The sequence below is a fragment of the Anomaloglossus baeobatrachus genome, chromosome 8 (assembly GCF_048569485.1).
Source record: "Anomaloglossus baeobatrachus isolate aAnoBae1 chromosome 8, aAnoBae1.hap1, whole genome shotgun sequence".
NCBI lineage: Eukaryota > Metazoa > Chordata > Amphibia > Anura > Aromobatidae > Anomaloglossus > Anomaloglossus baeobatrachus.
The window spans coordinates 138,034,343-138,106,431 of NC_134360.1; the positions used below are offsets into that span (position 1 = coordinate 138,034,343).

The window sequence follows — 72,089 nt, forward strand, 5'->3', positions numbered from 1 at the left end:
TGGCCTCATCAAGTGATAGTGGCGCCAGTGTGTCACATTTCTCCTAGATACAGGTGTGTTTTTCTTTTAAGTTCCACATTACACATTGAAGTAAAAATGGGGGAACTTCCTGGCACTTCCAGTTCATTATCTGATTTACATTTCTAAACTCCTTCCCAAATGAACAATTTTCCATTTTTGCACTCCCATTTTTACCTCTTCTTCCGTTGATATCGCTGTGGCTTATTTTTTGCAGGACAGTTATACTTTTGAATGACACAATCAATTTTCTCATGTGATGTACAGGAAAGTGAAAAAATTCCAAGTGCGCTGAACGAAGCGCTATTGTTTTATATTTAAAGAATTTATTTTACGGTAAAAATTACCTGAACATTTGACTCTCCGGGACAGTACGGTTATGGCGATAACAATCATGAATAGTTTTTGTTTAAAGTGATGAGAGAAAAAGAAAATTTGGTTTGTCGCCACTTTTCAAGAGCCAAAAGATTTGTTTTAAATTTTTCGGATGTGTCGGGTTTCTCCCTCAGCTAATGTTTTTATGCACATAATTTTGGGGGTAGTTATGTTTTGTTGGCCTGTTATTACATTGTTTTGAACTGTTGTGCCCCCCCCCCCCATTTACCGATCATTTATTTTATATTTTCATAGATCGGACATTTATGATCGTAGCGATACCAAATGTTATTATTCATTTTAAATGGATTTTTTTTTTTTTTACAAATTATTATTGTTTTCCTCTTTTGAACTTGCAATCATCCGTTCACTTGTACTATATACAGCAGTATAAAGCCAAAATCAGTGTCCTTTCAGTGCCAGCCATGGCTAGGGTTTCACAGAAGTACTGCCATGACAGTCAAAAAGGTAGCAGGTAACCAATTGGTGTCCCACGATCGGTTCACAAGAGCGCAGGTAAGGCTGCTTTCACACATCAGTTTTTTCCGTCAGGCACAATCCGGCAAAAACATGAAAAAACACATCCGGCGTCTGTTGCCGCCGGAGGCGTTTTTCCCCCCATTGACTTCTATTAGCGCCGGATTGTGCCAGATGGCCTTGCGTTCCATCCGGCTTTCGCCGGATCCGGAAAAATTTGCCTGTCCGGTGGCCAGATGGAACGTTGAAGAGAACGTTTTTTGTCTCCGGGAAAAAAAACGGATCACGCCAGATCCGGCACCGTACGGCTTTTTTTGTTTTTCATGGAAACCTATGGGCGCCGGATTTGTCGTCATCCATCTGTCTCGATCTCTCTTGATCTCCCTCTCTCTCTATCTCTGTCGGTCGGTCTCTCGCTCCCTCCTTTACACTCACCGACCACGGGCGCGGCGCTGCACAGCTGTCACGCTGCTCTGGCGGCTTTTCCTCTTGAAAATGCCGGCTGCTCATTATTCCATTTCGTATTCCCTGCTTCCCCCGCCCACCGGCGTCTATGATTGGTTGCAGTCAGACACGCCCCCACACTGAGTGACAGCTGTCTCACTGCAACCAATCCAAGATAATAAATAAATTCACTGCACTCATTGATTGTGATGCAAAAAAAATGTTCACATTTATTGAGACTGTGAAGTCATTCGACGTTTCGACCCCGCCTGGGTCTTAGTCAAGAGTGGCTTAAAGATGGGTGTCTGAGATATGGAAATTTGAGTGGATTAATAGCGTTGGTAGAGAATACCTTGAGGATAAAAGTCCTGGGTTTAGCCAGCGCCGCAGCGCTGTGGCTGGTGATGTGGTGTATATTGAGGATACACCATATCACCAGCCACAGCGCTGCTGCACTGGCTAAACCCAGGACTTTTATCCTCAAGGTATTCTCTACCAACGCTATTAATCCACTCAAATTTCCATATCTCAGACACCCATCTTTAAGCCACTCTTGACTAAGACCCAGGCGGGGTCGAAACGTCGAATGACTTCACAGTCTCAATAAATGTGAACATTTTTTTTGCATCACAATCTGAGTGCAGTGAATTTATTATCTTGGATTGGACCCATTTTTCACTTGCACCACCACCCACTTGTCTGAGTGCAGACCAATTTTTTTTTTATCTATATCACTGCAACTAATCACAGCCGCCGGTGGGCGGGTCTATATACGAGTAGTGCAGTAAAATAAGTTATTAAAAAAAGCGGCGTTTTCCTTCCCCCTTCCCCCCCCCAATTTTGATATAGCCAAGGTAAAACCACACGGCTGAAGGCTGGTATTGTCAGGATGGGGAGCCTCACGTTGTGGGGAGTCCCACAGCCTAAAAATATCAGCCAGCAGCCGCCCTGAATTGCTGCATCCAATAGAATTGCCGCATCTGGGACTCTACCCGGCTCATCCCGAATTGCCCTGGTGCGGTGGCAATCGTGGTAATAAGGAGTTAATGGCAGCCCACAGCTGCCACTAAAGGGTGCTTTACACGAGATGAGCTATCGTGCGATGCATCGTCGGGGTCACGGTTTTCGTGACACACATCCGGCATCGTTCACGACGTCGTCTTGTGTGACACCTCCGAGCGACGCAGTATCGCTCACAAATCGTGAGTCATGTACTAGTCGCTCAGTTTTAAAAAATTGTTTAATTAAAATGGCGCTGGTTGTTCATCGTACATGGGGTAGCACACATTGCTCTGTGTGACACCCCAGGGACGATGAAAACAGCTTACCTGCGTCCCGTGGCTCCCGCCGGCTATGCGGAAGGAAAGAGGTGGGTGGGATGTTTATGTCCTGCTCATCTCCGCCCCTCCGCTTCTATTGGCCGGTGGCTGTTTGATGTCGCTGTGACGCCGAACGTCCCTCCCCCTTCAGGAAGTGGATGTTTGCCGCCCACAGCGAGGTCGCTCAGCAGATAAGTACGTATGACGGGGGTTTCACGACTTTGTGCGACACGGGCAGCGATTTGCCCGTGACGCACAAACGACGGGGGCGGGTACGATCGATCGTAAAATCGCACAATCTGTCGTCTCGTGTAAAGCAGGCATAAGTCCTAGGCTAATCATGGCAGGCGTCTGAGACATCTGCAATGATTAACCTGTAAGGCTGGTTTCACATCTGCGTTGTTTCAACGCAAACTGACTCCGTCACTAATGTTTACAGTTCATTTATTTACAGTGGAAGAACGACAGCATGACTCATGCACTACCCGCATGTGTCCACATGGTGTAGCGCTTACACTGTAAATAAATGAACTGTAATACAGTAGTGACGGATTCCGTTTGCGTGAAAATAGCGCAAGTGTGAGTGGGGCCTTAGTGAAAGTAAATAAACATACACCCGAAAAAAATCCTTTATTTTAAATAAAAGACAAAAAAATACCCTCTTTCACCACTTTATTAACCCCCAAATACCCCTCCAGGTCCGACGTAATCCACATGAGGTCCCACGATGCTTTCAGCTCTGCTACATCGGAAGCTGACCGAAGCGGCAGTAGAACACCGCCGCTCCTGTGAGCTCCACGCAGCAACTGAAGTGAGTCGCGTTGTCAGCAGTGACGTCACTCAGGTAGTGCCGGCATCTGTGTGGTGATGGGTACGGTAGTGCCTGCATGTGTGCGGTGATGATGGGGGCACCGGGTTGTGTGCGGTGATGATGGGGGCGGTAGTGCCTGCATGTGTGCGGTGATGATGGAGGCGGTAGTGCCGGCGCGTGTGCTGTGATGATGGGGGCGGTAGTGCCGGGGTGTGTGCGGTGATGATGGGGCGGTAGTGCCTAGGTGTGTGCGGTGATGATGGGGGCTGTAGTGCCTGGGTGTGTGAGGTGATGATGGGGGCGGTAGTGCCGGGGTGTGTGCGGTGATGGTGGGGGCGGTAGTGCCAGGGTGTGTGCGGTGATGGTGGGGTCGATAGTGCCGGGGTGTGTGCGGTGATGTTGGGGGCGGTAGTGCCGGGTTGTGTGCGATGATGGTGGGGGCGGTTGTGCCGGGGTGTGTGCGATGATGGTGGGGTGGTAGTGCCTGGGTGTGTGAGGTGATGATGGGGGCGGTAGTGCCTGGGTGTGTGAGGTGATGATGGGGACGGTAGTGCCGGGGTGTGTGATGTGATGATGGGGGCGGTAGTGCCTGGGTGTGTGCGGTGATGATGGGGGCGGTAGTGCCTGGGTGTGTGAGGTGATGATGGGGGCGGTAGTGCCGGGGTGTGTGCGGTGACGGTGGGGGCGGTAGTGCCGGGGTGTGTGCGGTGATGGTGGGGGCGGTAGTGCCGGGGTGGGGGCGGTGATGGTGGGGGCGGTAGTGCCTGGGTGTGTGCGGTGATGATGGGGGCGGTAGTGTTGGGGTGTGTGCGGTGATGATGGGGGCGGTAGTGACGGGGTGTGAGCGGTGATGATGGGATCTCGCTCTCTTGGCATGAAAAAGAAAAAAAAAACGAATCAGTTTTTTGCTGGATGTGTCGCATCAGTTTTTACACAATCTGCGATGGATCCATTGCATTAAGCACAAGCCGGATTGTGCCTGATGCTAAAAAACTGATGTGTGAAAGCAGCCTAAGCGGTTAGAATTTCTTGCCCCTCCTGCTGATGTGCTGTAACTGTCGCTATCACAGATTGACAGCGGCATTTAACAGGTTAACAGCTGTGGGCAGAGAATAGCACCACCCTCTGCTGTTAAAGGTAGATGATGGCTGAATATCACAGCCATCATCTGCTGCCAGAGATGTGGACTCAGTTCCTGAGCTCGCATATTGCGGTGGGGTCAAGGTGCTGCAATAAAATCTGTGGTATAAAGGTTCTCTGGTAGAGAAAAAAATTGTTTGGTAACAATGTCTCACAAGTCTTAAAGGGATATTTTTTCCCAGCTGCCACAAGAGAGAGATAAAGCGGCTGGGGTAGATGCCCTGAAATCCGTGCGGATCGCTCTTGGTGCATGTGAATAGAGTTCTGGTTCATATATGGTCCCTCATGTGTTTGAGTGTGTGTAAACATGGCTTATGGCTTGGGGAGCAGACACTTCCACACTAATAAGCGATCTTTGCATATAGACTGATGATTTTCTTTTTTTCAGCTGCATTAAGGATTGTGTACGCCCTTCTGCCGCCATGTTCCTGCATGATACTGTCACAAAGTAAAAAATCCATTCTGTTAAATTGTTGTAAAGTTACCATAACCTGTAACAAAACATACAAACCCAGATTGTTTGTATCCATCCTTGACCACGCGATGTACATCATGCCGCAGCGCTCTCAGTACTGTCATATGCATTTAGATTTTCACACCAGTACGGTTTCCTTTATAATAACTTTTTTTTTAAACTTTGTTTAGATGTAACTTTTTCTTTTATCTGTAGACTTTTACTGTTCTGTACCAAGATGCATTATTTTTAAGCTTTGTGTATTGCTATTTTTGATGTTTTCTTTTTCTTCTGTGCTCCATCATATTATCCTTCACTAGAATATCCTTTTCTATCATTTTTCCCCTTCATACCCTTTTATTGAGTTATGGACAATGAAGATCTAGAAGCTGACCTGAGGCTTTGGGAGAACTTGTGCCGACAAAGTGTTTTTTTCCCTCAAATTGGAGAGTAAAGAAAGTGAAGATGGCAGGAAGTGGAAATTCTGCAGTATAAAAACACTTTTCTTAAAGGAACGGTATCCATACGGGTATACCTTTTACTGTTTTCCAGGTGCAATCTTTGTATTACTCAGCTGATCACAAGCTGCTTGACGGGAATATCCTTGGTGGCCACAATGACATATTTTCTGCTGATGAAGATGGTATACAGTTGGTTCAGGTACAGTTCCCTCACCTAGAGTTGTAGAGAATCTCACTAAAATGCAGGTTTACCATTTTCTTACATCGATCATGCTATAGTGTATATAGTAACCCCAGATAGTGCAGAATATTTTCCAGTCCGTCCCGGTAATGACTACAGTAAATAGTAAAGTATCTTAATCCATATGCTGACAGGGCCGATCATGTAACCTCATATGCACTGCTGAGAAATCCTAAACACCTCTTCAAAAGCAGATCTGTGTACGGGCTGCACATTATAACTCTGCTACTAGTGTCTAAAATGGCACAAAAGGTTGTGCTGTTTGTTTCTCTGAGCATCAACCCCTTCAGCCCCCGGGCGCTTTCCGTTTTTTTTTTTTTTTTTATTTTTTTTATTTTGTTTTTTGTTTTTTTTGCTCCCCTTCTTCTGAGAGCCGTAACTTTTTTTTATTTTTCCGTCAATCTTGCCATATGAGGGCTTGTTTTTTGCGGGATGAGTTTTGCTCTATTTTCCGAAACGCGTAGCGTTCTCATTTTTCGGGATCTGTGGCTCAGTGACTGCTTACTTTTAGCGTCTCAAGCTGACATTTTTAATGGTACCATTTTTGCGCAGATGCTACTCTTGCGGCGACCAAAAAACTTAATTTTGGCGTTTGGAATTTTTTTGCCGCTACGCCATTTACCAATCAGATTCATTAATTTTATATTTGATAGCTCGGGCAATTCTGAACGCGGCGATACCAAATATGTGTATATTTTTATTTTTTAACCCTTTTAATTTTCAGTGGGGTGAAAGGGGGGTGATTTGAACTTAGTTTTTTTTTTCTTTTATTAGCCTCCCTAGGGGGCTATATGGATCAACAATCCGATCGCTCTGCCCTATCTGCTGATCACAGCTATACAGCTGTAAACAGCAGATATGTTCACTTTCTGCTTCACTTGGCTCCGGGCCGAGTGAAACCGAAAGTAATTCTTGTCAGCTACAGGATTCATCACATGACCCTGTGCTACCATGGCAACCACTAAAAGTCACGTGATCGCGCGTGACTTCCGGTGGGGGCGGCGATAAGTGAAGGTCGCGCGCATATACATCTTGGTGCCAGATTTTGGCAGCGAGATGTAAGGGGTTAAAAGTTGCAGGTGGAACGCAATTCCACTTGTAACTTGCAGGCGCACATGTCAGCTGTTAAAAATAGCTGACGTGTGTGCATATCGCCGCGACCTGCCCATGGCAGGGGGGGCGGGGATTAACCTCACGATCCATGACGGATATATCCGTCATGGGTCGTGAAGGGGTTAAAAGAATACACCAAATGCATCAGAGAATCTGGTCGTAAGAAGCGTGCCCCCTTTTTTTTTCCTCCATTCCCTCTGCCGCTTTTCTTACCACTTAGGTGTTTACACTCCTGCTGAAAAAACACTACCTATAGATACATAAATACTGTATATAGCTGTTATATAAAGCTAGCCATTCAGACACTATAAGTACGCCATAGGTCTTCTGGTGATGGGACACTATAGGAATACACTCCAGAAGCCTTTCCCGTTGCATTGCAGTGTGCACTTAGTTTCTTAGTTTTATTCAAGTACTGCCTTTATTCAGTCACCATTTTTCTTCCACCAGGCCGCATCTGTAGCCTATGTTGGCAATGACAGCACTGGGGTGAACGTCTTGGCAGACCACATGAAAAATACTTCCACCAGAGTAGAACTTAAACTTGTGTACATACTGGCATAACCCTTAGAAATGGCACCAAAATAATGTCGAGGGTCTCATTGTCAAAGTGAACCACATCCATGGGTTATAGTGAAATTTAAAGTGTGATTGTCGTCTGAGACAGTTATGGCATGGTAAAACCATATGCCTTAAATATCGGAGTTACTGGTTACTCTTCCTGGACTCTGAGGGGAATAGGAGCCACCTTCTCCTGTAATCGTCGCTCCAGAGTGGTTACCGCACATGCATGCCGCTCTCTGCATTGAAGATCATAGGTGTTGTGGTAACGGGCATTTCAGACCTTGCATAAAATACCACCTATAAATCATATTTCTGTTTGGAAAACTTGTTCTGTGTTGCTAAAACACAAGGCAGCGGACATCATTTAGTTCATGACATCCCCTATCCCTACAAACATCTGGTGCACACGGGTAGATGACTTAGTATCTGGGCTGTGATATTTGCACATTCTCTGCTGTATTTTTGTCTGCTTGCTCACATCCTTTAACAGCCAGAAAGGGGGGCTTACACAAGACTGGTGCTTGTTTAGGACTAGCTTTAAAGGGACTGTCCAATTAATCTATCTGTTGGATAGTAACTCTCTGATCAGTGGTGGTCACTGGGACCTTGACCGATCTGTGGGGCTGCTGGAAAAGGCCGAGCAGAGTGCTCAGCAGCCCCATAAAGAATGATTGGAGTAGAGATCAAGCCTGTACATTGCCGCTCCAATCTAATGGGGATAAAAGTTCCCCATTCTACCAATTAGTGCGAGTCCCAGAAGATAATGGCAGCCAATCAAAACGTCATCACACATCCTGTGGATCAGTAACTTGTTTTCACTGGACAATCCCTTTAATGAGTACATCCAGCTAGAGCACGGGTCCCCAACCTATAACGTGACTCGTAGACCTGTGATGTGTGGCTCGTGGCTGTATTCCAACTTTGTGCATCAGCAACAGGTCTAACAAACCGCAATATGGGGCAGGTCTCCAGATGGTGACTTGTGAGTAGCCTCACACAGTAGAGAGATCTGAATGGGGTAAGGTAGGAAGCCCTGGATCTTGGTATACTGCCTCTGGGTGATTTCTGTAGGTAAGGTGTGAAGTGCTGTGGCTCGCGACCCTCTGAAAGGAATGTGGCTCTCCAGGGCAGAAAGGTTGGAGACCACTGAGTCTGATGTCTGGTTTATCTGAGGATTGCCCTAACTACATATATTGTAGTAGGCTCTTCGCTGACAAGTATTGTATGTACTGGTTTATTAACCAATGTACATAATAGAGAATCTTGCAATTCAGTTACGTCAAGAAAATCCTCTTAACAAGTAAAGGGTTTCTAGCTCGGATCACATGAGGACATTTTGCAGCACAAGCTGTGGTCTTCTCTGCATTTCATATATTGATTTTGATTTTTGTAGAAGAAATCTCCACGTGAAAGTAACAGGCACATGAGCAGCAGTAGCTCTGGGACCCTTTCACCATCAGGTTTTCCAGCGCAAAACCCTAAACATGAGTGGAAAATAATTGCTTCAGAGAAGAAATCAAGTAAGTGCAAAATCTGCACATTCAAAGTTATTTTTACACATGTTTTAAGATGTAAAACCATATATCGATCGATCGATCTATCTATCTATCTATTATTCAGTGAGGACAGACAGAAGGGCTCCTCCCGCAGGACATGGCTTTATCAGTTGAAGCAGCGATTGTTATAAACCCTGGCAGACACTGTTTCCCATGTTTATATGGTATGCTGTTCATTAGAAGTGAAAAACTAATGAACATTGCAAGAGGCTGAAGAACACTAAAAACTGCAAGCCTTCTTTAAAGAAGTTATCCACTACTCAGACAACCCCTTGTCAGTCAGTATGTTTCCTACATGTACAGTAATAACAGCTATACTCTCCTCCAGTGTCTACACTGGCTCTCCTGCACCCGCGTGACATTGTCATGTGATCTTTGCTGCCATCAGTGGCCTCTTTAACGTCCATGCTTTCAGACGTAATTAACATCAAGAGGAAGTAAGAGCTGCGTCTTCTCACTTCCTCCATATGTCTGAGGGGACAGTGAATTGGCTGCATGGTTCTCATGACCTAGTATTACACGTGTCCAGAATAACCAGTGCCGACACTGCTGGAACAGCACCAGAGGTGAGAATAGCTCTTAATATTTTACTGGAGGGAAACCTAGTGACTGAGAAGGGGTTGTCTGATTAGTGGACAGCCCCTTTAATTACTGCACTATCGCCATAGTAGAAGGTTTGGAAATTGAGGCTTGTCCCCATCCTGTGTGGAGTTGCAGATGATGTATGGGGCTGACCTTGCTCTGCACACAGCAGCCAGCTGTGATGTTTCTCGGCCCCTTAACTCAACCCCATGATATCGAGAGTGTTGTGGCCATCTAAGCCGCTATATTATTGCCCCTCCCTTACAGTGTGGACACTGGGCACAGATGGATAATCACGGCATCTGGGAATGTAATGAAAGTAGTCTTTCTTCTCCTTATATCCTTTTATTAGGACATGTCTGACAGCCAAATACACTGTAATGCAGAAGATTTGGAATATGTAATAAAAACATTTGCATTTTAAAAAAAAAAAAAAAAAAAAGTAATGGTACACCATAATGGTACTAATATAAAAACTACAGCTTTCACCCCATAACAAAAAAAAAATCTCCATAGGCAGAAAAAAATCAACAGCTGTGCACATGGCTGCACAGATTTTTTTTTTAATACCTTCCTTTAACAACTGATACGTTGAACCTAAGGAATATTTTCACTGTTTCAGGAAAAAGCTACTTGTGTCTGGCAGTCCTGAACAGCACGCCGTGCGTCATCTTCCTGCATGGCCGCAATACGCCCATGAGTTCGCCTTCAAGTACCCCTCGATTAATGAAGAGTTTAAGCCGTGAAATACAACCAGAGGACTCCAATGACCGAGTCATGTCACCTATGCACTATGCTCGATCAGGACTGGGAACAGCTGAACTGAACGGAAAGCTTATAGCAGCAGGTGGGTGATGGCATTTATTTTATCTGCTTTTCATTAATTTGCGTTGTGTATAGAAATAAGACTGTGTCCTCTATAGGTGGTTACAATAGAGAAGAGTGCCTGCGTACAGTGGAGTGCTATGATCCGGACACTGATACTTGGACATTTTTGGCTCCCATGAAAACACCTAGAGCCCGCTTTCAAATGGCCGTTTTGATGGTATGTGCAAACAATGTCTTTGTAACGGAGTTATATATTATTTCAATTATATTAATCCAAGGCACAAACCTGTATGTGGATGTATTTACCTGGGGAGTGAGCCCAGCCTTGCACTTGGCTTGACATGTTCTAAACTACTAGGCATTTCTATAGAGCTGGACATTGTTTTTTGGTACAGAAACCATGAATTGATGCCATTATGTCAACTTTGCAGGGTGATTTATATGTCATTGGAGGATCGAATGGTCATTCTGATGATCTAAGCTGTGGTGAAAAGTACGACCCTAAAGCCAACACATGGACCCCTGTTCCTGAGCTCAGAACAAACCGCTGCAATGCAGGTAGCCTGATGTTTCAGGTTTTATTTAAGACCTATTAGCGGCCTTACGTTAAAGTTCAAACACTGTAGAAGCACAAGTTAATATGTCTTAATATTTTACATGTTTGATTTCCTTAAGGAGTTTGTGCCCTTAATGGAAAACTGTACATTGTTGGAGGCTCTGATCCTTATGGCCAAAAGGGTCTCAAAAACTTTGACGTGTTTGAACCGGTAACGAAGTCATGGACAAGTTGTGCGCCCTTAAATATTCGTGAGTACCTTGGTCATATGTATATGTTTTTGTTACTTGAATTTCATGAAGTTCATGTCCAGTTGCAGCAGAACCGCTGGGGATTTTGAAAACCCAATTCATGAAGGTACCGTTGACCAGACTTACAGGGGACAGGTAGCATGAAATGTTAGCTCTCAAGGTGAGGCAAGCAGAGTATAAAGGGTTAACATTGTTTGTGGTGTCCAGTTAATCTGTTGGGTTAGTAGTGCTCAGATATATTAGCCTCCGACTGCCTCGGTATCTAAAATAGTAGAATAAAGGCAAGATTAGTATTGTCTACCTGCACGCCGTCATGTCTGAAGATGAGCCTCCACAACTAATGGGTTAATATGCTTACGTGGAGGTTTTTTCCACACTGAATTTTAGTTCTGTTCATATATAGTGAGCTCATAGTTTTGTACCGTAAAGCCTCTGTTCTGTGGTAAATATCTGAGTAACCGTCTTTTTGGCTATATGGACTAGTGCAGCCCGCTGTGATATTCCATACAGTAAGAAACATGTATCTTCCAATGTATAGGTTTCAGATAGCCACAAGATGGGAGCCGTATTTCTCGGGAGGTTTCCTGGCATGTTTTTAACAGAAGGAAAAGATGCATTGTGAAGCGTCTTAGGCCGGGAACACACATCTGGCTTTTCGCCGGTTTGACGGATGCGGCGCACGCCAATACAGTATGATACACTACAGTGGCAGCACAGCAACTTCCGGGTCACATGACAGCATGTGACCGGCTCTTGTTGCGCTGCCGGTGTACTGTATACAATGTACTGGCGTGCGCCGCATCCGTCAAACCGGCGAAAAGCCGGATATGTGTACCCGGCCTTAAGAGTCTGTTTTCTTGCAGGAAGACACCAGTCTGCTGTCTGTGAGTTGGACAATCATATGTACATCATTGGCGGAGCAGAATCCTGGAACTGCCTGAATTCGGTGGAGCGCTATAATCCTGAAAATGACACCTGGACTGTGGTGGCGCCTATGAATGTAGCACGGCGGGGGGCTGGAGTCGCAGTGTTTAATGGTGAGATGATGGCCCCTGGTTCATCAAGACTTAGTATATAAATTTCTGGCATAAATCTGCTTAAAATGTTGCAAGGTGGTGTTGTGGAAAATGTTTCCAACTGTTGGCACCTGTACAACTGTCTCTGATGGTACTGCTAACTTTTTCTTTTCAAGTGGGTGAAGGCTCTTAATGAATTTGGCACATTTTACTCCAGTGCAGTGTTCATCCAAACTGGTTAGTTGATGAATCGGGGCCTAAATATTAGTCTCTTTTCTTTAGGATGAGCCCCTTCCCTTGTAAGTACTTATCCGCGGTGGTCTCAATTGTGCACTAATATTGTGTAAATATAAATTGTCAAAGTGCCAATACTCATTGGTGGACTGGATCTATCTGGTAAAGATAATGTGTATTGAAAGCCAAGTTTTCCTACTTTCCTCCTGGAAATTATACTTGTATTTCATAAACGATTGGCTGCCCATATTCTGGAGCACTCAGATTATCATCAGGGGCCTGTGTTGTACTAGGGGTTTATCCAAACCAGACAACCCATGCATGAGAGGGAGAAAAATAAAAGCGTTGGCGTAGACTGCCATCCAAGAGAGCGTCACTGCACCGGGCAATCTTACTAACGCTGCATCTTGTCCCTTCACAGGTAGAATCTATGTAGGAGGTGGCTTTGATGGCACTCATGCTTTAAGCTGTGTGGAATCCTACGACCCTGCCAAAAATGAGTGGAAAATGGTGGCAGGCATGACGTCTCCAAGAAGCAATGCTGGTCTGGTAGCAGTTGGAAATCATATATTTGTTGCTGGAGGATTCGATGGCAACGAGTTTCTGAATACTATTGAAACTTATAGCTCCAGTTTAGATGAATGGAGCCCGTATACCAAAATGTGCAGATCCTAGATGACACGGGTCCAGCGTTGCACCTCCTACATGACCCGGGTCCAGCGTTTCACCTCCTACATTACCCGGGTCCAGCATTTCACCTCCTAAATGACCCGGGTCCAGCGTTTCACCTCTTGATGACCCGGATCCAGTGTTTCACCTCCTTGATGACCCTGGGCCAGCGTTTCACCTCAGATTTTGTGTTCTTACACCAGCAGTTTGGTTGTGTACATGGGGCTGTACATACTTTCTTTAGCTTGGAGATCTTGCAGTTCTCCTCGAGGTAGGGTCTTTTTCTTCCTGTGTATATTTCATCCTTCTCTTGCACTGAAATGTGGAGTGGATTTTATGAACAAAATTTCTAAAAAAAATTGATGTTTTTTAACTTTATGCAAATTGTTTCCCTTGATACAGAATGTGCTTTAAGAGCCTTATGAAATCTCATGCAAATCTGTAACTTCTGAAGTGTGGGAATGCCAAACGTTGTTTTCAGATTGCCTTTTTCTTACTTTTTGTAAACTTGAAACAGAGGCAGACCCAGCCCTGTGTCCCAGGAGCTTTCCCCTAATCTCTGCTCCGCTCTGTCCTTTAGATACTGTATATTTACTATGATGTGTAACTTTGTTCTGTAGACCTGTGGGTGTTTCATCCTGAAGATTTCCACTCTTTTAGAATATAGGCTATTTATTCTTTGGCAGCTTTTTCATGATTAAATATTTTCTGGAACACGGCAAGTGTCTTGTGTAAAATCCAGCAAGGTTATCTGCCAATATTCGTTTGTGTCTTAAAAGCCAAATGTTTTCTGTATGTTCTGTAATATGATTAACTTTTCTATCGCTGCTAATGTATATGATTCTTTAAATAAAATGGACATTTCACAAAATGCTAGTATTGTTATTAATCACAGCGTTCTTTCTGCAGTAAAAATGACACGGCAAAATGTATAGGGAGGAGACATCAGAATTTTATCATAAAATGCAATAAAACCTATAACTAAAGCATGGAATAATAAACACAGATTGTCTGAATATCACACACAGTCATACTCAAATTATAGGGAACAGGCCATTCCCGGGAAGCCCAGAAGTTAGTCCAATAAGTACCATATTTTCCGGCGTATAAGACGACTTTTTAACCTCTGAAAAATTTCCCAAAAGTCGGGGGTCGTCTTATACGGCAGCGCACGGTGCTGCATGAGCCCATTGTTTAGTAAGGCCCTCTTACCGATCCCCTTCTTACACACAAACATTATTCTCACCTGGCCTCCATTCTCGCGGTGCCGTCAGCTTCTTCTGGCAGACCAACGGCACATAGACGCCTTCGTGATAGTGTCCTGTACACGGGGCCACTGCAGTCATGGCTTTACTGCAGTTGAATGCTTTGCGGTGCCGTAAAGCATTCAACTGTAGTAAAGCGCTGACCGCAGAGGGGACAGCCCAGGTGTACAGCACGCGATCATGGAGGGGTCTAGGGGCCTGCGGTCCGCAAGAAGCACTCCTCCATGATCGCATTCCATACACTGGTCCGCTGCTGTCAGCGCTTTACTGCAGTTGAATGCTTTACTGCACCACAAAGCATTCAACTGCAGTAAAGCCAAGACGGCAGACAGCAGCCCCATGCATCGGATGCTATCACGGAGGGGTCTATGTGCCTTGTAGTCTACAAGAAGCAGCTGAGGTCACCGCGGGAAAGGAGAAGAGGTGAGAATGTTTATTGTGTGTAAACAACCGTATAATAGGGGACAAGAAGAGGACCACTAGGAGGACATTACTAAACAATGGGCTCATTACTACAAGGGGGGGACAAGGATGGGTACATTACTAAACAATGGGCACATTACTGCAGGGGACATTACTAAACAATGGGCACATTACTGCAGGGGACATTACTAAACAATGGGCACATTACTGCAGGGGACAATACTAAACAATGGGCACATTACTGCAGGGGACATTACTAAACAATGGGCACATTACTGCAGGGGACATTACTAAATAATGGGCACATTACTGCAGGAGACATTACTAGACAATGGGCTCATTACTGCAGGAGACATTACTAAACAATGGGCACATTACTGCAGGAGACATTACTAAACAATGGGCTCATTACTGAAGGAGACATTACTAAACAATGGGCACATTACTGCAAGGGACATTACTAAACAATGGGCACATTACTGCAGGGGACATTACTAAACAATGGGCTCATTACTGCAGGACACATTACTAAACAATGGGCTCATTACTGAAGGAGACATTACTAAACAATGGGCTCATTACTGCAAGGGACATTACTAAACAATGGGCACATTACTGCAGGGGACATTACTAAACAATGGGCTCATTACTGCAGGGGACATTACTAAACAATGGGCTCATTACTGCAGGGGACATTACTAAACAATGGGCTCATTACTGCAGGAGACATTACTAAACAATGGGCACATTACTGCAGGAGACATTACTAAACAATGGGCTCATTACTGCAGGGGACATTACTAAACAATGGGCTCATTACTGCAGGGGACATTACTAAACAATGGGCTCATTACTGCAGGGGACATTACTAAACAATGGGCTCATTACTGCAGGGGACATTACTAAACAATGGGCACATTACTGCAGGAGACATTACTAAACAATTGGCTCATTACTGCAGGGGACATTACTAAACAATGGGCTCATTACTGCAGGGGACATTACTAAACAATGGGCTCATTACTGCAGGGGACATTACTAAACAATGGGCTCATTACTGCAGGGGACATTACTAAACAATGGGCACATTACTGCAGGAGACATTACTAAACAATTGGCTCATTACTGCAGGGGACATTACTAAACAATGGGCTCATTACTGCAGGGGACATTACTAAACAATGGGCACATTACTGCAGGAGACATTACTAGACAATGGGCTCATTACTAAACAATGGGCTCATTACTGCAGGGGACATTACTATTACTAAACAATGGGCACATTACTGCAGGAGACATTACTAAACAATGAGCTCATTACTGCAGGGGACATTACTAAACAATGGGCACATTACTGCAGGAGACATTACTAAACAATGGGCACATTACTGCAGGGGACATTACTAAACAATGGGCACATTACTGCAGGAGACATTACTAAACAATGGGCTCATTACTGCAGGGGACATTACTAAACAATGGGCTCATTACTAAACAATGGGCTCATTACTGCAGGGGACATTACTAAACAATGGGCTCATTACTGCAGGGGACATTACTAAACAATGGGCTCATTACTGCAGGGGACATTACTAAACAATGGGCTCATTACTGCAGGGGACATTACTAAACAATGGGCTCATTACTGCAGGGGACATTACTAAACAATGGGCACATGACTTGGGTCTAGTTATACTTGATTATATATGGTATATCCCAAACTCTATATTTTAACTGAAACAGTTGGGGTCGTCTTATACGCCAAGTCGTCTTATACACTGGAAAATACGTATTTCTCCCTGGCTTGGGGCAAGGAAGAAAAGATTGATCAATCCAAGGCTAGGTGCAGATGACTGTGTACTCCATCATCCGAGATATTCGGATCAGTTATGTAAATCACTCTCCGATCACCGTGTCGGGCATAGTGTGAGTCGATTCACATGAGAAAAAAAATGTCTCCAGTCTTCTCCATTCTGTCACTTTGTAGAAATCAGCCTGCATTCAGATGTCATCCAAGTGCAGTCAGGTGTTTTCCTCAACTCATTGACTTACATGGCTGAGTGCAAACATCAAACAATGGTCTGCAGCAAAAATCTGCCATGCACGGCCCCAGACTTATATTGCTCCAAGTGCAATGTTTTGTCGGACCAAGAATACAGCCATGTGCACAAGACCTTAGAGTATGGGGAAATCACACCACTTCTATGAGGACAAACACCCAGTTGGTAAAGCCGTCATTGCCTACCATATCGTATCACCTGAACTAATGTTATTGCATTTGGCCAGGAGTTGGTATACTCGCTTGTTTACACATCCAGGGTGATGAGTGCAGCTCAGAATAAGCCTCGATATCTAGGACCAGTAGCCCCAGGCATACATCTAGGCTGTTACTCTGTGCTGTAGTAATGGCCATGATTGTCAGGGTTATTGGATCGTAGTAACTATCCATCGTCTCGATACAGTTTGCACACTCACTTTGATTGCCAGCTGACGACATAGCAAGTTGGTTGGTTCCAGTTTACTATCTCTTATATTTTACCATAAAGTGATTATCTCCTAATTAAAGCACCACTCCAGCATTTTTTTTTAATTTTTCTGCTGGAGTGGTGCTTTAAATCTAAGTCCCCTGCCTCCATTATGATACCTTCCACTGTCATCTATGAGAGCTTCATTCTGGCCTTTATAGACTTGTATTTAAAGCTTGTGACGTAACTTCTGACTTCCGACCAGTCAGAAGTTATAATCACAAGACAGCACTGTGGGGCCAGATCAGCATCAGTAAAAGGTGAAGCCCCCAGAAGGTGAGGATATGACAGGGGCTGAGGGGATTACATTTAAAGTGCCACTCCAGTGCTAAAAACAAAATGCCGGAGTGAAGCTTTAATTTTCAGCAGTGCACAGATCTCCAGTTCTGTGCAAGTGAGCTCCTGAAGAATGACCATACAGATCAGCAGCATGATTGTGATGGTGGCCTGGACTGTGTCCTTCCCCACACAGACTTGCCTCCAGCATGGGCGAAGCACAAGGGGATGGAGGCTACTTGGATCCACCAGTCCAGTGAGCTTTGGTGTGCCGTGAGCAGGCAGGGAAGCAAAGAGCCTGTAAGTGGCATGTGCCCCTACTGAGGAACCAGCCACTCAGACTGCAGGGAGGGCGGTAACCAAGGTAACCAGCCACTCATCCTGCAGGTGCGGTAACCAAGGCAACCAGCTGCAGAGTGGTATCTAAGGCAACCAGCTGCTCAGCCTGAAGGTGTGGTAACCAAGGCCACCAGCTGCTCATACGGCAAAGGGGTAACCAAGACAACCAGCTGCTCAGCCTGCAGGTGAGGTAACCAAGGCAACCAGCTGCTCTGACTACCTGAGGAGTGGTAACCAAGGCAACCATCCCCTCAGCCAGCAGTGGGAGTGATAACTAAGGCTGCTTTCACACATCCGTTTTTTGCTGTGCAGCACAATACGGCGCTTTGCGGGAAAACTGCATCCGTTTTTTTTGGGGTTTTTTTGCCGCTAGGTGCGGTTTTTCCACATAGACTTTTATTAGCGTCAGATTGTGCCGCATGGCCTTGCGTTGTGTCCGTCTTTTGCCGGATGCGGCTTATTTAGCTGGTGCGGCGGCCGGATGAAACGTTCAAGTGATCGTTTTTGTCTGCGGTGAAAAAAACGCATCGCGCTGGATGCGGCGCGCTTTACAATGCAAGCCGATGGACGCCGGATGCGGCGTCCTGCGTCAAAAACCGCATCTGGCCGCCGGATGCGGTTTTTTGAACTGCACATGCTCAGTATCAAGCCGCATCCGTCAAACGGACAGGCCGCATGGAAAAACTTATGCAACGGATCCGTTTTTTTCGCCGCATCCGTTGCATAGGTTTTTGAGCCGGATTGTGCCGCACTGCAAAAACCGGATGTGTGAAAGCAGCCTTAGGCTAATTTCACACATCAGTTTTTTGCAATCAGGCACAATCCGGTTTGTGCCTGATGCAACGGATTCATGTCAGTGTGTAAAAACTAATGCGACGGATCCGGAAAAAAAACGGATCCGTTTTTTTTTTTTTTGTTTAAAGCTGAGAGACAGGGAGAGACCCAGTCATCACCGCACACGCAGGCACTCCCGCACACACCCCGGCACTCTTTCACGCATCATCACTGCACATAGACCGGCACTCCCGCACGCACCATCACTGCACACATCCCGGCACTCCTGCACGCATCATCCCCGCACACACCCCGGCACTCCCGCACGCATCATCCCCGCACACACCCCGGCACTCCCGCACGCATCATCCCCGCACACACCCTGGCACTCCCGCACGCATCATCCCCGCACACACCCCGGCACTCCCGCATGCATCATCCCCGCACACACCCCGGCACTCCCGCACGCATCATCACTGCACATACATCGGCACTCCCGCACACACCCCGGCACTCCCGCACGCATCATCCCCGTACACACCTTGGCACTCCCGCATGCATCATCACCGCACATACACCGGCACTCCCACACGCATCATCACCGCACATACACCGGCACTCCCGCACGCACCATCACTGCATACACCCCGGCACTCCTGCATGCATCATCCCCGCACACACCCCGGCACTCCCGCACGCATCATCACTGCACATACATCGGCACTCCCGCACGCATCATCCCCGCACACACCCCCGGCACTCCCGCACGCATCATCCCCACACACACTCCCGCACGCATCATCCCCGCACACACCCCGGCACTCCCGCACGCATGATCCCCGCACACACCCCGGCACTCCCGCACGCATCATCCCCGTACACACCTTGGCACTCCCGCATGCATCATCACTGCACATACACCGGCACTCCCACACGCATCATCCCCGCACACACCCCGGCACTCCCGCACGCATCATCCCCGCACACACCCCGGCACTCCCGCACGCATCATCACTGCACACACCCCGGCACACATCATCTCTGCACACACCCCGGCACTCCCGCACGCATCATCCCCGCACACAGCCCGGCACTCCCGCACGCATCATCCCCACACACTCCCGCACTCATCATCCCCGCACACACCCCGGCACTCCCGCACGCATCATCCCCGCACACACCCCGGCACTCCCGCACGCATCATCCCCGTACACACCTTGGCACTCCCGCATGCATCATCACTGCACATACACCGGCACTCCCGCACGCATCATCCCCGCACACACCCCGGCACTCCCGCACGCATCATCTCTGCACACACCCCGGCACTCCCGCACGCATCATCCCCGCACACACCCCGGCACTCCCGCACGCATCATCCCCGCACACACCCCGGCACTCCCGCACGCATCATCCGCGCACACACAGACACTACCTCAGTGACGTCACCGCTGACAGCGCGACTCCCTCAGTTGCTGCGTGGAGCTGATAGAGAGCGGCGGTATTCCACGGCCGCTCCTGTCAGCTTCATGTAGCAGAGCTGAAAGCGTCACGGGACCTCTGTGGATTACGTGGGACCTGGAGGGGTGTTTCGGGATTTTAATAAAATGGTGAAAGAGGGTGTTTTTTGTCCTTTATTCCAAATAAAGTATTTTTTTGGGTGTATGTGTTTATTTACTTTCACTTACAGGTTAATCATTGGGGTGTCTCATAGACACCTGCCATGATTAACCCCTTATTACCCCGATTGCCACCGCACCAGGGCAATTCGGGATGAGCCGGGTAGAGTCCCGGGACTGTCGCATCTAATGCATGCGGCAATTCCGGGCGGCTGTTGGCTGATATTGTTAGGCTGGGGGGCTCCCCATAACGTGGAGCTCCCCATCCTGAGAATACCAGCCTTCAGCCGTGTGGCTTTACCCTGGCTGGTATCAGAATTGGGGGTTACCGCACGCCGTTTTTTTTTAATTTATTTTACTGCAAGATATAGACCCCCCACCGGCGGCTGTGCTTGGTTGCAGTGAGACAGCTGTCACTCAGCGTGGGGGCGTGTCTGACTGCAACCAATCATGGGCGCCGGTGGGCTGGGAAAGCAGGGAATACGAGATTGAATAATGGGCGTCCGGCATTTTCAAATCAGGAGAAGCCGCCAGCAGTGTGACAGCCGTGCAGAGCCGCGCCGGTGATCGGTGAGAGTGTGAGAGAGGCTGGGGCCACACGGGGCACTAGTGCGATGCTCGCATAACACTCGGCTTGTGCTGGCAGCACAGCAGGAGCCGAGTGTCATGCTAGTATCCATGCGACTGTGGTCAGCCTGTGCGAGCTGACCACAGCTGCAGCGGGCGGGCTGGCATGGAGTAGGGGAAGGTGGGATTTATCTCCCTCTCTCCTCCGTAGCCGGCTATTGCGATTCTCGCTCTGCATGCAATGGTGCACCAGTGTACCGCGAGTGCAGTGCGATTTTTCTCTCGCCCCATTCACTTGAATGGGTGTGAGAGAGTCTCGCATTACAGTTGCAGCATGCTGCGATTGTTTTCTCGGTCCAATTAGGGCTGAGAAAATAATCGCTCATGTGCGCTGACACACAGGCTAGAATTGGTCCGAGTGGAATGCGATGTTTTATAGCACTCCACTCGCACCAATTTTCTTAGGCCAGAGAATCACTTCTGGGCATGCTCAGAAGTAAAAACCGAATCTGGTACATGCTTCTGGCGTTTGATGCATGCCACCGGGTTTGGCGTGCATAGACTTTCATTATGCACCATGCATTTTTTTATGAGACAAAAAACGTTGCATAAAACTTTCCATGCGGCCACCGCATTCATTAATTAAGCCGCATCTGGAAAAAGCCGGATGCAACGCAAGGTCATCAGGCACAATGCCGCGACAATACAAATCAATGGTGATAAAACGGATGCGGTACTGGATCCATTTTAACCGTTTTTTTCCGGATTGTGCCTGATGGGAAAAATGTGATGTGTGAAAGTAGCCTTAGGCAACCAGCTGCTCAAACTGAAGGAGGAGCCATAACCAAGGCACCCAGCTGTTAATAAAAATGAAAGCTCCCTTGGTTCCTGAGAACAGAGGGTTTTTAATCAGTAGTAAATTGCAAAGGTGCTTGTTACTTTCAATGTTACGTATTTCAGAAGGTGAGACACAAGCTCTATGTACTGTCCATCTCCTCTACTTCCCCTGTGTCCATGACCTGGATCTGTGCTGCCGACAAACTCATTGTAATAGATGAGTGCATAGACGCCGGTGCTGGGGAAGGTCACTGTGACCATTAGGGCTTTGTCTGTCCCTAGAGGACAAGAAAATAAAAGCCCTCACTACACGGGCATGCTGGGAAACCACAAGCCATAGAATCGACTGTCCGCGGTATCGGCCATGTTGTGGTAGACTCCTCCCATCCCTTGTACGGGTTTATCGCAAGAAACATGGCCGCCGGCTGCCGCTCCGACTGGACACTGGGTAAGACTTAATTCCCAGACAGTTTTTCCTCTTGTGTTTGGAGCAGTGCAGTCAGGTGACTGACATGCAGCGGCGACTGTGGTAGGTGCTGCGGGCGGCTGTCTGTGCTGCGCTAGGTGCTGCGGGCGGCTGTCCGTGCTGCGCTAGATGCTGCGCTAGATGCTGCAGGCGGCTGTCCGTGCTGCGCTAGGTGCTCCGGGCGGCTGTCCGTGCTGCGCTAGGTGCTCCGGGCGGCTGTCCGTGCTGCGCTAGGTGCTGCTGGCGGCTGTCCGTGCTGCGCTAGGTGCTGCGGGCGGCTGTCCGTGCTGCGCTAGGTGCTGCGGGCGGCTGTCCGTGCTGCGCTAGGTGCTGCGGGCGGCTGTCCGTGCTGCGCTAGGTGCTGCGCTAGATGCTGCAGGCGGCTGTCCGTGCTGCGCTAGGTGCTCCGGGCGGCTGTCCGTGCTGCGCTAGGTGCTCCGGGCGGCTGTCCGTGCTGCGCTAGGTGCTCCGGGCGGCTGTCCGTGCTGCGCTAGGTGCTGCGGGCGGCTGTCCGTGCTGCGCTAGGTGCTGCGGGCGGCTGTCCGTGCTGCGCTAGGTGCTGCGGGCGGCTGTCCGTGCTGCGCTAGGTGCTGCGGGCGGCTGTCCGTGCTGCGCTAGGTGCTGCGGGCGGCTGTCCGTGCTGCGCTAGGTGCTGCAGGCGGCTGTCCGTGCTGCGCTAGGTGCTGCTGGCGGCTGTCCGTGCTGTGCTAGGTGCTGCAGGCGGCTGTCCGTGCTGCGCTAGGTGCTGCGGGCGGCTGTCCGTGCTGCGCTAGGTGCTGCGGGCGGCTGTCCGTGCTGCGCTAGGTGCTGCAGGCGGCTGTCCGTGCTGCGCTAGGTGCTGCTGGCGGCTGTCCGTGCTGCGCTAGGTGCTGCTGGCGGCTGTCCGTGCTGCGCTAGGTGCTGCTGGCGGCTGTCCGTGCTGCGCTAGGTGCTGCGGGCGGCTGTCCGTGCTGCGCTAGGTGCTGCGGGCGGCTGTCCGTGCTGCGCTAGGTGCTGCGGGCGGCTGTCCGTGCTGCGCTAGGTGCTGCGGGCGGCTGTCCGTGCTGCGCTAGGTGCTGCGGGCGGCTGTCCGTGCTGCGCTAGGTGCTGCTGGCGGCTGTCCGTGCTGCGCTAGGTGCTGCAGGCGGCTGTCCGTGCTGCGCTAGGTGCTGCGGGCGGCTGTCCGTGCTGCGCTAGGTGCTGCGGGCGGCTGTCCGTGCTGCGCTAGATGCTGCAGGCGGCTGTCCGTGCTGCGCTAGGTGCTGCGGGCGGCTGTCCGTGCTGCGCTAGGTGCTGCGGGCGGCTGTCCGTGCTGCAGGGGGCTGTCCGTGCTGCGGGCGGCTGTCCGTGCTGCAGGGGGCTGTCCGTGCTGCGGGCGGCTGTCCGTGCTGCGCTAGGTGCTGCGGGCGGCTGTCCGTGCTGCGCTAGGTGCTGCGGGCGGCTGTCCGTGCTGTGCTAGGTGCTGCGGGCGGCTGTCCGTGCTGCGCTAGGTGCTGCGGGCGGCTGTCCGTGCTGCGCTAGGTGCTGCGGGCGGCTGTCCGTGCTGCGCTAGGTGCTGCAGGCGGCTGTCCGTGCTGCGCTAGGTGCTGCTGGCGGCTGTCCGTGCTGCGCTAGGTGCTGCGGGCGGCTGTCCGTGCTGCGCTAGGTGCTGCGGGCGGCTGTCCGTGCTGCGCTAGGTGCTGCGGGCGGCTGTCCGTGCTGCGCTAGGTGCTGCGGGCGGCTGTCCGTGCTGCAGGGGGCTGTCCGTGCTGCGGGCGGCTGTCCGTGCTGCAGGGGGCTGTCCGTGCTGCGGGCGGCTGTCCGTGCTGCGCTAGGTGCTGCGGGCGGCTGTCCGTGCTGCGCTAGGTGCTGCGGGCGGCTAGGTGTTGCGACAGGCGCTTTACCTGGCTCTTCCCTATTGCCCTGGTGTGGTGGCAATCATGGTAATACTTTCTGGTCTGATGTTAACTGTGAATTGACAGCTGGTATCAAGCACAAGTGTTAGTAATGGAGACGCGTCTATCAGATATCTCCATTACTAACCCAGTAGATGTAAAGAAAGAAACAGACACAATAAAAGATATTTTATTTATCACCCCCAACTCTAGCACTCATTCACCAATTTATTTTTTAAAAAAAAAGTTTTGATGTAATCCTACAAATCCAAAGACGTCCACAAAGGTGAACCTGAGAGGCATAAAAAAAGAAGGAAGACCGGACATAGCCCCTCGTTCGCCAATTTATTCTAAAAAGAACTGCCATGCAGCTCTGAAATAATCCACATGGAGGTCCCACGACGTTCTCCGCATGTGTAGAAAATTCAGAGAATAAGCCTCTTAGGCTGAAACAGTGGCCACCGCCGGGTCTCATGCTGCGCTCCGCGAGAACCACTGGCGACCATGACGAGAAGTGTTGTCATGAGGTTACAGCAGTTCACTGCTGCCGGGTCTCACTCTATCTTCTGTGTGACCCAGCCTCTGTGAACTGCAATAACCTCATGATGTCACTGCTGCTGCCGGCGGTTCTACCACTACCTGATAACATGGAGGTGTGAAGATCCCCATTGATCCTAATTAGTTTGTGTGTGAACGTGTCTCCGGTACATGTGAAAACGGGCACCTCATGGGATATCTTAATGCGCATGTTCCCCTTGGCAGTGCCCCCGAGCTTGGCAGTGCTTGCTCATCACTTGTATGTATTAATTATAAATGTAACATACACGTACAATAAATTAGAGTGCTGAGTACGTTCCGTACTGGTCAGGGCTGTTGTACTGGTTTTTTAATATAGTTAATTACTGGTTCTCCCCCACATTTTCATTAGCGCCTCTCACAGTAGGGTGTGCCGGCATGAAGTGAGCCATGCAGTGTGCGCTGTCACGTTAGGACTTGGTCACTTTATAACCTGCTGCTCGTCCACGGAGCTGTATAGTGGCTCCTTGCAGGCACCTTACACTTATTACTGAGAACTAGATTGGATCCTAACCTGGGATATTGAGGAAAAGGTTTCAGAAGACTGTTCTAATCTCCCAAGAGGGAAATCCACACAAGTCCTCAGCAGCAAACATACAGGTCCTGCACAGAGAGCCGATCTGACATACTGGCATAGAGAAAAGCTGCCGCCATACCCAGAGGTAAATTAAGACATGGTGCACCAGCTGCCGCTGCTTCCAGTTGGATGTGATTATGGCGCTGCCTTGTCTTTGCTGCGGTTCTGTTCTGTGGATGCAGCCACCGGTGCACAGCACACCTGTGTATGGCTACGACTAGGTCACTCCGAGAGTAGTGCTTTGGTCGTCGTGTAATACAGCCTGCTTTACAATAATGCTTGATATGCCGTGATTCTTATCTATGTTAAATTTCCCAGTTAGTGTAGTTTCACACTTGCGTTCAGCGGAGTCCGTCACTATGGAGAATAGCGTAGTCCGTTAACGCACTGCGCTATTCTCCATAGACTTGTATGGATGATGCACTGTAACGCAAGTGTCAGCGTTGCATCCGCCGAACGACGCAGCGTCGTTATTTTGACGTTGCGTCGGGCGGAAGGAACGCAGCATGTAACGTTTTTTTGAGCAGCGGAATCCTTTGGATTTCACTGCGCATGCTCTCTCTGGGTCCCTCCACCCGTAACCAGGGTGCACATCGGGTAACCAAGGAACCCTGGTTACGTGTGCCGGGAGCCCGACACGTCCCTGCTCGGCTCCGCCCCCTCCCCGCACTCCGTATGCGTGCGCGCGCGCGCGCACACACACACACACACACACACACACACACACACACACACACACACACACACACACACACACACACACACACACACACACACACACACACACACACACACACACACACACACACACACACACACCTGTCCCCGCGGCACTGACGTCCTCAGCCATGGCCCTGCTCGGCTCCACCCACCGCACTCCGCCCCCCGCACACAATGTCGGCGACCGAACAATCAGCTGATCACCCGGCGGCCGGCTACTGTGAGTGATCGGCTGATCACCCGGCGACCGGCTACTGTGAGTGAGCGGCTGATCACCCGGTGGCCGGCTAATGTTAGTGATCAGCTGATCACCCGGCGGCAGACTACTGTTAGCGATCAGCTGATCGTTCACAATAGTCTGCCGACGGTAAAACTGTAAAAAAAAACAAAATCAAAACGAATTGCGTTGTTTTGCAGCATCCGTTGCATCCGTTGTGCCACTATATGCAACACATCCGTTGCATCCGTCACACAACGCACTGCAAAGGATGCAGTTCCACGCAAGTGTGAAACTAGCCTTATAGTTGTGATGGGGCTGACTATGTTAGCAAGCTGGCACGGGTGGAGTTCTGGCCACATGCAGCCAGCCGTGGCATATAGCCTCAGTGTAAGGCTGAGTTCACACTATCATTTGAGAAAAAGGGTCTGGATATGCCAGTCAGGCTCTGGTCAGAGTGTGGTAAGAGGTTCATCACATTGGGATCCCTTTTTGTTGAAGCTCGAGAATTTAAAAAAATAAAAGAAAAGTTTCTCCACTATTTTGAGTCCGTGAAAATCCGACTGCACTCGTATGTCCTCTGAGTGTGGTCAGATTTTTTTTTCACGAACCCATATAAACACGAGGTCAAAATTGTTTTTACCCCTCGTTTAATGAAAGAAAAACCCACAATGGTCACAGAAATAACTTGAATATGACAAAAGTAATAATAACTAAAAAAAATCTATGAAAATGAACAAATGAAGGTCAGACATTGCTGCTTTTCTGCTTCCACAGAATTTAAAAAAAAAATTAAAACTCATGAAATAGGCCTGCACAGAAATGATGGCGCCCTCCTCCTCCTTAATATTTTGTTGCACAACCTTTTGAGGCAATCACTGCAATCACACGATTCCTGTAACTGTCAATGAGACTTGTGCAACTCTCGACAGGTATTTTGGCCACTCCTCAAGAGCAGACTGCTCCAGTTGTCTCATGTTTGAAGGTTGCCTTTTCCAGACGGCATGTTTCAGCTCTTTCCAAAGATGCTCAATAGGATTTAGGTCAGGGCTTATAGAAGGCCACTTCAGAATAGTCCAATGTTTTCCTCTTCCCCATTTTTGGGTGTTTTTAGCTTTGTGTTTTGAGTCATTATCCTGTTGCAAGACCCATGATCTGCGGCTGAGACCAAGCTTTCTGACACTGGGCTGCACCTTTCTCTCTAGAATTCCTTGATAGATTTGAGATTTCATTGTACCCTGCACAGATTCAAGACACAATGTGCCAGATGCAGCAAAGCAGCCCCAGAACATAAGAGCCTCCTCCATGTTTCACAGTAGGGACAGTGTTCTTTTTTTGATATGTTACATGTTTCCATCTGTGAGCATCGAGCTGATGTGCCTTGCCAAAAAGTTCAATTTTTGTCTCATCTCTAGATAGGACATTCTCCCAGAAGCTTTGTGGCTTGTCAACATGTAGTTTGGCAAATTCCAGTCTGACTTTTTTATGATTTGTTTTCAACAGTGGTGTCCTCCTTGGTTGTCTCCCATGAAGTCCACTTTTTCTCAAACAATGACGGATGGTGCGAGCTGACACTGATATTCCTTGAGCTTGAAGTTCACCTTTAATCTCTTTAGTAGTTTTTCTGGTCTCTTTTGTTACCATTCATATTATCCATCTCTTTGATTTGTCGTTAGTTTTCCTTCTGCAGCCTTATACAGGGAGGTTGGCTACAGTCCCATGGATCTTTAATTTCTGAATAATATGTGCAACTGTAGTCACAGGAACATCAAGCTGCTTGGAGATGGTCTGCTAACCTTTACCTTTAACATGCTTGTCTAAAATTTTCTTTCTAATCTCCAGAGACAACTCTTTACTTCGCTTCCTCTCGTCCATGTTGAGTGTGGTACACACCATGTCACCAAACAGCACAATGAGGCCGGTTTAAGACATCACACGCGTAGTTATGGTCATACGTGTGTCACGCGTGTCATCTCTGTTTGCATACGTGTCACACGTACTAGAGAAAACGGGTCTTTTAAATAAAAAGATTTTCTATATTTACCTGTATCCAGCGCTGTTTTCTTTGGCTCTGCTGCCTCCAGCTCCTGACCGCCGCTCATTATACTCATAGAGCATTCACCGCAGTGAGGAGCTGGAAGCCGGAGCATTGAGGGGATAGCGCTGGGTACAGCACCGCCGAGGTCAGCATTGCGGGGACAAGTGAGTATTCACAAAGCAAGCAGTGTGTGTGCAGTTACGTCCAGGAAGTCATTGGAGTTCCCAATAAACTCTGATGACATCCTCATGACACACCCACGCTACAGCGAATGTCAGGACAGTGACTTCACGGGGTCACCAGAGTTCATTGGGAACTCTGATGAGTACCCGATGCTGTCCCTGCGATGCTCTGGCTTCCAGGTCCTCACTGCACACACACACACACACACACACACACACACACACACACACACACACACACACACACACACACACACACACCATACACCTGTATACACTGAGCACATATGCACACACAGCAGACACACATGTATACACTGAGTACATATACACACAAATGTATACACACATAGCAGACACACATGGATACACCGAGAACATGCACATGCATGTATACACTGAACACAGACACACACATACTTAGATACTCACCTGTCCGCAGCGATGCGGTCCCCGGCAATGAAGTCCCCAGCACTGCTCCTGCTTCCAGCTCCACAGGGCACTGAATATTTAGTGAGTATAATGAGCGGCGGTCAGGAGCGGGAGGCAGCAGAGCCGAAGACGGCACCGCTGGATACAGGTAAATATAGAAAATCTTTTTATGTAAAAGACACGTGTTTTCTCCGGTACGTGTCACACGAATCACATCAGTGTGCGATCCGTGTGACACCCGTGGTGCCGTAGAAAAAACGTACATGTCTCCGTGTGTGTGTGCGTGCAGGGCCACGAGGGGGTCACACGATCCATGTGAAAACACAACCGTATGAGTACAGCATAGAATAACATGGGTACGTGTGGCATCCGTGTTAAAAACAGATATCACACGGACGTCTGAAACCGGCCTCAGTATCTGTCGCCCTATTTACAGGCCCAGTGACTGATTACAAGATTGGAGACACCTTTGATGCTAATTAGTGGACACTCCTTGATTTAGCATGTCCCTTTTGTCACATTATTTTCCGGGGCGCCATCATTTCTGTCCAGGCCTGTGTCATGAGTTTTTATTTTCTTTTAAATTTGGTGGAAGCTGTCAGCAATGTCTGACTTTCATTTGTTCGTTTTCGTAGATTTTTATTTATTATTATTTTTGTCAGATTCAAGTTATTTCTGTGACCACTGTGGGTTTTTCTGTCATTAAACGAGGGGTACCAACAATATTGACCACGTGTGTACTGGTCTATTGCAATTCAATTGATGGAGGCAAGTCATGCATGCTACAATTTTTTTTTTTTTTTTTTTTTATTTATATTTTTCCCTTGCATCACTTTCTTTTTCTAACCATGGGCATACCAGCAAATCCATCCAATCACCTATATCTCATAAAATCACTGACACAGGCTTGGTGGTCTTACTGTGCTAAGGCTGGGTGGAAAATCCTGCAGTCATGGCTGCTACCTGTGCACGCGCCTTGTGCAGCTCGTCTGCATTGTGGACAGGTCTAGGAGCTGCCTTTACATTACATGTAGCATTCTGATCTGTAAAATAGATATTAATGCTCCTTTTTTAGCTCCTGTGAACGGCTCCATTGAGTCTATATACAGTGAGCCAGGTCATATACAGTTCAGATTTGTTTTTTCATGCAAACTGTCGGTCCTTGTGGAAAAATGGTTACTGTTTGTAATGGATTCTCATGCTCTCCGCGTGAAGCCCGTGGTGCACGGACTGACTTCATGCTTGTCTGAGCGAGCTCTAAGGCTATGTGCGCACGTTGCGTTCTATTACGCAGCGTAAAATAGTCACTGCATGTGCGTCTCAGAACACAGCTGAAAAGCTGCGTTCTGAGACGCATTCGGCAGAACGCAACGTGCGCACATTCCTGCATAATTCATGCGTTCTGGATGCTTGCTCTGCCAATAGACAGAGTGGGAAAAGCATCCAGAGCGCACATTTTTGTCAGTGTGGTCCCACTCGGCTCTGCAGCATCCTCATTGCAGCAGAGCCGACTGGGACTGCACTGTCAAAAAGAGCACATGGCTGGCTGCGGGAGACAGCCGCGCGATCAGAATGAACTTCACCCGACTTCATTGTGATCGCGCCACTCTGTCCGTGTGCTGCTGCTTGATTTGCGGTCACAGGTGAAGGACTCGCCTGTGACTGCAAATCTGAGTGACTGCAGTGAGCCACGCGATCACCGGTGCCGTCACTCAGGTTACCTGCGGCCAGCTCGAGTCCTCCACCCGAGACCTGTGGCCGCGGGTAACCTGAGAGACGTCCCTGCACACATCCCGACATTACCACACACATCCTGACGTTACCGCCTACATCCCCGCACACATCCCGACATTACCTCCGACATCCCCGCACACATCCTGACATTACCGCTGACATCCCCGCACACATCTCGACATTACCTCCGACATCCCCGCACACATCCCGACATTACCTCCGACATCCCCGCACACATCCCGACATTACCTCCGACATCCCCGCACACATCCCGACATTATCTCCGACATCCCCGCACACATCCCGACATTACCGCCGACATCCCCGCACACATCCCGACATTACCGCCGACATCCCTGCACACATCCCGACATTACCGCCGACATCCCCGCACACATCCTGACAATACCTCCGACATCCCCGCACACATCCCGACATCCCCGCACACATCCCGACATCCCCGCACACATTCCGACACTACAGCCCTCTTCATCACCACACACACACCGGCATTACCTCAGTGACGTCCCCCCTGACAGCGCGACTCACTTCAGTTTCTGCATGGAGCGGACAGGAGCGGACAGGAGCGGCGGTGTTCTACGGCCGCTCCTGTCAGCTTCATGTAGCAGAGCTGGATGTGTCGCGGGACCTCGTGGATTACGCCGGACCTGGAGGGGTGTTTGGGGATTTTAATAAAGTGGTGAAAGAGGGTGGTTTTTGTCTTTTATTTCAAATAAAGGATTTTTCGGGTGTATGTGTTTATTTACTTTTACCAGGTTAATCATTGGGGTGTCTCATAGACGCCTGCAACGATTAACTAGGACTTAGTGGCAGCTATGGGCTGCTGCCATTAACTCCTTATTACCCAGATTGCCACCGCACCAGGGCAGTTCTGGATGAGCCGTGTACAGTCCCGGGACTGTCGCATCTAATTCATGCGGCAATTCCGGGTGGCTGCTGGTTGATATTTTTAGGCGGGGGGGCGCCCCATAACGTGGGGCTCCCCATCCTGAGAATACCAGCCTTCAGCCGTGTGGCTTTACCCTCGCTGGTATCAAAATTGGGGGGGGACCGTACGCCGTTTTTTTTTAAATTATTTATTTATTTTACTGCACCACATAGACCCGCCCACCGGCGGCTGTGATTGGTTGCAGTGGGACAGCTGTCACTCAGCATGGGGGCATGTCTGACTGCAACCAATCATAGGCGCCGGTGGGCGGGGGAAGCAGGGAATACGAGATTGAATAATGGGCGGCCGGCATTTTCAAAAGCAGGAGAAGCCGCCGGATCAGTGTGACAGCCGTGCAGCTGATCGGTGAGTATGAGAGAGGGGGGAGAGGGATAAACCGACAGAGAGAGAGACCGACCGACCGACAGGGAGACACAGAGACAGACAGACAGAGAGAGAGACCGACATTACAATCATTACGCACAAAAGAAGGGACATGTCACTTCTTAGAACGCGCGCTTCGGGCAGTAGCCGAAGCGCTGCGCTCTAATACGCCACGTGCGCACGGCTCCTGCATAATCTTCATAGATTATGCTGGGGACGCAGGACGCATGCCGTTATGCTGCGGTGCAGATCGCAGCGTAACTGAATGTAAATACGCAACGTGCGCACATAGCCTAAGGCCATGTACACACACTCAGGATTTACAGCAGAAAATTCAGATAGAAATTCTGATGTTTTGACAGGTAAAACGCTGTGTAAAATCCGCACATTTTCTATGTTTTTGTTGCAGATTTCTCCCCATTCATTAGAATGGGTGAAATCTGCAGCAAGAATTGACATCTGCAAGAAGTAAATAAGCAACGTTGCATGAGACTACAGGGAGCTCATTCACTTTGCTGGGATTAGGAAATCCTTCAGGTTTTGTGAAAAATCAAAAAAAAACTGCACAGATAAAAAGCGACAAAAAGCAGCATTTTTACTGCCTTCTTGCTATGGTTTTTCAGTTTTTTTTTCCAGTTGAGTTTTTTTATAGGATTTTTCAAAATGCTTGAAAAAATTAAAACTGTAAAGACTAATTACTTATTTATATATTTTGTTATTAATCATTCTATATTTTTTTCTCATTAGGACAGTTTGTTCATTGCCACTTAGAAAAGGTCCCTGTGATCCACCGTCAAAGAGATTAACAGCTTCATTAGCGTACAGGTAATGTAAAACGGGACCTTTTATTTAGCTAAAAAGGTCTAAATCTAAAGAACAAGAACATGTGTAGAGTAATAATTATATCACCTTATTGTCCAGGAGGCAAAACACTGTTGAGATTTGTGGATGAAAGGTTGAAAGTAACATGGCTGCTTTGATCCAAAAATCTCACCATGCCTGTCTCTTGGTTGTCTAGTATTGCTCCAAAGTGACACGTATAAACCCCAATATAGATGGACGGCCATAATGTGGACGCGAGGGCCCTGATCAGAGAGGGCCCTGATCAGAGAGGGCCCTGATCAGAGAGGGCCCTGATCAGAGAGGGCCCTGATCAGAGAGGGCCCTGATCAGAGAGGGCCCTGATCAGAGAGGGCCCTGATCAGAGAGGGCCCTAGTTAAAGGCAACCCTAGTCAGGGAGGGCCCGTGTCAGAGAGGGTCCGAGTCAGAGAGGGCTCTAGTTAGAGCCGAGTCAGAGAGAGCCTGAATCAGAGAGGGCTCTAGTTAGAGGCAGCTCTAGTCAGAGAGGGCTCTAGTTAGAGAGGGCCCGAGTTAGCGAGGATTCTAGTTAGATGCTGCCCTAATCAGTGAGGGCCCTAGTCAGAGAGGGTTCTAGTTAGAGGCGGCCCGAGTCAGAGAGGCGGCCCGAGTCAGAGAGGGCTCTAGTTAAAATGCAGAGTGGCTCATCATCCCCTGCAATCCCAGCTATGGCTGCAGTGCTCACAGGTATAATGTCACAGAATGGTTTACATTTTTCTTAATACGTCATCTGTTTTGGAGGGTTTTTTTTATCATTCTTTTTTTAAAACACTAAAAGCGGTAAACTGCCTGAACTTTTTCTATGTATTGACTCGTTCAAGACCAATATCTTACGTTTTTGATGGGTCTCAGTAGACTTGAATGACAGAGTGTGATCCACAAAAACGGATAAGAATAGGACACGCACGGAGTGTAATGGAACGGATACGCGGAGTTATTAGAGAACAAACAGAACAAACATTAAATTGGATTTGCTAAACGCTATTCATCGGTGTTCTGGGATTTTAAAAAATTGGACGGCACATGGATGAGGGAGACAGATGTGTGACTGTAATTGGGAAGAAAATGATGGAGATGACCGGGAGCCAGACAGCACTAGGAAAGAAACCGATAAGGAACTGAATGGTGACGGTTACTGGTTTATTACCTTGCCGGGGTAGACAAACCTTTTTAATAGCAGCTTACTATGTGCTATTTTCACAAGTATGCAGCTATGTTCATTCAGATGACTGAGTCCATTAAAGCATAAGCGTTGTATTAATTTTTACTTCATAAATCAATGAAAATAAGCAGCTTTATAATACATCTTGTCAGGGAAATTTGCTTCTTTCTTGGCCAGGATTGATCAGTCATTATCAAAATTCTTAGTTCTGAGGTAAAATCTGTATTCAGTGAAGACTTTCCCATTACTGAGATAGGAGATGGCGACTGATAAGATTCTATGAGGATGGGAGGAGCTAAAGGCAGAGGGAGGAGCTAGAGGCAGAGCTTCGCACCCGCCTCCTCTCCTATCGACATGGAATCTCGTCAGTAACTTTCTGTCCTCCCTCTGACTCTAGCGCCTCCCTCTGACTCTAGCGCCTCCCTCTGACTCTAGCGCCTCCTTTCTCCCTCTTCTATATACATAGAATCTCATCAATAACAGCCACCATCTTCGATCCCAGTAATGGGAAAGTCTTCACGAAATACATATTTTACAGATCTGTTTAAGATATATTACAAAGTTGCCTTTTTTCATTGATTTATTAAATACAAATTAAAATGACAGTTAAGTGTTATTGTCTCCTGCCTAGTTTCGTGACCTGATACTGGACACTTCTTCTGCTCTGTCTGATATTTCTTGTTCATAGTCTTCTATTCGTACCTTTATTTTCAGAATGGGAAACCTGTTCTCTAACTCCACAGATCTGCCACAATCTGAGGCTGTAAAATTAGTACAGGTAAGTGCCAGTACTTATACAGATCAAAGTAAGAAGCCTTTGTATCAGTAATATCAGTGTACATAACTGCTCAGCCAAAAAAAAACATCCACAGCATGGCGGATCCAACACACGTGACACCTGATGAAGGCTTGTGGAGCCGAAATGCGTTGTATGTTTTATCCTTATCTGACATAAATGTGTGTTGGCTTTGCTGTGCCGATTTCTTTTTGGCTGTTTCATGCATTTGTCCTGTTATTATATTTGAGCAGTACTGGGATTACTACACTGGCAGATTAATTTACTTTGAGCTTTTCACAGAAGGTGAGAGCCTCATATACTCCACCGATTGCCGTTATATAATACTACGCTCACAGTGTTGCTTTTTTGTCTTTTTTCAGAACCATTACTAAGGGGGTATTTGTGCACCCACAGTTCTGCCATAGTAACATTATATCTGAAAATATTAGTTTACACAAGAGTGAATGTAGCGCGATACAAACAGTGAGAACATGCTACAGGGTCACAAATTGCTGCTTATGTGTCAATATCCCGGCCGTGAACCTGTCACCAGGTATTTCCCATATAAAGTGTCTTCTCTCTGCCCTGCCAAGGACAAAGCAAAGTAATGTAATGCGCATGTGCGGGAAAAGACCAAAGAAAGAACCCCTGCGCATGCACAATACTACACTTCGCTCTGCCCTCAGGAGCGCAGTACAGGACAGTGTGGATGACATAGGACTCATAATCCACACTAAGCAAGAAAAGATGAGGCACTGGATGAAGACTGGCGGCATCCATCTTACTCGAGTGGACTGCCCTGTAGGTGAGTATAATAAAAGCTGTTTTCTCTGATGCCTCATTGGGGGACACAGGACCATGGGTGTTATGCTGCCTATCCATAGGAGGACACTAAGTAGATGCAAAAGCATAGCTCCTCCTCTGCAGTATACACCCCCTGGCCGGGCCAGGCAACCTCAGTTGTAGCTTAGTGTCTGTAGGAGGCACATCTTCCAAGGTTTTGTTATTTTTTGAGGGCAACAGGTTTCCTTTTGGGACCGATCTCCCAATACCATCAACAGGCGGGAACGCGGAGTGCTGCCTCCATGTACCCCCTCCTGCGACGCTGGATCCTGGGCTGCATCTCACTGGACAACGGGTCCCACAGACACCGATTTTCCAGAGCCCAGGGCAGAAGCACAATTCCTCAGCCCCTCTTTGCAGGCTCTGAGTTGAACATTGCACTGTGTGACCGGACAGCAGGCTGACTCTGCTATTCCCACTGCCTGGACTGAGGCAGTGTTTAAGGTGAGATTTCCCCTGACTGGTTTCCCAGACAAAGGGAGAAAAGACGGTGCAGAAAGTACCTTGCTGATTGCAAGGAGGAGAGCCCCAGGGATCCTGAACACAGTGTTAATTTTTTCCCTAGCTGCGTGCTGGCTGGAGGAGGGGAGAAGTCCTCGCTGTTTGCTGAGAATCTGCACAGATAATTTACCGGTGGCAGGGGAAGGGCCCAGAGCTCAGGAACTCACACTGTTTATTTGCTCTGTTTATTTGCTCCAGCTGCGTGCTCTGATTGCAGGAAAGCCGGCAGAGATTATCCTTCGGTGACAAGCTGTCTGCTGACTGGAGGGAGATGTCACAGAAGCTCCCCTTCCCGCCGTTTTTTGCTACCGACAGCAGGGGGGCACACTGACTTATTCTTGGCGCTCTTTTAGCGCAAAGCCCCCCCCCCCCTCCCAGGAAAGCGTGCGCAGATCTCCACAGAGCTTACTCCTTCCTGAGGACGCAGGGCCATCGGCTGATTATGGTGAGGTACTTGCTTCACTTGTAGCTCTGCTGACCATTGCTCCCCTCCTGGCATACTCCTATTAGGAACATGCAGAATTCTAAGGGCACTAAGAGCGCTAAGGCTCACATAGTCTACTATTCAGCCTGCACTGCTTGCCACGCTGAGCTACCACGAAAACACACCTCTTCTCTCTGTGGTTCCTGTGCCCCTATAGCCCCCCAAGACCCCCCTGCCACCACCGCCGCAACCGTCAGCCCAGAGCCTAGGGCTCCCAGCCCACCGGAATGGTCACAGTTTCTGTCCCAATCCATGGAAAAACTGTCACAGAACCTGGTTCTGGCTATGCAATGTCGTCCTCCACACCCTTCTGGGCCCCTGGACGGAACGCAGCCTGAGGATACCCCTATGGAGGATCCTTCTGAGGTAATCCGGGCACATGCTTCACCGGTTGCAGGGATCAGGAAAAGAGCACACGGCCGGGTGTCTCCAGCACTCTCTCATGACCCCCAGGGCTCTCCCTCGGGAGCACACAGGGCAGGCTCTCCCACACGCTCCATGGCTTCTGAAGAGCTGGAGGAGGGAGAATGCTGTTTGTGCCAAGAGGATTCCTTGGTTTCATCCTCCCCAGATGATCAAACTGCAATAGACTCCCTTATAGCAGCAATCAACCAAACTCTGCATGTGGAAGATCCCCCATCCACTACCACTGACCATGCGGTCTCCTATTAGAGGGCAAGAAAACTCCAAAAGGTTTTCGCTGATCACCCAGAGTTTCAGGATATCCTCACAAAGCAAAGGGAGAAGCCTGACAGGCGCTTCGGTAACCGAAAACTCATGGAGTCCCGGTACCATTTTGCCTCACTTGCCCCTAAGGGCTGGGCCGATCCGCCCTTGGTCGACCCCCCCCGGTCTCCCACCTTGCCACAAAGACGCTCCGGTCTTTACCCGATGGTTCCTCCATCAAGGACCTGACAGACAGACAGGTGGAGCACCTCGCCCGTTCTGCTTTTGAGGCTGCTGGTTCCTCCCTCTCGCCCTCCTTTGTCTCTCTGTGGGTCGCAAAGACGATCTCGGTCTGGCCAGAATCCCTTTACACTTCGCTTGAGGAATCCCAGTTCACTCATACCTTCACAGAGGTAACAGCTCAAATTGCCGCTGCGGCGGAGTACCTCATGCAGGCCTCCACGGACGCTGCTACCTGCGCAGCGTTTGCCGCCTCCAATACCATAGCCATCCATAGAGCTCTCTGGCTCTGACAATGGCGAGCGGACTCTGCCTCCAAGAAGTCTCTCACAGGCCTTCCCTTTTTTCTAGACCGATTGTTTGGCGAACGTCTGGACAAGCTCATTTCTGACGCCACGGGAGGAAAGAGTACCTCCCTCCCCCAGCTGAAGTCAAAGACGACCTTCACCAGACGTCCACAGTCCTCGTTCCGCTCCTTTCGGAACTCATTTGGTTGGTCGACATCCCGTGCTGTATCCGCCACCAGCCGCGGACTACGCAGGGACCGACCGACCTCAGCTCTCCCCGAAACCCACTTCGTCATGGCAGCCTAGACCGAAACAGTCCAGGACTAGGGAAACCCGTCCACAACGTTTTCCCCCCTTATGACTCCTTTGGCGCCCTGAAAGACACACTCATTGTAGGAGGTCGACTGCGGCTCTTTCAACACATCTGGGCTGCCGCCACAAACGACAAATGGGTGCGAGACCTTGTGTCTTCCGGTTACCACATAGAATTTCGGACCCGACCCCCGAGTCGGTTCTTTCTCTCAAACCCCCCAAAGACTCGAAAACGACGCAAAGCTTTTTTCTCAGCAATCCACTCGCTCCAAACAGCAGGAGTGATAATACCTGTCCCGGACGACGAGAAGTTCAGAGGTTTTTATTCCAACCTCTTTGGGGTCCCCAAAAAGGATGGGTCAGTTCGACTTATCCTGGACCTCAAACACCTGAACAAACATGTGCACGTACGGAGATTCAGAATGGAGTCCCTAAGGTCCATTATTGCATCCATGGTCGAAGGGGAATTTCTCGCCTCCATAGACATCAAGGACGCGTACCTGCACATACCCATCGCCCCAGATCACCAAAAGTTCCTCCGCTTCGCAGTTCAGGACTCCCACTTTCAATTCGGCCTTGCCACCGCACCAAGGGTCTTCACCAAAGTCACGGCGGCCGCCATGAGCGTCCTTCACGCCAGGGGAGTAGTCGTTCTCCCTTACTTGGACGACCTCCTCATCAAGGCCCCCTCCTTCCGCGACTGCTCAACCAGCGTACAGATCACTGTGGACACACTATCCCGCTTAGAGTGGCTAGTGAATCTAGACAAATCATCCCCGATCCCATCACGATCCATCACCTTCCTGGGCATGTCACTGGACACCCGTCGGGGCTTGATCTACCTCCCCCTGGACAAGGCGATCACTCTTCAACGAGCGGTACGCTGCCTTCTACGTCCTCTGTCTCGCTCCATTCGATTCAGCATGAAGGTACTCGGCAGGATGGTGGCGGCTATGGAAGCAGTACCCTTTGCTCAACTGCACCTCCGCCCACTGCAGCTAGCCCTTCTAGCAGCCTGGGACAAGAGCCCCTTCTCCCTGGACAGACATCTTCACCTGATGCTTTCAGTCAGGTACGCACTCCGCTGGTGGCTTCGGTCCTCATCCCTATCGAAGGGGAGATTTTTTCTCCCAGTGAACTGGCTGGTCCTGACCACAGACGCCAGCCTCCTAGGCTGGGGAGCAGTGTACTGGCACCACACTGCTCAAGGACGTTGGACGCCCCAGAAGTCTTTCCTACCCATAAACATCCTGGAAATCCGCGCGATCTTCCTCGTGCTCAGGGTGTTCTCCCCTCTGCTAGCGGGTCGTCAGATTCGAGTCCAATCGGACAATGCGACAGCTGTAGCCTATATCAATCGGCAGGGGGGCACCCGCAGCAAAGCGGCTTATCTCGATGCCCACAAGATCCTCAGCTGGGCCGAATCGACAGGGTCAGTTATATCAGCGGTACACATACCGGGGGTAGAGAACTGGGCAGCAGACTTTCTAAGTCACCAAGGCCTGGCCGCCGGAGAATGGTCTCTCTACCCAGAAGTGTTTCTACACATCTGCACTCGCTGGGGCACACCAGACGTGGATCTAATGGCCTCAAGGTTGAACGCAAAGGTACCCGCGTTAATAGCCAGGTCACGCGACCCGCAGTCCATCAGCGCGGATGCTCTAGTCTGCTACTGGCACCACTTCCGCCTGCCTTACATATTTCCACCTCTACCCCTGCTGCCGCGGGCAATGAGGAAGATCAAGGCAGAGGGAGTCCCGGTGATACTGATAGCACCGGACTGGCCCAGGCGCGCCTGGTACGCCGAATTAGTACAAATGCTCGCAGACGTACCCTGGCGCCTTCCAGACATCCCAGAGCCCTGAAGCTGACGGCATGGCCATTGAGACCTGGGTATTAACAAGAGCCGGATTCTCCCCCGCGGTTATTTCCACCATGAACAGCGTCCGAAAGCCTGCTTCATCCCGCATTTACCACTGTACGTGGAAAATCTTCCTTTCATGGTGTAGGGAAACTAACGTGCAGCCTATGCCTCTGGCCATCCCCAGAATTCTTGACTTTCTACAGTCTGGCTTGCAAGCGGGGTTGGCTCTCAGTTCCCTTAAAGGGCAGGTCTCAGCGCTCTCAATCTTCTACCAATGCCGCCTGGCTCAAAAATCGCAAGTCAAGACCTTCCTCCAGGGCGTTTCCCATCTAGTTCCCCCGTACAAACGGCCGCTGGAACCATGGGACCTCAGTCTCGTTCTGGACGGTCTCCAGAGGTCTCCCTTTGAACCTCTCAAGGAATCCTCCCTTGCTCTTCTGTCCTGGAAGGTAACATTCCTGGTGGCAATTACGTCCATCAGACAGTTTTCGGAGCTGGCAGCACTCTCTTGCTGCAAGCCTTTTTTGATCTTTCACCAGGACAAGGTGGTTCTGCGCCCCCTTCCGGATTTTCTTCCAAAGGTTCCTACCCCGTTTCATTTGAACGAGGACCTTGTTCTGCCTTCCTTTTGTCCACACCCAGTTCATAGGGTGGAAAGGTCTCTGCATTCGTTAGACCTAGTCAGAGCTCTCAGATATTACATATCCAGGACAGCCCCCTTTAGGAAAACGGACTCTTTGTTCGTCATTCCTAAGGGGCCTAAGAAGGGACAGGCAGCTTCAAAGGCGACTCTGGCTCGCTGGATTCGCTCTGCGATCCAGGAAGTCTACCGCTTGCAACTCAAGCCCATTCCTAGTGGGCTGCGGGTTCATTCCACGCGAGCAGTTGGCGCTTCGTGGGCTATTCGGCATCAGGCTTCAGTGGAACAGGTGTGTAAGGCTGCGACCTGGTCTAGCCTACATACGTTTTCAAAGCATTACAGAGTCCATACCCAGGTTTCAGCTGAGGCAAATCTGGGTAGGAAAATTCTGCAAACGGCAGTAGAACACCTCTCTCAGTAGGCACTCCAGGCTGTCTGGGACTGGTTCCTAGTCCTTGGGTTGCGTTGTCTTGTTTTTATTTTTCCCATTCATGGAGTGCTTTAGGACGTCCCATGGTCCTGTGTCCCCCAATGAGGCGTCAGAGAAAAACGGATTTTTGTGTACTCACCCTAAAATCGTTTTCTCTTAGCCAGCATTGGGGGACACAGCACCCACCCTGTTGCCCTGTTGGGCCTTGGTTCTCTCAGTACCTTATTTTGTGTATGACTCTTCTTTTCTCATGTTCCTCTGTTGAGAAGTTTATACTGTTTTTTTTCTCCTACTGCTTGTGTACTAAAACTGAGGTTGCCTGGCCCGGCCAGGGCGTGTATACTGCAGAGGAGGAGGTATGCTTTTGCATCTACTTAGTGTCCTCCTATGGATAGGCAGCATAACACCCATGGTCCTGTGTCCCCCAATGATGGCTAAGAGAAAACGATTTTACGGTGAGTACACAAAAATCCGTTTTTTTACATTATGCACATCAGCTTGGGGACATGTACAGTATTCTGGAAAGCTATATATAAGAGCTCACTGGTGGTAGTGACGACATGGACTCTGTCAGTGCCTAGCATGGGTTAAGTTTCTTAAAATTCAGCCAGACATGATGATAGTTTGTTTATAAACGGGGGATAAGCTCCTCATTGTTTCTACAAGACTCTTAGGCTGCTTTCACACTACGCTTTTTTAACATCCGTCATGAACGTTTTTTTAACGCAAAAACGGATCCAGTCCAAATGCATTTTCATTTCAATGCATTTGCAATGGACTCGCGTCAACATGCGTTCACATCCGTTTGCGTGCGTTATAGTGAGGATCCAGCGAGTTGCAGTTTTTTAACATTTTTGATAAATTGCTGGATCCTGACTATACAGCATGCAAACGCATGTGAATGCTGGCATGCTGATAGACAGGATCCTGCTTGCTTTACTGAGCATGCCCAGAAACCAGCCTCGGATGATCAGTCTCTCTCTCCCTTCCCTCTCTGTCTCTCTCCGCCTCCCTCCCCCCCCTTCCCTCTCTGTCTCTCTCCCTCCCCCTCTCCTCTCTTTCCCTCTCCTCACTCTCTCTCAACCTCTCCCTCTCCTTTCTCACCCTCTCCCCCGCCTGAGAGCTGCGGACACTCGTAACCAAGATAAATATCGGGTAACCAAGGAAAGCGCTTCTCTTAGTTACCCGATGTTTACGTTGGTTACGTGTGCAGGGAGCCCGGCTCCTAGCAGCTGCGGATACTCGTAACCAACGTAAATATCGGGTATCCAAGCAAGTTACCCGATGTTTACCTTGGTTACGAGCCTCTGCAGCTGTTAGAAGCCGGCTCCCAGTCTATCACGTTCAGTTCCACTGACTCCCGATCACATGACTCCAATGCCCGCCCATAAACTTAAAGTGACAGGATCCTGCAAAATAACACATGCGTTTTTTTGCTGTAAAAGCAGGATCCGCTTTTACAGCAAAAAAACGTTCATGACGCATGTTAAAAAAAAACGTAGTGTGAAAGCAGCCTTAGAAGTCTAGTGTTAAAGTTCTCTTTGACTCATATAATTGCCTTGGCCTGGAAGGTCAGATACCCAGACAAATCAATTATGTGAACCTCCCATATGTGTATGCTAGATGCGATGTAACTTAGCTGTCCCTCCCTCGTCCATTACTACTAGGGATATTTTGTATACGGCTTGAAATCTAGCCAATAAGAGCCCAGTCTTAGCCACCAATCGTGAAGACCCCAATGGTCTGAATAGAGAGCTCAGTGGTATAAGAAGGAGGACTGTCCATTGCCCGGGTAGACTCTTGCTACATGATGCCAATCTAGGATCTGAGGATCCGATTGGCAAGCCATTACCGAACCTGGATTATAATACTACATGGACTACATTGAATGCAAGGATTCAGCTGAGATATCAAGGACAACCTAAGGAAGTAATCCAGCTTGGGACAATCCAGTCACCTGACTACAGGCTTTGCGGTCCTCAACCAGCTTCCTAAATCCGGCGTTATTCCATTCTCGGTGGGTGCCCGCCGAAAGCGGGGTGCTGCTGGTTTGGAGTAAGTAGCACTGGAAGCTCTGAGGCACGAATATTCTAAACCCTGGTGAACCAGCGGAAGGGTGAGAAAACGCTACTTACAGATTCGGGCTGCCCGCGAGAGATGATGTGAGAACGCAGCTGTCAGTGACAAGTGCTGACGTCAGGAGTGCAGAAGTTCATCACCGCAGGTAATGAACTTTACTAACCTCCTGACGGCAGCGCTCATCATCCCCGCGGCTACTCGCATTGCAGTGCGGGCATATGCTGACACACTGCAGTGCGGGCATATGCTGACACACTGCAGTGCGGACATATGCTGGCACACTGCAGTGCGGGCATATGCTGACACACTGCAGTGCGGACATATGCTGGCACACTGCAGTGCGGACATATGCTGGCACACTGCAGTGCGGACATATGCTGGCACACTGCAGTGCGGACATATGCTGGCACACTGCAGTGCGGACATATGCTGGCACACTGCAGTGCGGACATATGCTGGCACACTGCAGTGCGGACATATGCTGGCACACTGCAGTGCGGACATATGCTGACACACTGCAGTGCGGACATATGCTGACACACTGCAGTGCGGACATATGCTGAGACACTGCAGTGCGGGCATATGCTGACACACTGCAGTGCGGGCATATGCTGACACACTGCAGTGCGGGCATATGCTGACACACTGCAGTGCGGGCATATGCTGACACACTGCAGTGCGGACATATGCTGACACACTGCAGTGCGGGCATATGCTGACACACTGCAGTGCGGGCATATGCTGACACACTGCAGTGCGGGCATATGCTGACACTGCAGTGCGGGCATATGCTGACACACTGCAGTGCGGACATATGCTGACACACTGCAGTGCGGGCATATGCTGACACACTGCAGTGCGGGCATATGCTGACACACTGCAGTGCGGGCATATGCTGACACACTGCAGTGCGGACATATGCTGGCACACTGCAGTGCGGACATATGCTGGCACACTGCAGTGCGGACATATGCTGGCACACTGCAGTGCGGACATATGCTGGCACACTGCAGTGCGGACATATGCTGGCACACTGCAGTGCGGACATATGCTGGCACACTGCAGTGCGGACATATGCTGGCACACTGCAGTGCGGACATATGCTGGCACACTGCAGTGCGGACATATGCTGACACACTGCAGTGAGGACATATGCTGACACACTGCAGTGCGGACATATGCTGAGACACTGCAGTGCGGGCATATGCTGACACACTGCAGTGCGGGCATATGCTGACACACTGCAGTGCGGGCATATGCTGACACACTGCAGTGCGGGCATATGCTGACACACTGCAGTGCGGACATATGCTGACACACTGCAGTGCGGGCATATGCTGACACTGCAGTGCGGGCATATGCTGACACACTGCAGTGCGGGCATATGCTGACACACTGCAGTGCGGGCATATGCTGACACTGCAGTGCGGGCATATGCTGACACACTGCAGTGCGGGCATATGCTGACACACTGCAGTGCGGGCATATGCTGACACACTGCAGTGCGGGCATATGCTGACACACTGCAGTGCGGGCATATGCTGACACACTGCAGTGCGGGCATATGCTGACACACTGCAGTGCGGGCATATGCTGACATTGCAGTGCGAGAAATAAACTGTGGAAAGAATAGGCGCAAATAGGGTCTTATCCGGTATACAGGTATGGGGTGAATGTTGGAAGAACACTCACCTTATCAGGTTGTGCCAGTCACAACCCCTTAGCAAACATGGAAGTAGTGTTGAAGGCAGCAGTCCCGCAGCGATGAGATAATTTCAATGTAGAAGAAAGCGTGTTTGAATACTGCGCCAAAACCACAGGAATACGAGGAGTATAAGTGAATCCCTTTTATTTCCACAGGTCTACGCGTTTCAGGGACATATCCCTTCCCTTCATCAGGACAATATTCCCTGTATATTGTCCTGATGAAGGTGACGAATATGTCCCTGAAACGCGTAGACCTGTGGAAATAAAAGGGATTCACTTATACTCCTCGTATTTCTGTGGTTTTGGCGCGACATTGCAGTGCGGGCATATGCTGACACACTGCAGTGTGAGCAGCTGCGGAACTGGAGCAGGACACAGACTGCACAGGCACCCGACGGAGGTCACACGGAAGTGCTTTCATGTGGCTTCCAGGGATTGTGCGGACCCATTGACTTGTATTGAGTCACGGTCCGTTATTACGGAACAGAATAGGACATGTTCCATAATAACGGAACAGACATACGGCATCCGATGTGGTTTTTTTTTGTAGGATCAGATACACACGGAAGTGCTACCATGTGCCATCCGATCCTACACACAAGACATTGAAAAGATGGTCCTGTCCGTGGGTCCACAAAAAAACAGGAACTGACCAGGAGAAATGGAACGGTCATGTGAATGAGCCCTTATTCTTAGTGATGATGTGGATGGTTGTTATTGCTTTATTATTATTATTATTATTGTTGTTGGTTGTTATTATTGCTTGCTTATTGTTAGTGACAGTGGTTGTTATTATTTGGTTATTGTTAGTAGTGCTCTTGGTGGTTGCTATTGCTTGCTTATTATTAGTTGTGTTGGTGGTTATTATTCTTTATTGTTAGTGATGATGCTGGTGGGTGTTATTGAGTGAACCTGTCATCAGAAATGTAGCTATAAAGCTAAAAGTTCCCCCCTCTGCAGCTCCTGGGCTGCATTCTAGGAAGCTTCCTATAGTTTTTGTGGCACCTTTTATACCAAAATAAACACTTTGTAAACTTGTACCTTTTCTTATGCAAATTTCTTAAATCTTCCATGGGAGCGGGCTGCCTGGGGTCCGTTGCTGTTCCTCCTGCAGATTTACGCCGCCCCCGAACGCTAAATTTCAAAGCTCAGGACGCCGCCCCTGGGTGCCCGTGATCCCGCGCATGCGCTGTTCCACTGTAGCGGTGCCGTGCACTGTATGCACGTGTGACCGCTGGTGACGCTTTGCGCGGGCACGAGGTTATGGGCGGCGCTGTGCGTGTCATCAGTAAGTGCCGCCCATAACCTCGTGACCGCACTTTCCCCTATTACTCTAGCGTTATGCGCAAGCGCTCGCTGGCCTGATGACCGGACGTCACCTCCTTCCCATCCTGCTCAGCAGCAGGAAATGGATGGGAAGGAGGTGACGTCCGGTCATCAGGCCAGCGAGCGCTTGCGCATAACGCTGGAGTAATAGGGGAAAGTGCGGTCACGAGGTTATGGGCGGCACTTACTGATGACACTCACAGCGCCGCCCATAACCTCGTGCCCGCGCAAAGCGTCACCAGCGGTCACACGTGCATACAGTGCACGGCACCGCTACAGTGGAACAGCGCATGCGCGGGATCACGGGCACCCAGGGGCGGCGTCCTGAGCTTTGAAATTTAGCGTTCGGGGGCGGCGTAAATCTGCAGGAGGAACAGCAACGGACCCCAGGCAGCCCGCCCCCATGGAAGATTTAAGAAATTTGCATAAGAAAAGGTACAAGTTTACAAAGTGTTTATTTTGGTATAAAAGGTGCCACAAAAACTATAGGAAGCTTCCTAGAATGCAGCCCAGGAGCTGCAGAGGGGGGAACTTTTAGCTTTATAGCTAAATTTCTGATGACAGGTTCCCTTTAATAGTGTTAGTTGTTATTGTTTATTGTTAGTGGTGTTTGGTTTTATTGCTTACTGTTAGTGGTGTTTGTGGTTATTACTTGCTTAATGTTATCGGTGCTGGTTGTTATTGCTTGTTTTTTGATAGTGGTGTTGGTCCTTATAATTGCTTGTTTATTGTTGGTGATGGTTGTTGTTATTGCTTGCTTATAGTTAGTGGTTGTTACTGCTTGCTTATTGTTACTGCTTGCTTATTGTTAGTGGTGTTGGTGGTTCTTATTGCTTGCTTATTGTTGGTGGTGGTGTTGGCTTTTATTATAGCTTGCTTATAGTTAGTGGTGGTGTTGATGGTTGTTATCACTTACTTTTTGTTAGTGGTGTTGGCTGTAATTGCTTGCGTATTTATATTAGTGTGTTTTGTGGTTGTTAGTGGGTGGTGTAAGTTGTTATTTTTGCTTATTGATAGTGGTTTTGTTTATTATTGCTTGCTTAAAAGTTAGTGGTGGTGTTGGTGGTTGTTATTATTGCTTGCTCATTGTTGGTTGTTATAACTTGCTTATTGTTATAGATGTTGGTTATTATTGCTTGCTTATTGTTAGTGGTGGTGTTGGTGGTTATTGCTTGCTTATTGTTATAGGTGTTGTTGGTAGTTATTATTGCTTGCTTATTGTTATATATGTTGGTGGTTATTATTGCTTGCTTATTGTTATAGGTGGTGTTGGTGGTTATTATTGCTTGATTATTGTTATATATGTTGGTGGTTATTATTGCTTGCTTATTGTTATAGGTGGTGTTGGTGGTTATTATTGCTTGCTTATTGTTATATATGTTGGTGGTTATTATTGCTTGCTTATTGTTATTGGTGTTGTTGGTGGTTATTATTGCTTGCTTATTGGTGGTGTTGGTAGTTATTATTGCTTGCTTATTGTTATATATGTTGGTGGTTATTATTGCTTGCTTATTGGTGGTGTTGGTAGTTATTATTGCTTGCTTATTGTTATATATGTTGGTGGTTATTATTGCTTGCTTATTGTTATAGGTGGTGTTGGTGGTTATTATTGCTTGCTTATTGTTATATATGTTGGTGGTTATTATTGCTTGCTTATTGTTATAGGTGGTGTTGGTGGTTATTATTGCTTGCTTATTGTTATATATGTTGGTGGTTATTATTGCTTGCTTATTGTTATAGGTGGTGTTGGTGGTTATTATTGCTTGCTTATTGTTATAGGTGGTGTTGGTGGTTATTATTGCTTGCTTATTGTTATTGGTGTTGTTGGTGGTTATTATTGCTTGCTTATTGGTGTTGTTGGTGGTTATTATTGCTTGCTTATTGTTAGTAGTGGTGTTAGTTGCAGTTGTAGATGTAGAGCATTGGATCTGCCAACACAAAATTCCTTACTACAACTTGCTTTACACAATATTGATAAGCTGGTATATACTGTAAGTAAAATGGCGCTTGTCTCACAAATGTCTGTAAGGCCACATTCATTCAACAGCAATGTGGTGAGTATTTGTAAACTAAAACAAGGAGTGGTGCAGACAAGCCACGAATGTTTGTAGTGATGTCATTCATTCATCTGTAGAAGCGCCGGCTGCTAACCAATCATCTGACAGTTATTGGTGTCGCTGGCTAGCTTTAAAGGGACTCTGCATGGGATGACTGTTCAAACCAAGCACAGGCTCTCGCATCATGGCGGGGCACCGTCCCACCTGCTTGTTTTCCCTCAATATCTGTGTACCTGTGCCTTTCTTTTGATTGATGGCTCAGGCTTCGTAGTGCTAGAGAAACAGGGCTGTGGAGTGGGTAAACCAAACCTCTGACTCCTAAATTTCCCTGACTCCGACTCCCTCATACATGTCTCATGTTTAAGTGATAAATTTACTGTAGTAAGATAACATTGGGCTTTTCATCACCATTATGATACAATAATCAAGCTATATAGACAGAACATACAATTTTTATTGGAATACAACTTTAGAACTCCTTTGTAAATATGTAATACAAATTCACAGTAAGGCTATGTGCGCACGTTGCGTAACTGCATGCATCCTGCGTCCCCAGCATAATCTATGGAGATTGTGCAGGAGACGTGCGCACGTGGCGTATTAGAGCGCAGCGATTCGGCTGCTGCCCGAAGCGCGCGCTCTAAGAAGTGACATGTCACTTCTTTCCTGTGCTCTGCATGCAGTCCCTGCTCTGTCTATGGCAGGGGCTGGGAGGGGCTACATGCAGAGCGCATGAAATCGGCTTTTGTTTCTGCAGCGATTTGAAGCGCATGTGTTCTGTTCAAATCGCTGCAGAAATTTCTGCAGGGCCAGTATGCAACGTGCGCATATAGCTTAATTCAAATGCTAGGTGTTTATACTAATTTTCACGTTCAAACAAGAAAAAACCTTAAAAACACACTCTTTATTGATATAACAAGTTTAAAAAACAGGGGATTCACCTCCTATTTTATATAAAAAGATTCACACCTATTATTAACAAAATTCAAAACCCACCAATTCTACACCAATAGAGAACAGCATACAATCAAAAAAATTGAGATATTGTGTTCAAAAACAGGAGGCACAAAATAGGTGCCCCTACTGATGAGACGATATATCCTTGAGAGGTCCTCTCAATGGAAATATCACAATACTCTGCAGTAAGTGGGGAAAAACAGTTTTCAACAAAACCATACTGAATATCATTTGGGAAGTCTATGAATTTGTTCTGAGAAAGCGGTTGTGAGCAGTTTTCCAAACGTTCTGAGCTGAGTGCAGGCGTTCTTTCCTTCCCAGTGTGTTTTACCCTCATCTGTAGAGGAGGGGCGTCACTACTTATGTACATAAAGTGCAGCACAGATTCATCTCAACTAAAAGCTGAGATTCTATCATCAGGAATAGAACAGACATTCATACGAAATTTCATAACTTTCCCAAATTCTTATGAAAAAATATTCAGCTGAACCACTGTACCCAATTTATTATATATTTTATGATTCAGAGTCGGTCCATTTTATTCTATTAAGAAATAACGTCTGGATCACGATTCTAAAGGGGGCTTTACACGGTAGCGATATCGCTAGCAATTTGTAGCAATAGCGAGCGTGTAAGTACCCGCCCCCGTCGCGCATGCGATTGTTTGTGATCGCTGCCGTAGCGAACATTATCGCTACGGCAGCGTCACACATACTTACCTGGTCGGCGTCGGCGCTGTGACTGCCGAACAATCCTTTTTCAAGGGGGAGGGACGTTCGGCATCACAGCGACGTCACCGCAACGTCACTAAGCGGCCGGCCAATCAAAGCGGAGGGGCGGAGATGAGCAGGACGTAACCATCCCGCCCACCTCCTTCCTTCCTCATTGTGGCCGGCGGCAGGTAAGGAGATGTTCCTCGCTCCTGCGGTGTCACACATAGCGATGTGTGCTGCCGCATGAGTGATGAACCACCTGGATAAACAACCCTTACCGATTTTTGAGTTTGGGACGACCTCTCCATGGTGAACGATTTTCACCATTTTTGAGGTCGTTTAAGGTCGCTGGTCAGTGTCACACTCTGCGATATCGTTAATGACGCCGGATGTGCGTCACTAACAACTTGACCCCGACGACAAAACATTAACAATATCGTAGCGTGTAAAGCCCCCTTTAGTCTGAACTGGGTGCAAAAACCCTAAAATAAACTTCACTATATAAAGAGAAGGGCTGCACACCAGTGACTATGTAAGGGGAATAAATGTAAAGCAGAAACTGCTGTGTGAACACGGACATGAAAAATACAATAGCTATATGTGAGAATGAAAATATGACAATGGAATCTGCATAACTGCCATGAACTTAAATAATAAGGAGAAATTTAGCTATTGAATTGATCAATGCAACAGAGCATCAACACCTAGTCACGGTATTCTCTTACGTTTTAGGATTTTTGCACCCAGTTCAGACTTAAAAGCCATTTACACGCTGCGACATCGCTAAAGATATATCGTCGGGGTCACGGTGTTTGCGATGCACATCCGGTGTCGTTAGCGACATCGCAGCATGTGACAGGCTGGAGCGACCTTAAACGATCGCAAAAGAGGCAAAAATCGTTTGTCTGAGAGAGGTCGTTTATTTATGAAAAATCGTTGTCTGGTCAGTAGCAATGTTGTTCCTCGTTCCTGCGGCTCACAAACGAAAGACTACAAATCAATTAAGAAATAACGTCTGGAACACCATTCTAAAGGGTACTTTACACGCTGCGATATCGGTACCGATATCGCTAGCGAGCGTACCTGCCCCCGTTGGTTGTGCGTCACAGGCAAATCGCTGCCCGTGGCACACAACATCGCTAACACCCGTCACACGGACTTACCTTCCCTGCGACGTCGCTGTTGCTGGCGAAACGCCTCCTTTCTAAGGGTGTGGTTCATGCGGCGTCACAGCGACGTCACACGGCAGCCGTCCAATAGCAGAGGAGGGGCGGAGATGAGCGTCTGGAACATGCCGCCCACCTCCTTCCTTCCTCATTGCCGGTGGACAGAGGTAAGGAGATGTTCGTCGCTCCTGGGGTGTCACACATAGCGATGTGTGATGCCGCAGGAACGAGGAACAACATTGCTACTGACCAGACAACGATTTTTCATAAATAAACGACCTCTCTCAGACAAACGATTTTTGCCTCTTTTGCGATCGTTTAAGGTCGCTCCAGCCTGTCACACGCTGCGATGTCGCTAACGACACCGGATGTGCATCGCAAACACCGTGACCCCGACGATATATCGTTAGCAATGTCGCAGCGTGTAAATGGCTTTTAAGTCTGAACTGGGTGCAAAAATCCTAAAACGTAAGAGAATACCGTGACTAGGTGTTGATGCTCTGTTGCATTGATCAATTCAATAGCTAAATTTCTCCTTCTTAAAGTTCATGGCAGTAATGCAGATTCCATTGTCATATTTTCATTCTCACATATAGCTTTTGTATTTTTCATGTCAGTATTCACACAGCAGTTTTTGCTTTACATTTATTCCCCTTGCACGGTTACTGGTGTGCATACCTTCTCTTTATATAGTATGGTGTTCCAGACGTTATTTCTTAATTGATTTGTAGTCTTTTGTTTGTGAACCCGTCCCACCTACACCTATCGCCAGTCCACATTATACATATATAGCCTGGATCACTCGCCATGATGAACAGAGTGCCTGTAGCAAGTGCTGACAGAGTTTCTCTATGATTACAGGTCCACCTTGGCAAATGTTGGGGAAATCTACATCTGCTTTGGTAAACTGCAAATGAAAGCTGTAGAGTAGATGAACCCATACACCCTAGTTGCTTGGGCTAGGTCCTCGATATCCGTTTAAGGGGGTCTGACTCCTTGCACCCCCACTGATGAGCTGATTATTTTTTTTGTTTCCCAGACACCATTGCCTTTTAGTTCAGCCAGTTAATGGTGAGCTGAGAGTCCAAGGTGAAATTAGTTGTTAGAATCAAGCTAATGGGTTATTTATGTAGGCAGTAATAATGATTTAGCAAGAATATATTGTTATAAATAAACCTCTGTGCTTTGTCATCTTGCAGGACACAGTCTCTGGAAATTGTGTAGTGATTTATTCAAAGACCACGTGTCCGTATTGTACCATGGCTAAAGATGTATTTAACAGCATAAATGTGCATTACAAGTCCATAGAGCTGGATGAGGTGGAGAATGGAAGTCAGCTTCAAGAAGCGCTGCATCATATGACCGGAGCCAGAACGGTAAGTCTGAACACATCCAAGCAATTGTTTTATTCAGCCAGCGCATACCTCTACCAGCAATGCATGGAGCTGAACTGCCATTAACCTCTTACATTCAGATGTTGATCTCTGACAGCGGCATTTAATGAGTGCAAACACATATGGCATATACACCTTCTGACAGATTATCACAAAATCATTTTTTTTGTTTTTAAGTTAGTAATGTTGTGACACGTCCCCATCCTACAAGAGTGTAAACAAAGGCAATGTTAACTTTTCATTCAGGTGTTTGGTTCTAGGCCAATGGATTCTTAATGCAGAAGCAACTATATGGTGAAAGTATAGACTGGTAGGTTTAAACTCATTGTCCAGGACTAAGATATTGATGACCTGTCCTTAGGAAAGGTCATCAATATCAGCTGTACCTGGCTCTATCACCCAACACTTCCACCAATCATCTGCTACCTGGTCAGGCAGCGGGGATAAGTAAAGTACAGTGTTTAGTGCACAAAGCTGGAACTATCTGTAGTGGGTGTTCTCAGGTACAGCAGCTCAGATCCTATTCACTTTAATGACGAGATGGCATTTTTCATTTTATTTATCTTTCCCTGATATCAGTGAAAGCCAAGGAGGGTGAGGCACTGTAGGCCAAGGAGGTGGAGCCATAATAGGCCATGGAGGGGGAGGCGCGGTAGATCAGAGTTGAAGGTGTGGTAAGCCAAGGAGAGGGAGGTGCGGTAGGCCTACAGAGGGGGAGGTGCGGTTGGCTAATGCAAGGAGGGGAAGGTGCGGTAGGCCTACAGAGGGGCCGGCGCGGTAGGTCTACAGAGGGGAGGCCGAAGAGGAAGTGTGTTAGACCAAAGAAGGGGAGGCGCATAGGCACTCCCATAATGTCAACCTTAGCTTCATGACGCAAATGTTTCTTAGCATTTGGATCATGGAGATTTTTTGTTTATTTCAGGAGAAGATATGCACAAAAGTGAATGCATGGGTGTGGGGAAACAATGCGAGTATTGAAATTTAAAAGCCATGGTTCTTAGGTGCATGTATGGACCTTTGTAACCATCTGCTGGTATAAAGCTGGAGGTTGGAGAGGGGACAAAAAATGGTTACACCTTTCAGGAGCTTAGACTCAGTGCCATTGATGGACTTGCTGCTCAGCGTGTGAATATGCTTGCACGGTGATCACAGGTCAGTAGATGTGAGTACAGCACAGCCATGACTGCTAAGTGCTGCAGCCCCAACCAGATGACTGGAACTGAGCAGTTTTGATAAGTTTTTTTCCTCATCCTTTTTAAGACAGCACATTGCTTTGGTTCAATAGTCACATTCCTCGTCACACATTCCCTTTAAGGTTTTTTTATGCTTGTCAAAAGTGGAAAATTATCCTGTCAGCAAAAGTGCTAAGCAGCACGGCATGTTACAGTAGGATATTGATTTGATATTTTTTGAATAGTCCTTCCCCACTGTACTGTGTGATTGCTGCTTGTCTGTACTCGTGGGAGTCCGTCTTTGCTAAATATTAGCTCATGATTGTGATATTGAAATGCTGCCCTTATGGAAATGCAGATGCTGACATCTAGTGGCCGGTCTGAAATTTACATTTTACTGGCAAATATACACAATCTCCAATGTGGAAAAATAGATTTCTCCGTCCTCACTTTGTTACAGAAATGAGATTAGATGTACTTATTTCAGCACATCAGTGCACTCATTACTCTTCTAAAGAGGTTTATTTTGTAATATTTTTGTTGGATGAGGTAAATCAAGGACAACACTGTCAGTTTATTAATCTCTTCCTTTATTGAATGTTTATTACCCACACACAAGATTTAATAGTTGATTTCCACTTTAACCAATGTGATCCCTAAATGGTTTTATACATGTAAAATACCCATGAGAGCAGGTATGCACCCTCCCCAGGTCCAGTACCGCCTCTCTGTCTCTGCTCTAGTTTTTGTGTTTTGGCTGCAGCGGTGACATCACTGCCGTGACCAATCACTGATCTCAGAGGCTTATACCGTCTGCAGAGCTCAGTGGTTGGCTACAGTGGTAATGTGCTCTGTTCCCACAATGTCACCACTGCAGCCAGAACACAGGGGTTGCAGCTGACACCCAGCACTGGAGAAAGGGAGGGGGCGAGTACCTGCTTCTTATAAAAGTGTTTGGGGACCACTTGTTATAATTGTTAACATCTTTAATATAAACTGGAGTCCTAATACACTGTAGACATTCATATTGTATGTAGCAATTGAGAGCATGTGACAAATACACCAGTGTTCTGCTTTTTTTTTCTTATTAAAGGGATTGTTCGCTACACTGACAAACTCTTTTCAATCCCTATGTTTGCCCCCTGTAAAACAATAAGAGATAATCACCTCCAGTGCCAACGCCGTTCCAGTGTTGTCGGCACTGCCTCTCCTGGGGATCACGTGACATTATGTCACATGATCCTTGCAGCCAATCAACGCAGGCCTCACTGTCCTCTCCTACACATGTAGTTGACATCTGGAAGAAGTAGGAGAGAAGCCACACCTCTAACTTCCTCCGAATGTGTGATTTGTCCAGGAGAGGTACTGTCAAAACTGCTGGAAAGGCGCCAGCACCGCAGGTGAGTGTAGATTTTATACTACAGGCAAACAAAGGACTCGAGAAGGGGTTGTCTGAGTAGTGGACAGCCCCTTTAAGTTTTGACTTGCTTTAATCCATTAATTCTGCTCACAACAAAAATGTGACAGCCAGAGCTTAATGTAATCTGTGAGATGTAATGTGGAGCAAAATTGCCTAACATACACTTTAAAGAGTGACCGGGTCACCAAGATTTGTCATTTACAAAAACATTAAATGCAGAGCTCTTTCCATTTTCAAAAGCAATGTGGTATACTATTAAATAGAAAAATGCTATAAAATTGTCTCTTTTGTATTTAGGTACCAAGAGTGTTTGTAAATGGAGCCTGCATCGGAGGTGGCACAGAAACCCGTAAATTAAATCAAGAGGGAAAATTAATTCAACTAATCCAGCAGTGTAATATCACAGCCAGTGAGAGCTGATGGCAACTGTCCTGAGCTTAGCATTATTGAAGTGAATTTGCTGCCATGTGTGTTTAAGACCAGATAACTGCTCAATAGAATATGCCACTTTTACGACCATAGGTGCTTCTCATTTGAAGTGTCATATGTACAGTACTGATCAAAAGTTTGGGCACACCTGTCCATGCAAAGCTTTTGTTTGTTCTTATTGAAAAGTTTACATTGTAGACAATGTAGAAAAAACACCACTGAAAATGCATGGAAACAAGGAATAAAGAAACACCTCTGCTGCAGAGGAGACGTTCATCAGAGTTACTAGCCTCTAGAAAAGCAATATGACAGCACCGCAATTAAGTTTTCATAATGATGTGCAGAGATGGAATGCTGTGTCAGATGTCAATCACCTGTCCTTAACCCAAATGAAATTGTTTGGTATTAGTTGGACCACAAAGTGAAGGCAAAGCAGCCAGCAACTTTTAAGCTCCTCTGGTAACTCCTTTAAAATTGTTGGAAGCCATTTCACATGATTACCTGATGAGGCTAATTGAGAGAATGCTAAGAGATGTCATCAGCATAAAATGGGGTATTTTGAGGAATTTAAGGTTTAACACATATTTGAGTTAGTTACACAAATGTTTCTTTCCTCCATGTTTCCATATGTGTCTGTTCATGATTTTGCTCCCTTCAGCATGAATCTACATTGTGCACTTTCCAATAGGAACAAGGAAAACCATTGCATTACCAGGTATGTTCAAACTTTTGATCAGTACTATAGCTTAAAATCAGTGACCCTGCATGTCATTCTGAATTCCGTATGAAGCATTTACCAGATGATGGCCGATCCACTGCACGTGTTCATGTTACAGGGCATTGTTTCTGCGTCTGAAATGGTAATCCAACAATGCTAATGTAGGGTTGACACAAAACATCGGGTTTAGGTTAAAAATATGCAACAAAAAACAATTTTTACTTGGTTTGGATAAGATGGTACTATAAAATGCATGGTGTGAACTAGCCTTAGGAAGATGGTGTTATGTCTACCAGTTATGCATTTACATACAGCACATCTAGATGTAATCACAACAGTGAATTATGAATGCTAAGCATATACCTGTTCACCTTCACACCAGTATTATAGATTATACAGATCTTTACCTGTGGACTTTTTTTTTATTTTTTTTATGTATATGCTTTTCATTCTCTTTTTTTGACTTCTCTTAAACTAAATTTAAGTTTCATCAATGAATAGTGACCAAAGAGTTCTGGGCAGGAAAATTTGTTTGACAAGTTCCAGGTGTGATCATTGCTCAAGGAGGGTCTAAAGAGATTGTAATAGTCTTTGCACAATGCCACTGTGATTTGTTGTCACCTTGGACTACAGATAGTCTGATATACGTCTGCTCGGTGACTGATGAGATGCTCTAGTATGAAATGATGTAAGATCTCAGTCACCCAAGTGCTAATATCAGCCGGTGCCTGCCCTGCCTAGGTTTATTATATTCTACATTGTGTGTCATTTATACGGAGGGTCAGAAAGTTATAGCACTGAGCAACTGCATCTGTATTTTAAAGGCAATCTGTCCCCAGGGGTTTTGCTACTCCATCTGAGAGCAGCATAATGTAGGTGCAGAAATCCTAATTCCAGCAGTGTTTTAGAGTAGGCTGCTTACTGCAGTTTTTCATAAAATCACTGTTTTATTTGCTGGAGATCTAGTAGGTAAAATAAGCTAACAAATGCCAGCTCACCATAAAGTCCAGTGTGCACGAAACCACGTTCTGACAATGTGTGAATACAAAAATGATGAGGATGGCGTTCCAGCTTCTGGTTAAAAACTTTGATTTTATTTAGTTATTAAATTTCTGTATATCTCCGCCCATACCACTGATTAGCAGCTTTCTATGTATGCACATTGTACACAGAAATCTGTCAAACAGGATTGTGGGCAGAGGGTTATACAGAACTCATGAATGTGGACAACTACAAGGAATGAAGTTACTAGTCATCTAGTGATAATCTGCTCATAAAATCACAGTTTTATCAAAATGACAAAAAGCAGTTATGCGATCAGTGGAATCACTGTATGCATTATGTATGCATCTCTGTATGCATTATGCTGTTGTCAGATTAGAGGCGTTGTCTGGTCTAAATGCACAAGTTTGCAGTCACTCTGTGTCCCTCTATGTGACTGCCGATTTGTGACTCCTCATATCACATGCACTGTGCCCTGTGAGGATTCTCCGTTATGAGAGCTGGGAGTGGCGGTCACGTGGCTACGGCTATGTGATACGCACACTTCTGGCCAGAATCCAATTAGAGAGTGGTAGCCCCGCCCAATACATTTGTATTCAGCGAGGCCATGCCCCTTTAGTTGGAGTCTTGTCGGGTGTCACAATCTGACAATCTGTAGGATAGTTAGGGACAGGGTCTTTTATACTGTTCATCACGCTAGGGGACCCTAGGCTGTCCTTAACCTCCGGATTACTTCTGAAGGTGGAGATGCTGGATTCCTGTGCCCTACTATTCTCCTGAGCAGGACTCATCTGTCACCTTCCTCCTCCTTATTCTAAAGGATGGAAGGGGCAGGAGTAAGATGAGAACACAGATAAAGAAGGGAAAAAACAAAACTCAGACACACTGCAAACTCGCAGGAATAAACAGTAAGGTAGCAACAAAAGGACAATAGGGGTTAACCATGCAACCTCTCACAGCAATAAAGTACAACCACCACCAGTAAAACTGGCTTACAACACCTCACCAGACCAGTATAGAAACTATAGCTGGCATTAAAGGAAAGGTCAGGCCAGCATATATAGTAGGAGAGCTAATCTGATTGGTTTTCCCACAGCATGTGATCAAAGGAGAATAAAAAGCAGCTGAGCAGAAAATAACGTTTGCTAGCCTGCCTATGAACTACCAATCTGTGGGTCAACTCCCAAGTCTTCCAGCGCTGATCACAGACATCAGAGAAGTTTGCAAGCAGAGTGTGGGAATCTGAAGTCTCCACAGACCCTGACGCCGCCATGATAATCAGTGATGTTTGTAAAAGCCTGCTTGTGACATTGGGAGTGTGTTTATCGCATACTCGTAGCCACGTGACCACCATTCCCGGCTCTCATACCGGAAAATCTTAACAGCACACAGTGCATGTGATGTGATAATTCACAAGTCTGCAGGCACATAGAGGGACACATACTGTAGAGTGACAGCAGTCTTATGGATTTAGACTGGGCAACCCCTTTAAGTGTGCAAAAACCTGGTGACGGATTCCCTATCACACATATGTTTGGGGACATGATTTTGTGTCATCTTCTGTACAACTGTGCAGCTCTCGTAATCATAGGAGGCTGATGGACCAGTCCAGGTCTCATGATCCTTCATTAACTCCTATTTTGAGAGCAGCTTTCTCATAGATCGTTACGTTGTCCCCCATCAACTGCCATTTTTAGAATCTTTCACTAACAAGCTGCTGGCACTAGGAGATGGGCACAGAAATTGTCATACTTGTGTATTAGTAATGTAAGAAAATTGTGTCCTGAATACATAAAAGATAAAGATAAGACCAGAGAAAGTAGACAACTCCTTTAAGGCCCATAGAAGTATGAGTGTTGGGGAGAAGGCCCTGGGCTCTATGATTACCATGAAAATGAATGGTCTGCACAGTGGGGTCGGCTAGCACTGCTGCTCCTCCATTCTGGTCCTCCCACTGGTCAGTAAATTATGACATATTTTAGTATTATACCTAAGACTTGTATAACGTCCCATTACAGTTATGATTATTTTTCTCTATATTTAATGCAATGATATTGTTATATTTCTTCCTCCAATGTTTAAGCTTTACACTTGTTTACAGCATGAAGTATTCAGGATGAAATATTAGACCTTATTCTAAGTAATACTACAGTTTACTTGTAGACACGTGTGCAAAATTCTCTGATTTGGGGCAAATTTGAAATAAAATTTAAATCTTATTATAATATGTTGGGTAATGTGACTTATGTTTTTACATGATAGTATCACAGAGTATGTAATGACAGGTCAGGGGCCCCTAGACTGACCACCAGACTTGGGACTCTGCGCTGTCCCTTATCTTGGAGGAAGGCTTGATGGTAGTCAGGTCCGAGCCCCCAGCGTGATCCAGACTCCTGTCCAAGCCCTGGTCTTACCCCCCCACTCTCCCATCCTTGGGGTGGGCCAGGAAATCCAAGAACGAAACCCCACAAAACCACACTGACAAGGGATAACGGAAACTCGTACACCCAGCGCTCAAAACACACAGGAGAAACAATAAGTGTACTGGGGGAAAAGCAAAAAGGAGAGGAAGTAATACACAACAGGGGAATGTTTAAACCACTAAATCTTGAAACAAAGATCACCATCAACAGGTTCTCCAACAAGACTGGTATCGCTTGGAGCAAAAGCTGAATCTATAATTGGCGCTGAGTAGTGATATCCAGGATCTTATATAGGAAGTAGATGACTTAGTCTGGCAATTGGCAACCTGACCGCTTAGCAAAGTTTCCCAAGAACTAACTCCTGCAGGACTGAGGAACAGAGCACATTAAACAGCCAATGCCCAGTTCTGGCTAAACAGCTAGAAGACATCAGTTGCCTGTTAGGCTCTGCAGTGTGAACAGAGTTTGACACCACCGTGACACCTAGTGAGTCTGGACCTGAACACCGCATGACAGATATTGGAGAAAAGAATATGATAAATAACAGCAGGTATATCTGCCATGTAGCTTAGAACTGCTATATACACTGATCACTGAAATCCCAATACAGAGAAGGAAAAGTTGTGGAATGATGGAAATCACAGGATGGATAGACATGGTAATGAAATGCAAATGATCACAAAATGGAAACAAACTTTTCAAAACATCTCAATTTGTCCAGTATTGACTAAGTGAACCACAGACAGAGATACACAGGGTTACACACGTCGGCTGCTATCAGTGAAGCTATTAATGGTTGTCTGAGGAATGTTCTACCACATTGAATGCATTTGGGCAAGAAATTCATCGAGATCCGCTGCTGGCAGCTCACTTTATAATTGCTGACCAATGATGTCCCAGATGTCCTTGAAGGGGGAGACAAGTGCACAGAGACTGCAGGCTGTGGTAGTGCATTTAGGCCATGTAGGCAGATCACATAAGCACGAGCAAGGTGCGGCTTTGGCGTTGTGTTGAAAAATGGCTCCAGGGACACTTTGGAGAATCATGGTAAATATCGTAAGAATAAAGGGCAATCAAATGATTAAAACGTACTATCTACTCCAAAATTACATCAATAAAATGCCAGCTCAACACAAATTAAAAATAAAGCCCTCATGCGACTTCATTGCTGCAGAAATAAAAAAAAGGTTATGCGTCTCGGAAAATGGTGACATACACTAAAATTGTTTTCTTCACTCTGACATTTTTAAGCTAAAATAGTAAAAAACTATATGTTTGGTAGCGCCATAATCATACTGACCTGGAGAATCATGTGGCTGGGTCATTTTTACTGCACAATTAATGCTGTAAACATAGAACCCAAAAAACAATAGTGACATTTGTATTTTTTTTTCATCATTTCACTGAAGTTGGAATTTATTAGTGAGTTGGAGGATGCATTACATCTGATTTATTCTTTACTGTGATTTGTTCCTTGCGAGTGTGATATGTTCCTTAGGCTATATTCACACAGTGCGTTTTTCAGCAAATCCTGATCTTGACAGTAAGCAGCAAAAATACTGAAAGAATTGACATACTGATTCTTTATAAAAGCAGCAGTTTTCCATTTCGGTCAGGAAAAAAAAAACAGGTGTGTCTGTGTGTGTGTACATCAGATTTCTGGAATCTCATAGGTTTTGCTGGTACTGTAAAAAAGCAGCTTTTATTAGCATGTATTTGCATAAAATCAGTGAAAAAAAAATTGCAAGAAAAAAACCCCACAGCAAAAGTGCATTGTGTGAACATAGCCATGTATTTTGGCTTATGTGTATGACTTGTGATTCAGGGAGTTTAGGAGGAACTTGTACTGAGTCACTTTTTAATTTACTTGTTTATATTACTCTTTTGTTAAATCCCCATTCGTAATATTTGCTTTATTATTGACAATGCCATCTAGTGTACATCTTGACACATGTATGTAATCCTTGACCAGATGTTTGAGGGAGCATACTGCTGTTCAAGATGTGTGCACGTTGTGCATATGGAAGCCCAGGTACTGGATCTAAGTGAGCAGCTGGCAACGCTGAGGTCCATTGACATAAGGAAAGGAGTTCGCTGCTCACTGAGTAGGTGCTCGCTGTTGTAGATGTGGGGGAGGATTGCAGTATGGAGCTGCAGGACAGTGAGCCAGCTAGCTTGGTGAAAGAAGGTGATGCAGATGGAAGAGTGCCAGGGTATCTAGTCCTCATCTTGGAAACCCCAACAAGTTTGGTAAGTTGGCAGATGAGGGGGGAGTGTCAGTACAGGAGTAGCACAGCTGCCACAAGACACGACCTCTGAAAGCTGGAGGAATGTCTGCTCCAGTAAGGGGGGAAATAAGCACAGGACAGTACAGACAAATGCTGATATTCTGGGATTTCATAATTTAGGCAACACTGAAGGTAATCAGTCACAAAAATGGGGATTCACATAAGGGGTGCTGTCTTCCTGGCGCTCGTAGGTAGGTACACCCGAGGACCACTGGGACCTGAGCACCGATGGGGCACAGGGCCCTAGGTCAGGTGTTAGCTTCACGCAGACCGGCAATTACCTGCACAGTGAGGGGACCTTCATGGACCTCACTGATCCACAGATCTGGGGGCACCAGCAGTGAAGCAAGGATCAGGGTTCGAAACCCGGACCGGCCCTACTGGGTCCACACTGCCCACAGTACGGACAAGGAGACTGCCAAAAGGACAGTCGGGCCCCAAATCAGCTCCAAGCTATGGGTACCCAACCACACTAAGGCTGCCGGGGACAGAGCAACCGAGTCATCAAACTGGCACTGGAAATACAGGGACCTGAACCAGCCGTGAGTAAAGAACTGTTAAACTGCAACCCCCGGTGTGGCCTCCCCTTCTTCGGCGAAAGTCTCCACCATACATCTCCCTGGGCTCAGCTCTACCTGCGGAGGGCCTACCACCACAGCTGCCATTACCTCCAGCCCTAGGGATAACAAACTCAGCAGCGGCGGTTCCACCATCTTAACCGCAACCCCCAGGTGGCGTCACACTAATGACTATAATCTCACTCCGTAAATACTCCCCATTAAAAACCGTCCCAAGGGTCACGGAACCGGGCAACGGCCAGCATTTACCCATAACACAGTATCCCCTTTAAATATACGGCCCTGGACCGAGTACCCCATAGCCCTGGGTGACATAGCTTTTTCCTGGCGTCACAATCAGGATATGGACTAGGCCTCTTAAACCGGGTGACGTGTGCCTTATGGACTGTTTTGTACAAAAACTACCGCCATCTTTATTTCTGTGAAATTTGGCTGCGCCATCACTGTGGCAAAAGCGCACCAACGGGAATTCCCCCCACTAGTCCTGCAAGCGCGGGCGGAAGCAGGCAGTAACCTGACCCGAAAGCTCCCGAAGTACTCCAGTCCCCGCGAGAGTGGTGAAAATAACTCTCAAAATAATCAATATAGTAAATAAATAACATTCAGTAATTAGACATAAACAAAATAGTGTATCAAGGACAATGTAACTAAAGTAATCAATATAATCACTAAAAATATATATATAGCGCAATGAAGAATAATATGGAGCATTATCGCATATGCAAAATCACAATATACAAATATAACCCCTAACCTAACAAATTTAAGGAAATCCTATACATTTGCATAAATCAAACGATACGTCACAAATACACAAAAATGTATACATATAAAGGAGACTGGATGAGGACTTTGAGAGAAAGTCCGCTGACCTTACGGTCAGATCCAGGGAGCAGGGATACAGCAGGAGAGTGATAAAACGAGCATATCACCAAGGTAAACATTCAAAACAGTAGGGGCCTTAATACAGCCTCCTACACACAGCAGGGTCCTTCACACAGTCTCCTACACACAGCAGGGGCCTCCACACAGCCTCTTACACACAGCAGGGGTCCCCACACAGCCTCCTACACACAGCAGGGGCCTTAATACAGCCTCCTACACACAGCAGGGGCCTTCACACAGCCTCCTACACACAGCAGGGGCCTCCACACAGCCTCTTACACACAGCAGGGGTCCCCACACAGCCTCCTACACACAGCAGGGGTCCCCACACAGCCTCCTACACACAGCAGAGTGTCACCACACAGCCTCCTACACACAGCAGAGTGTCACCACACAGCCTCCTACACACAGCAGAGTGTCACCACACAGCCTCCTACACACAGCAGAGTGTCACCACACAGCCTCCTACACACAGCAGGGGCCTTCACACAGCCTCCTACACACAGCAGGGGCCTTAATACAGCCTCTTACACACAGCAGGGGCCTCCACACAGCCTCTTACACACAGCAGGGGTCCCCACACAGCCTCCTACACACAGCAGGGGCCTTCACACAGTCTCCTACACACAGCAGGGGCCTTCACACAGCCTCTTACACACAGCAGGGGCCTTCACACAGCCTCTTACACACAGCAGGGGTCCCCACACAGCCTCCTACACACAGCAGGGGCCTTAATACAGCCTCCTACACACAGCAGGGGCCTTCACACAGTCTCCTACACACAGCAGGGGCCTCCACACAGCCTCTTACACACAGCAGGGGTCCCCACACAGCCTCCTACACACAGCAGGGGTCCCCACACAGCCTCCTACATACAGCAGAGTGTCACCACACAGCCTCCTACACACAGCAGAGTGTCACCACACAGCCTCCTACACACAGCAGAGTGTCACCACACAGCCTCCTACACACAGCAGAGTGTCACCACACAGCCTCCTACACACAGCAGAGTGTCACCACACAGCCTCCTACACACAGCAGAGTGTCACCACACAGCCTCCTACACACAGCAGAGTGTCACCACACAGCCTCCTACACACAGCAGAGTGTCACCACACAGCCTCCTACACACAGCAGTGTCACCACACAGCCTCCTACACACAGCAGGGGCCTTCACGCAGTCTCCTGCACACAGCAGGGGCCTCCACACAGCCTCTTACACACAGCAGGGGTCCCCACACAGCCTCTTACACACAGCAGGGGCCTCCACACAGCCTCCTACACACAGCAGAGTGTCACCACACAGCCTCCTACACACAGCAGGGGCCTTCACACAGTCTCCTACACACAGCAGGGGCCTTCACACAGCCTCTTACACACAGCAGGGGTCCCCACACAGCCTCTTACATACAGCAGAGTGTCACCACACAGCCTCCTACACACAGCAGTGTCACCACACAGCCTCCTACACACAGCAGAGTGTCACCACACAGCCTCCTATACACAGCAGAGTGTCACCACACAGCCTCCTATACACAGCAGGGGCCTTCACACAGTCTCCTACACACAGCAGGGGCCTTCACACAGTCTCCTACACACAGCAGAGTGTCACCACACAGCCTCCTATACACAGCAGAGTGTCACCACACAGCCTCCTATACACAGCAGAGTGTCACCACACAGCCTCCTACACACAGCAGAGTGTCATCATACAGCCTCCTACACACAGCAGAGTGTCACCACACAGCCTCCTACACACAGCAGAGTGTCATCACACAGCCTCTTACCCACAGCAGAGTGTCACCACACAGCCTCCTATACACAGCAGGGGCCTTCACACAGTCTCCTACACACAGCAGAGTGTCACCACACAGCCTCCTACACACAGCAGTGTCACCACACAGCCTCCTACACACAGCAGAGTGTCACCACACAGCCTCCTACACACAGCAGAGTGTCACCACACAGCCTCCTACACACAGCAGGGGCCTTCACACAGTCTCCTACACACAGCAGAGTGTCACCACACAGCCTCCTACACACAGCAGAGTGTCACCACACAGCCTCCTACACACAGCAGGGGCCTCCACACAGCCTCTTACACACAGCAGTGTCACCACACAGCCTCCTACACACAGCAGTGTCACCACACAGCCTCCTACACACAGCAGAGTGTCACCACACAGCCTCCTACACACAGCAGGGACTTCCACACAGCCTTTTACGCACAGTAGGGGATTCAATACAATCTCCTACACACAGCAGAGTGTCACCACACAGCCTCCTACACACAGCAGGGGCCTCCACACAGCCTCTTACACACAGCAGGGGGTCCCCACACAGCCTCTTACACACAGCAGGGGTCCCCACACAGCCTCTTACATACAGCAGAGTGTCACCACACAGCCTCCTACACACAGCAGTGTCACCACACAGCCTCCTACACACAGCAGAGTGTCACCACACAGCCTCCTATACACAGCAGAGTGTCACCACACAGCCTCCTATACACAGCAGGGGCCTTCACACAGTCTCCTACACACAGCAGGGGCCTTCACACAGTCTCCTACACACAGCAGAGTGTCACCACACAGCCTCCTATACACAGCAGAGTGTCACCACACAGCCTCCTATACACAGCAGAGTGTCACCACACAGCCTCCTACACACAGCAGAGTGTCATCATACAGCCTCCTACACACAGCAGAGTGTCACCACACAGCCTCCTACACACAGCAGAGTGTCATCACACAGCCTCTTACCCACAGCAGAGTGTCACCACACAGCCTCCTATACACAGCAGGGGCCTTCACACAGTCTCCTACACACAGCAGAGTGTCACCACACAGCCTCCTACACACAGCAGTGTCACCACACAGCCTCCTACACACAGCAGAGTGTCACCACACAGCCTCCTACACACAGCAGAGTGTCACCACACAGCCTCCTACACACAGCAGGGGCCTCCACACAGCCTCTTACACACAGCAGGGGCCTCCACACAGCCTCTTACACACAGCAGGGGCCTTAATACAGCCTCCTATACACAGCAGGGGCCTTCACACAGTCTCCTACACACAGCAGAGTGTCACCACACAGCCTCCTACACACAGCAGAGTGTCACCACACAGCCTCCTACACACAGCAGGGGCCTCCACACAGCCTCTTACACACAGCAGTGTCACCACACAGCCTCCTACACACAGCAGTGTCACCACACAGCCTCCTACACACAGCAGAGTGTCACCACACAGCCTCCTACACACAGCAGGGACTTCCACACAGCCTTTTACGCACAGTAGGGGATTCAATACAATCTCCTACACACAGCAGAGTGTCACCACACAGCCTCCTACACACAGCAGAGTGTCACCACACAGCCTCCTACACACAGCAGGGGCCTCCACACAGCCTCTTACACACAGCAGGGGGTCCCCACACAGCCTCCTAAACACAGCAGGGGGTCCCCACACAGCCTCCTACACACACAGCAGAGGGTCCCCACACAGCCTCCTACACACATATCAAGGGCCTCCCCACAGCCTCTTACACACAGCAGAGTGTCACCACACAGCCTCCTACACACAGCAGAGTGTCACCACACAGCCTCCTACCCACAGCAGAGTGTCACCACACAGCCTCTTACACACAGCAGGGGGACCCCACACAGCCTCCTAAACACAGCAGGGGCCTCTACACAGCCTCCTACACACAGCAGGGTGTCCCCACACAGCCTCCTACACACAGCAGAGTGTCACCACACAGCCTCCTACACACAGCAGGGACTTCCACACAGCCTTTTACGCACAGTAGGGGATTCAATACAATCTCCTACACACAGCAGAGTGTCACCACACAGCCTCCTACACACAGCAGGGCCTCCACACAGCCTCTTACACACAGCAGGGGGTCCCCACACAGCCTCCTTCACACAGCAGGGGGTCCCCACACAGCCTCCTACACACACAGCAGAGGGTCCCCACACAGCCTCCTACACACATATCAAGGGCCTCCACACAGCCTCCTACACACATATCAAGGACCTCCACACAGCCTCCTACACACATATCAAGGACCTCCACACAGGCTCCTACACACAGTAGGGGCCTCCACACAGCCCCCTACGCACAGCAGGGGGTCCCCACACAGCCTCCTACACACAGCAGGGGCCTCCACACAGCATCCTGCACACAGCAGAGGGTCCCCACACAACCTTCTACGCACAGCAGAGGGTCCCCACACAGCCTCCTAAGCACAGCAGGGGCCTCCACACAGCCTCCTACACATAGCAGGGGCCTCCACACAGCCTCATACACACAGTAGGGGAGTGCTGGCTGATGCAAGTACCTAAGGAATAGCAGTACCTTATTGGACAAACTACTATATGATCCAAGGACCACATATAAAAGCAACCCTGTGAACTAGGCCACACTGGCCGAAACGTCAAAATAATTGGTTGTTTTTAACTTGACCCTATGTTTTTTCTATATAATCTATTAAAATGTCATCACAATTTGGCAAAATAGAGTGTGCAGTGTTTTTCCACAGATCCTATAGACATTAAAAAAGAAATAAAAATAAGATTACTCATCTAATCCTGATTCCCAGCACCGCAGCCTCGATCACCTCTTCTATGGCGGCCTGCAGAGGCAGCGCAATGCAATGACGTCACTGTGCTGCCCTCGTGGGCACAGCAACGTCTGCTAAGACACAGGACTGTAGCAGTTTGTGGCTTAGGAGACGAGCAGTGATAGAGCATGGAGCTCTGTGCTCTGTTAGACGACTGTACTGTATCGGTGGTAACGTGACGCCAACACAGTTCAATGCGGTGGTCGCAGAAGATTTGGGGCTCTGGGCAAGAAGTTAGGGGCCGGAGCCGTGGATCTTTAATGCCAGCGACGTACCCGGCCGTCGGATCCCCTCTATGTCCGGTTCAGAGGCCCACCGGGGTATTGACTGGTGACTCTGTGTGCCAGACTGACACTGTACAGATGATAATTAGACAAATGGATATTAGACAGATAGAGAGAGATAGATAATAGATAGATGGATAGATACTAGATAAATAGATAGATAATAGAGGGATAGATAATAGATAGATAATAGAGGGATAGATAATAGATAAATAGCGAGATAGTGTACACATGCTTTGGCAAAACTAGTTTGTATTTGTTCCTGCCAATAAAGCTGATTTGATTGATAGATAAATAATAGATAGATAATAAATAGATGGATAAATAGATAATAGATAGATACAGATGAATAGATAAATAGAGGGATAGATAATATAAATACCGTATTTTTCGGACCAAAAGACGCACTTTTTCCCCCCCAAATGTTGGGGGAAAGTGGGGGGTGCGTCTTATGGTCTGAATATAGGGCCAGAAATGAGGGTGCTGTGGTGGCGCGGGTCATCGGGGGCATGAGCAGGCTGCAGCAGCGCCTACCGTGACCACGTGGACCTGCTCATTTAATATGCACACCCATCCTCCCGCCCATCTCTCAGCGCTGTAGCAGGAGTAGACAGGTGGACGGGAGGATGGGCGAGGGATAAACAGCCGGCCCACATGATCACCCCTGGCAACTACGCGCGGCTGTATTCACTACTCCCCACGCATCATCATCAGCGCGGGGTGCAGTGAATCCTGTGTATTCACCTGTCACCGTTCCCCTGCAGCACCGCGATCTCCTCCTGGCTGCCGGCGGCCGCTGAGTGGACACGTCCCCGTTCTCCTGCAGCATTGCGATGTCCTCCTGTGCCAGCGGCGGCCGTTGAGTGGAGACTAGCGGCGCACACAGCGATGACGTCATCGCTGTGCGCACGTATCCACATGCAGCCGCCGCTGGCACAGGAGGACATTGCAATGCTGCAGGAGAACGGGGACGGCTCCACTCAGCGGCACTGCCGCTGACACAGACAGGAGGACAACGCAATGCTGCAGGAGAACGGGGACGGGTCCACTCAGCGGCCGCCGCTGGCACAGGAGGACATCGCAATGCTGCAGAAGAATGGGTACGGCTCCACTCAGCGGCGCTGCCGCTGACACAGACGGGAGGGGGAGCAATGCTGCAGGGAGTGAGGTAAGGTGAGTATGAACGTTTATTTTTTATGTGCGACAGGATGCGGGCCGTATACCAGGATGGGGGTATACTATGAGCAGGATGGGGGTATATTATGAGCAGGATGGGGGTATAGTATGAGCAGGATGGGGGTATAGTATGAGCAGGATGGGGGTATAGTATGAGCAGGATGGGGGTATAGTATGAGCAGGATGGGGATATATTATGAACAGGATGGGGGTATATTATGAGCAGGATGGGGGTATATTATGAGCAGGATGGGGGTATATGAGCAAGATGTGGTATATGAGCAGGATGGTGGTATATTATGAGCAGGATGGGGTATATTATGAGCAAGATGGGTGTATATGAGCAGGATGGGGGTATATAAGCAGAATGGGGGTATGTGAGCAGGGTGGGGGTATATGAGCAGGGTGGGGGTATATAGCAGGTTGGGGGTATATAGCAGGATGGGGGTATATAGCAGGATGGGGGTATATAGCAGGATGGGTTACCGTATATAGCAGGATGGGGCCATATGCCAGGATGGGGTATATAGCAGGATGAGAGACATATACTGTATATACAAGGCAGGAGGATCATTACCAGGCTGGGGTACCTTAGTAGAGAATTTGGAGACATTACCCCCATAACAGTGTCAGCAGCAGATCCTCGCCCCATAACAGTGTGTCATGACTCCCATTTTTTGCTTAAAATTGTATTTTCCTATTTTCCTGCTCTAAAACCAGGGTGCGTCTTATGGTCCGGTGCGTCTTATAGTCCGAAAAATACGGTAGATAATAGAGATAGATAGATACCAGATAGATAAAGAGACAGATAATAGAGATAGAGGGATAGATACACTGTGTGCAGAATTATTAGGCAAATTAGTATTTTGATCACATGATAATTTTTATACATGTTGTCCTACTCCAAGCTGTATAGGCTTGAGAGCCAACTACCAATTAAGTAAATCAGGTGATGTGCATCTCTGTAATGAGGAGGGGTGTGGTGTAATGAAATGAACTCCCTATATAAGGTGTGCTTAATTAGGCAACTTCCTTTCCTTTGACAAAATGGGTCAGAAGAGAGATTTGATGGGCTCTGAAATGTCCAAAATTGTGAGATGTCTAGCAGAGGGATGCAGAAGTCTTGAAATTGCCAAACTTTTGAAGCGTGATCACCGAACAATCAAGCGTTTCTTGGTAGATAGCCAACAGGGTCGCAAGAAGCGTGTTGGGCAAAAAAGGCGCAAAATAACTGCCCATGAATTGAGGAAAATCAAGCGTGAAGCTGCCAAAATGCCATTTGCCACCAGTTTGGCCATATTTCAGAGCTGCACTGGAGTATCAACAAGCACAAGGTGTGCCATACTCAGGGACATGGCCAAGGTAAGGAAGGCTGAAAAACGACCACCTTTGAACAAGAAACATAAGATAAAATGTCAAGACTGGGCCAAGAGATATCTTAAGACTGATTTTTCAAAGGTTTTATGGACTGATGAAATAAGAGTGACTCTTGATGGGCCAGATGGATGGGCCAGAAGCTGGATCAGTAAAGGGCAGAGAGCTCAACTCCGACTCAGACGCCAGCAAGATGGAGGTGGGTACTGGTATGGGCTGGTATCATCAAAGATGAACTTGTAGGACCTTTTTGAGTTGAGGATGGAGTGAAGCTCAACGCCCAGACCTACTGTGAGTTTCTGGAAGACAACGTCTTCAAGCAGTGGTATAGGAAGAAGTCGGTATCGTTGAAGAAAAAACATGATTTTCATGCAGGACAATGCTCATCACATGCATCCAACTACTCCACAGCGTGGCTGGCCAGTAAAGTTCTAAAAGATTAAAAAATAATGACATTGTCCCCTTGTTCACCTGGTCTGAACCTCATAGGAAACCTGTGGTACCTCATAAAATGTAAGATCTACAGGGAGGGAAAACAGTACACCTGTCGGAACAGTGTCTGGGAGGCTGTGGTGGCTGCTGCACGCAATGTTGATCGTAAACAGATCAAGCAACTGACAGAATCTATGGATGATAGGCTGTTGAGTGTCGACAGAAAGAAAGGTGGCTATATTGGTCACTAAGCTTTTTGGGGTTTTGTTTTTGCATGTCAGAAATGTTTATTTCTACATTTTGTGCAGTTATATTGGTTTACCTGGTGAAAATAAACAAGTGAGATGGGAATATATTTGGTTTTTATTAAGTTGCCTAATAATTCTGCACAGTAATAGTTACCTGCACAAACAGATGTCCTCCTAAGATCGAAAAAAAACCCCACTCCAACTTCCAGAAATATGAAGCTTTGATATTTATGAGTCTTGTGGGTTGATTGAGAACATAGTTGTTGATCAATAATAAAAAAAAATCCTCTAAGGGAACCTGTCATCTGAAATTTTGCACTAAACCTAAAAGATTCCCCCTCTGCAGCTCCTGGGCTGCATTCTATCAAGGTTCCTGTTGTTCTTGATTATGGGTGGCGCTGTGATTTTCATCAGTAAGTACCCGCCCATAATCTCGTGCTTGCGCTTTCACCGCCGCCTCCACCGTTCTGCGCAAGCACTGGCCAGCTTACCTCACGTCACCTCTTTGAAATTGCGCGATGGGGGACGGCCTAAAGCAACAGGGAGGCAGACTAACGGACACCAGAGAGCCTGCCCCCGTGTACCATTATCAAGATCTGAATACAAAAAGGTACCACTTTATAAAGTCTTTATTTTGGTCAGAAAGGGGGCACAAGAACAACAGGAACCTTTCCAGAATGCAGCCCAGGAGCTGCAGAGGGGGA

At 47.9% G+C, this 72,089-nt stretch overlaps 2 protein-coding genes across 2 annotated transcripts in view; both read left to right on the top strand.

The window, feature by feature from the left end:
• Positions 1–13,980, top strand: part of IVNS1ABP (influenza virus NS1A binding protein) — a 72,294-nt gene extending 58,314 nt beyond the window's left edge. The window contains exons 8-15 of the mRNA XM_075322027.1: positions 5,591–5,698; positions 8,811–8,937; positions 10,178–10,402; positions 10,479–10,600; positions 10,815–10,941; positions 11,059–11,190; positions 12,054–12,227; positions 12,862–13,980. Coding sequence (XP_075178142.1) covers positions 5,591–5,698; positions 8,811–8,937; positions 10,178–10,402; positions 10,479–10,600; positions 10,815–10,941; positions 11,059–11,190; positions 12,054–12,227; positions 12,862–13,115 — 1,269 coding nt within the window. The 3' untranslated portion in view covers positions 13,116–13,980. The remainder of the gene's footprint in view (positions 1–5,590; positions 5,699–8,810; positions 8,938–10,177; positions 10,403–10,478; positions 10,601–10,814; positions 10,942–11,058; positions 11,191–12,053; positions 12,228–12,861) is intronic.
• An 8,235-nt stretch (positions 13,981–22,215) lies between these two features.
• GLRX2 (glutaredoxin 2) lies at positions 22,216–59,295 on the top strand. Its single transcript, XM_075322028.1, has 5 exons — positions 22,216–22,263; positions 32,610–32,687; positions 34,598–34,661; positions 52,133–52,309; positions 55,217–59,295. The coding sequence occupies exons 1-5, from the start codon at positions 22,247–22,249 to the stop codon at positions 55,337–55,339; spliced, it is 459 nt and encodes a 152-aa protein (XP_075178143.1). The 5' UTR covers positions 22,216–22,246; the 3' UTR covers positions 55,340–59,295.
• The last annotated feature ends 12,794 nt before the right edge of the window (positions 59,296–72,089 follow it).

What these genes read in the sequence shown, in the direction of transcription:
- GLRX2 (XM_075322028.1), top strand. An exon ending in ACAGCTTCATTAGCGTACAG is followed by an intron (nt 32,688 to 34,597) that starts GTAATGTAAAAC and finishes CTTTATTTTCAG; the next exon opens with AATGGGAAACCTGTTCTCTA. An exon ending in AGGCTGTAAAATTAGTACAG is followed by an intron (nt 34,662 to 52,132) that starts GTAAGTGCCAGT and finishes GTCATCTTGCAG; the next exon opens with GACACAGTCTCTGGAAATTG.